Source organism: Danio rerio, chromosome 25 (assembly GCF_052040795.2).
Source record: "Danio rerio strain M-AB ecotype USA chromosome 25, GRCz13ab, whole genome shotgun sequence".
Lineage (NCBI taxonomy): Eukaryota > Metazoa > Chordata > Actinopteri > Cypriniformes > Danionidae > Danio > Danio rerio.
In genome coordinates, this window is record NC_141045.1 from 6,225,328 (window position 1) to 6,297,416 (window position 72,089).

At 34.6% G+C, this 72,089-nt stretch overlaps 3 protein-coding genes and 1 non-coding gene across 6 annotated transcripts; 2 read left to right on the top strand and 2 right to left on the bottom strand.

Annotated features, from left to right (window-relative positions):
* Positions 1-12,604: 12,604 nt before the first annotated feature.
* nansb (N-acetylneuraminic acid synthase b) lies at positions 12,605-23,766 on the top strand. The gene is given in 6 exon segments (NM_001007420.2): positions 12,605-12,812; positions 16,119-16,334; positions 18,239-18,338; positions 18,624-18,778; positions 20,399-20,665; positions 22,650-23,766. Coding segments are annotated over 6 exon segments (1,059 nt in total). The 5' UTR covers positions 12,605-12,680; the 3' UTR covers positions 22,839-23,766.
* A 3,906-nt stretch (positions 23,767-27,672) lies between these two features.
* zmp:0000001331 lies at positions 27,673-51,758 on the top strand. 2 transcript variants are annotated; one of them, XR_015526002.1, is made up of 12 exons: positions 27,673-27,951; positions 34,915-34,965; positions 35,486-35,623; positions 35,753-35,859; positions 37,030-37,067; positions 39,412-39,592; positions 40,440-40,526; positions 42,484-42,665; positions 42,741-42,884; positions 47,620-47,845; positions 50,104-50,360; positions 51,383-51,758. XR_015526002.1 is itself a non-coding variant. In XM_087311539.1 (11 exons), exons 1-11 carry the CDS (start codon positions 27,842-27,844, stop codon positions 50,283-50,285), a joined length of 1,446 nt encoding a protein of 481 aa, XP_087167665.1. In that variant the 5' UTR covers positions 27,673-27,841; the 3' UTR covers positions 50,286-51,758. The 2 variants fall into 2 exon arrangements, 1 of the variants encoding a protein (XP_087167665.1); XM_087311539.1 differs by having other exon boundaries at positions 50,104-51,758.
* An 11,815-nt stretch (positions 51,759-63,573) lies between these two features.
* On the bottom strand, positions 63,574-66,728 carry LOC147837645 (zinc finger MYM-type protein 1-like). Of its 2 annotated transcripts, XM_087311442.1 has the most exons (2): positions 64,461-66,728; positions 63,574-64,131 (listed from the first exon to the last, which is right to left on the bottom strand). In XM_087311442.1, the coding sequence occupies exons 1-2, from the start codon at positions 66,633-66,635 to the stop codon at positions 63,967-63,969; spliced, it is 2,340 nt and encodes a 779-aa protein (XP_087167568.1). In that variant the 5' UTR covers positions 66,636-66,728; the 3' UTR covers positions 63,574-63,966. The 2 variants fall into 2 exon arrangements, with proteins under 2 accessions (XP_087167568.1, XP_087167567.1); XM_087311441.1 differs by lacking the exon at positions 63,574-64,131 and having other exon boundaries at positions 64,160-66,728.
* Positions 66,729-71,910: 5,182 nt separating this feature from the next.
* On the bottom strand, positions 71,911-72,051 carry LOC137489404 (U4 spliceosomal RNA). Its single transcript, XR_015526913.1, has one exon. It is a non-coding gene; the product is annotated as a U4 spliceosomal RNA (small nuclear RNA).
* Between the last annotated feature and the right edge of the window lie 38 nt (positions 72,052-72,089).

The window sequence follows — 72,089 nt, forward strand, 5'->3', positions numbered from 1 at the left end:
TTTAGTCTCATCAGACTAGAGAATTTAGTTTCTTAGGGTCTGAGAGTCCTTCAGATGGTTTTTGGCAAATTCCAGGCGGGAAGTCGCTTTCGTCTGGCCACTCTACCATACAGGTCTGATTGGTGGATTGCTGCACAGATGGTTGTCCTTCTGTAAGGTTCTCCTCTCTCCACAGAATAACGCTGGAGCTTAGAGAGTGTGACCATTGGGTTATTGATCACCTCCCTGACTATGGCCCTTCTCTTTCGGTCACTCAACATAGATGGCTGGCCAGCTTTAGGAAGAATCCTGGTGTTTCTAAACATCTTCCACTTGCGGATGATGGAGGTCACTGTGCTCGTTGAAACTTTCAGAGCAGCAGAAATTTTTCTGTATTCTTCCCCAGCCTAGTGCTGAGACAATCCTGTCTCAGAGGTTTACAGACAATTCCTTTGTCTTCATGCTTGGTTTGTGCTTTGACATGCACTGTCGACCCTGGGACCTTATATAGACAGGTGTATGCCTTTTCAAATCATGTGCAATTAACTGAATTGACAGGTGAACTCCAATTAATCTGCTGAAACATCTCAAGAATGATCAGTGGAAGCAGAATGTACCTGAGCTCAATTTAAAGCTTCACGGCAAAGGCTGTAAATTCTGATGTACATGTGATTTTTCAGGTTTTTTATTTTTAATAAATTTGCAACAATTTCAACAATCTTTTTAATCTGTTTTCACATTGTCATTGGGTATTGTGTGTAGAATGTTGAGCAAATAAATGAATTTAATCCGTTTTGGAATAAGGCTGTAACATAAACAGATGTGGAAAAAGTGAAGCGCTATCAATATTTTCCAGATGCACTGTAGGTGCCGAGAGCTGCTTCTCTGAGCTTACTCTACATGCCTGTGTTTGGGTTACAGTAGTTTATAGTGCCTAAACTATGCACACATACTGTACATACATAGCTAAAGCTTCCTTTTTAAAATAACACACACACTAGCATCAACACCTAACAACTTTAACATTAGTATCACACTGCAAGTATGAGCGGAGCATGAGATACACATCAGCATGAAGTAACTACAGCATCACTGCAGATCCTGAGAGTTTTCACACCAGTGGTCTCAGTTATAAACATGGCGTAAGCACAAAATCGGGTGCATATGTGACTTCCCGTGCAAAAAGTTGTGATCTATAAAACACAAACTTGACAGAAGAATGTGTGCATCTGTATGTAAACTGGTTAGCACTGCCACCTCAAAGCAAGAAGGTCACTGGTTCGAGTGCCGGCTAGGTCAGTTGGCGTTTCTGTGTGGAGTTTGCATGTTCTCCGGGTGCTCCGCTTTCCCCCCACAGTCCAAACACATGCGCCATAAAGGAATTGAATAAACTAAATTGGCCATTGTGTGTGCGTGTGTGTGCGTGTGTGTGCGTGTGTGTGCGTGTGTGTGTGTGTGTGTGTGTGTTATAGGCAAACATTTTCATAGACAAACAACTTGTTCAACCATATTTATTTTGGTCATGAAAAATTGTGCTGTCTGTCACTTAATTTGAGTGCTTCTGCTTAACACTTATGCGCTGCAAGACTTTAAGCTGATCACACTAGTGATACCATTAGTTTAATCATGGATATTTTGTGAATACATGTATTGTACAAACGCAAATATGCTGAAATGTTTGGGAAAAGTGCATTTTTAATGATCTGTTGTGATTATAGGCACTTAAGAGTTTTGTGAATTTGTTGGAATCAGCTTTAAAAACTTTTAAGTTAGCTGAACTATTTTTTTTTATGTCACTTGTTGAATTAACTTTTCCAAATAAGTAAAACTCAAAATAATCCATGCAAAAAATAGGTTTGATTAGTTGAGCCAACATAAGAAACAGAACAAATTAAGTTTTGTAAGTTGCATACTGATCACTCTAGTATTACCACTATTCAAATCATTGTACTAACACAATTGAAAATATGCTGGAATGCTTGGCCGTTTTCCAAACATTTTAGCATATTTTCAGTTGTGTTAGTGCAATACACATAATCACAAAATATCCTTGATCAACCCTTTTAATTAAGTCAGTTCAGTCTTAAAAATAATACATTTACAAAATAAAATTCATTAAATGCACAATATAAATCCCATTGAAAAAAACACAATTCATAAATGCAGAAGTTCAATTTATAAATTCAATGCATGATTAAAAAAACACAAATCCAATTCATCAATTCAAAACACGATTCAAAAATCACACTAATCTACTTCCTAAACTCAAAACACAATTCAAAAGCACACAAATCCAATTTGTAAATTCAAAACACGATTTAAAAACACACAAATCCAATTCATCAATTCAAAACACGATTCATAATGTACAAAAATCCAGGTAGTAAATTCAAAACACGATTCAAAAACACACACACATCAAATTCACCAATTCAAAACACGATTCAAAAACACACACATATCAAATTCACCAATTCAATACACGATTCAAAAACACAGACATATCAAATTCACCAATTCAATACACGATTAAAAAACACACACATATCAAATTCACCAATTCAATACACGATTAAAAAACACACACATATCAAATTCACCAATTCAATACACGATTAAAAAACACACACATATCAAATTCACCAATTCAAAACACGATTCAAAAACACACACATATCAAATTCACCAATTCAATACACGATTCAAAAACACACACATATCAAATTCACCAATTCAAAACACGATTCAAAAACACACACATATCAAATTCACCAATTCAATACACAATTAAAAAACACACACATATCAAATTCACCAATTCAATACACGATTCAAAAACACACACATATCAAATTCACCAATTCAATACACGATTAAAAAACACACACATATCAAATTCACCAATTCAATACACGATTCAAAAACACACACATATCAAATTCACCAATTCAATACACGATTAAAAAACACACACATATCAAATTCACCAATTCAATACACGATTAAAAAACACACACATATCAAATTCACCAATTCAATACACGATTAAAAAACACACACATATCAAATTCACCAATTCAATACACGATTAAAAAACACACACATATCAAATTCACCAATTCAATACACGATTCAAAAACACACACATATCAAATTCACCAATTCAATACACGATTAAAAAACACACACATATCAAATTCACCAATTCAATACACGATTAAAAAACACACACATATCAAATTCACCAATTCAATACACGATTCAAAAACACACACATATCAAATTCACCAATTCAATACACGATTAAAAAACACACACATATCAAATTCACCAATTCAATACACGATTAAAAAACACACACATATCAAATTCACCAATTCAATACACGATTAAAAAACACACACATATCAAATTCACCAATTCAATACACGATTAAAAAACACACACATATCAAATTCACCAATTCAATACACGATTCAAAAACACACACATATCAAATTCACCAATTCAATACACGATTAAAAAACACACACATATCAAATTCACCAATTCAATACACGATTAAAAAACACACAAATCCAATTCGTCAGTTCAAAACACAATTGAAAAACACACAAATCTAATTCGTTAGTTTAATACATGATTCAAAAACACAAATTTAATTAATCAATTCAAAACCCGATTCAAAAACACACAAATCTAATGTGTCAGTTCAAAACACGATTCATAATATACACATACCATTTAGTAAATTCAAAACACAATTTAAAAATACACAAATCTAATTTGTTAATTGAAAACTCATTTCAAAAACACACAACACCAATTCGTAAATTCAAAACACAATTCATAATAAACACAAATTCAATTTTTTTGGCGAAATTATTTTCGAGTCTGATCTGGTTTTATATTTAATCATCTGTTGTGTTAAAAGTAGTTTTGAAAATGCAACAATTGCTTGTGTAAGCTGAGAAAATATTATATACTTTTCCTTCAATGCTAATGAAGGACTACTGAGACATTCCAAGCATGGGATGGGTCCTCCTGGTGAGGCAGAATTCCTCACAGCTCCGATACACATCTCTGCCATTTGCCTGCAGTAACCATGTGCTTTTCACCATACACAATTCATCTGCTTGTGTTCTTCCCTCATATAACTTTGTCATGTTTGGTGTCATTTGACAGTTTATGACTTCAGTGTTGTAGTGATGAAATTAACAGAGACATTGATTAATTGTATTTCAATCTACGATATATTTACTATTGTTGGGTCATGGCCTGAGGAGAGTATGTTAATGTACTTCTCCTTCACTTCATCTCTTCAACTTTGCTCTCACGTTCAGCTGGTTTTGGGGGTTGGTTTTCACTCATGTTTGACAATGCTTTGCTCAGGGTATAATAGGGAAAGGTAACTGTTGATCTGGGAGAACGGCTTTTACTCTGCATCTCCCGCACACCAGTGCGTAGCCTCATATGCTAACAAAGGCAGTTTCACTGTCTTTGTTGCTCAGCAGTGCATGTTACAACTAATTTCTTTATACAGTATGTTAGTTTGTGTCATTTTAATGTCTGTATATTTAAACATGTAACTTAATAAACAACTTTGCCTGTTTTAAGACGTAGATTCTTTCTCTTTATTAATGATGATAACAACTTTAATGGAGTCAGATTAATTACAATGGAGTCAGATAAATAATGGATTTAAACACGCCATCCTTCAACTGCTTTCTGTTTCCGATTATTGGTTCAGAATAGCAGCGTAAGTTTCAAGCCTTACACTTGTAAAATTGGTGCTAAACCAGTCTGTAAAAAGAAACAGAAACATCACAATAAAATAATATTTTCAGTAATACAGTTTTTCTAGTTTGCTTTGACCAGGTTAAAGAAACTAGGTTCCTCTTCATTTTCATTATCACTATCCCAGCAGAGCAGAGGACAGGTCTTGCAAATGTGTAAAGCCTTTCTCATTGGGTTGACACATTTTCCCTACCATTTTTCAAAACAGTTAACACAGATGTCATTCGAGCAGTCCAAACTCCATTGTTTTAGTTATGATAACCAAACAGAAACCATCTATTCCTAACTATTAAAAACTACCAACATCAGTATGAAATCACTGAAGCACCGGTTTGACACTCCTTCACACAAATCTTCAATTAGCAATCATTCTGCAAACCTTATAAAACGATGGAAGATCTGTGTTGTTCTGTGCCAGCATTCATAGAGGGGGTCAATATGGCTATGTCCTATACTCCCAATAGATTTGACTGTATATTAGTTTACATGTGTTTTCTCTAATATTTACAGTATTTTATTACTTTTTTTTATACAGTATTTCAGTTTTCAGCCACAGTTTGAAAAATGTCATGAATTCAATATATTTTAATCAAAGCATATCTTATTTTGGATCCAATTCTTTGCAAAAAGGCAAATTTGACAGCCCAAATAGAAAGACAACAAATGCCATTGGCAATAAGCTATAATGGCAAGCAATGGTGGTGCACTGACTTCTGTATTTTGTATTTTGTTGTCCATTGTGTAATGATTAATTGAAAGAGCTCATATACTTGTTTGCAGGTTGTTTTGTTTAAAGGTAAAACTAGCTTTTGCTTCATATTTTAAATGTTTTGACACGATTTGAGCCTTTTGCCAGCAAAATGTGTCATTTTGATCATGAGTGCCGCTGTTTAGGCCTGTGTGTTGACTGTTTTGAAAATGTGGAGTTTCAGTTGACGACTGCATCAAAGCAATCGAGAAAAACTGTAATATAAACTGAAATAAAATCTCCAGTAATATTTTCTAAAATATTCTACCCAAATACCCTAATGTTTGTTTTGTCCTCCTTGATTTGCCCTATTGGGACAGTGGTTGTTTTAGGATGTGAAAACACTTGCAGTTTGTGTATTCATGTTTTCGTGGCACCTTTTCCAGCCCTTCAGTTTAATAAAATGATATCACCAAGAACATTGATAAGAAAAGTAAAGCATGCCATGATCGATCTGAACAGATGGTGAAGGTTAATGTTTACTGCATTATTGTGTGATACTGGGAGGAACAGGATTGGCAAATATTGTTTTTTATTATTGTTAAAGGTCGCTTTGTGTGGTACTGTATATCAATCAATCAAAATCAGCTTTCATCTAGTGGAAGTGCAAATATGCTTATTCATCATTACACTAAAAATTACACACTGCACAAAATATTTTTTAGTTACTCATTTAATATATATATATGATTAAATGTAAATAAAATTGTACATAGCAAACAAAAATACAGTTTAAGGCTTTATATATTTTAAAAAGGATATATTGAAAGACTTTTAGGGTAATTACAGTAAAGGTCAACTGGTCAATTTAGGTTAAGTAAGTCAATTAAGCCATTGAAAAAGCCAAATAGAAAACAAATTGAACAGCTTTCACATTTTTAACAAATATTTGTTATTGCAACCAAAATAGAAGACTTTCTCCAGAATGTTTTCTACATACTGTAAAAAAAAAAAACATGCTTTGTTAAACAACACAACAGATACATCACAATAAATCTATACTTTCAATAATAATATATAGCAGAAATAATATTTCAAATAATGTTGTTCTTAAATAATGTAACCGGATACACGAATGCTTCTGTCCTTCTTAAATTGCAGTATTGGGACAGTGGTTAAGACACGAAAACAAACATCTTTTGTTGACTCAACTTACAAAAGTTCATTTCTTGCATGGACTTTTTTTTGAGTTTTACTTAATTATTTAGAAAAGCTCAGCTAACTTCACTTTATTTAGATGAACTTATTGGATTTAGTTTTTAAAACTTCACTTTAGTTAGCTGAACTTGTTGGATTTAGTTTTTAAAACTTCACTTTAGTTAGCTGAACTTTATTGGATTAAGTTTTTAAAACTTCACTTTAGTTAGCTGAACTTTATTGGATTAAGTTTTTAAAACTTCACTTTAGTTAGCTGAACTTGTTGGATTTAGTTTTTAAAACTTCACTTTAGTTAGCTGAACTTGTTGGATTTAGTTTTTAAAACTTCACTTTAGTTAGCTGAACTTGATAGATTCAGTTTTAAAAACTTAATTTAGCTAAACTTATTGTATTTAGTTTTGAAAGGATCACATAAGTTAGTCGAACTTGTTGTATTCAGTTTTTTTAAATTTGCTTTAGTTAGCCGAACGTATTGGATTCAGTTTTTAAAACTTCACTTTTAGCTGCACTTACTAGATTCAGTTGTAAAAACCTCAATTTAGTTAGCTGAACTTTTCTAAATAAGTAAGAAAACTCAAAATAATCCACACAAAAACATTAAGTAAGTTTGACAGAAGCATAAAGTTTTAAATTAAGCCAACAAAATATATCATTTTTACAACATGCGTTATATGAGACGAGTGTGTGTATTCATGTCTTTGTAGCACCTTTTCCAGGTCTTTGGTTTAATAAAACGATAACACCAAGAACATTGATAAGAACAATAAAGCATGCCAAAACTATGCATCTGGTTGATCTGAATTGATGGTAAAGGTTAATGTTTAGTATTGTATTATTGTGTGTCACCAGGAGGAACAGGGTTGGCAAACATTGTTTTTTTATTTCATTAAAAAAGGACGCTTTGTCTTGTTTATCAATATTTAAAAAAAACTTGCAAATGTTAATATCCAGCATGCACAGAAAATTAAACACTAACTTATATTTCACTTCGACTTTGTCTGAAAAGGTGGGGTGGGAGGTGGCAGCATTTTTTATTTTTTATTTTTTTTTGTCATGATAAAAATATAGCACCATAATTTTTTGGCAGATTTGTATACAACATTTTATTCCTAAAAATCTAATAAATTATTAAGGATAAAAATCAAATTATAGACCTAAAAATATTTAAAGAAAACTGCCTTAAAAAATAATGAAAAATGCAAAATAATAAACATCTGTTTCATGTTTTTATCTTTCCACTGGTCTGAATAGCAAAAAAGCATAGTGGCTAGACACATTTATAAAATGAATAATATTAAAATCAGTTCCAATGTTTAAGTAGTGCTTGAAGGATAGGCGTGAGAACTGACTTTGTAAATTATTTGCGTGTAAACACTGCTGCTCAAAGTAAATATTAATAAAGTAAGACAATACATTTTTGTTTACAAAAGCAGTATAAGCTAATAACCAAATATTATTTGATACACACAGGAATGAGTTTAGCCCCTAAAAACTGGATGAAGCCACGTGAAATGTTGACAGTAAAAAGCTAATTAAATTGTCAAATTTGTTTGAGGTTCCTTTAACAAGATTGGCATATCCTGGACAATCCAGTGCAGGTTATTATTGATGGTTTGTGGCAAATAAAGCTTAATTATGGCTAATATGAATGTAACTGAATCTAATATTATTATAGCTGAATCTAATATTAATATGCTAATCCTTATAATAATATTGCGGATCCTAATATCACTATTGCTGATCCTAATATTATTTTAGCTGATCCTAATATTATTATAGTTGATCTTAATAGTATTATAGCTGATCTTTATATTATTTTAGCTGATCCTAATATTAGTATAGCTGATCCTAATATTAGTATAGCTGATCCTAATATTAATATAGCTGATCCTAATATTAATATAGCTGATCTTAATATTATTTTAGCTGATCCTAATATTATTATAGCTGATCCTAATATTAATATAGCTGATCTTAATATTATTTTAGCTGATCCTAATATTATTATAGCTGATCCTAATATTAATATAGCTGATCCTAATATTATGATAGCTGATATTAATATTAATATAGACAATCCTAATATTATGATAGCTGATCCTTATAATAATATAGCTGATCCTAATATTAATATAGCTGATTCTTATAATAACATAACTGATCCTAATATTATTATAGCTGATCCTAATATTATGATAGCTGATCCTAATATTATTATAGCTGATCCTAATATTAATATAGCTGATCCTTATAATAACATAGCTGATCCTAATATTAATATAGCTGATCTTAATATTAATATAGCCGATCCTAATATTAATATAGCTGATCCTAACATTATTATAGCTGATCCTAATATTCTTATAGCCGATCCTAATATTAATATAGCCGATCCTAATATTATGATAGCTGATCCTAATATTATTATAGCTGATCCTAATATTAATATAACCGATCCTAATATTATGATAGCCGATCCTAAGATTATTATAGCTGATCCTAATATTATTATAGCCGATCCTAATATTATTATAGCCGATCCTAATATTAATATAGCCAATCCTAATATTATGATAGCTGATCCTAATATTATTATAGCTAATCCTAATATTATTATAGCTGATCCTTATAATAATATAGCTGATCCTAATATTAATATAGCTGATTCTTATAATAACATAACTGATCCTAATATTATTATAGCTGATCCTAATATTATGATAGCTGATCCTAATATTATTATAGCTGATCCTAATATTAATATAGCTGATCCTTATAATAACATAGCTGATCCTAATATTAATATAGCTGATCTTAATATTAATATAGCCGATCCTAATATTATGATAGCTGATCCTAACATTATTATAGCTGATCCTAATATTCTTATAGCCGATCCTAATATTAATATAGCCGATCCTAATATTATGATAGCTGATCCTAATATTATTATAGCTGATCCTAATATTATTATAGCCGATCCTAATATTATTATAGCCGATCCTAATATTAATATAGCCAATCCTAATATTATGATAGCTGATCCTAATATTATTATAGCTGATCCTAATATTATGATAGCTGATCCTAATATTATGATAGCTGATCCTAATATTATTATAGCTGATCCTAATATTATGATAGCTGATCCTAATATTATTATAGCAGATCCTAATATTAATATAGCCGATCCTAATATTATGATAGCTGATCCTAATATTATTATAGCTGATCCTAATATTAATATAGCTGATCATAATATTATTATAGCTGATCCTAATCTTATTATAGCAGATCCTTATAATAATATAGCTGATCCTTATAATAATATAGCTGATCCTTATAATAATATAGCTGATCCTAATATTATTAAAGCTGATCCTAATTTTAATATAGCCGATCCTAATGTTAATATAGCCCATCCTAATATTATGATAGCTGATCCTAATATTATTATAGCTGATCCTAATATTATTATAGCTGATCCTTATATTAATATAGCTGATCCTAATATTAATATAGCTGATCCTTATAATAATATAGCTGATCCTAATATTAATATTGCTGATCCTAATATTATTATAGCTGATTCTTATAATAATTTAGTTGATCCTAATATTTTTATAGCTGATCCTAATGTTATTATAGCTGACCCTGATATTAATATAGCGGATCCTAATATTAATAAAGCTGATCCTAATATTATTATAGCTGATCCTAATATTATTATAGCTGATCTTAATATTACTATAGCTAATCCATTAATTACTATAGCTGATCCTTATTTCAATATAATTGATCATAATATTAATATAGCTGACGTATTAAAGTAACTCTAATATTAACATATGGTCAGTTATTGGATTCATGGATGGTTAATTATACTGTAAAATAACAAAAATATTTTGAATAAGAATGTTTAAATATTTATATTAAATGACAAAAAATAATTATAACATATCTAGCATATAAAAATGTAATTTAATTTATTAAGCACGTTTTTCTACATATCTGGATTTCAGAATGCGTAAACAACAAAAATATCCTCATTTATGAATTTAAGCATATTTATACTGTAAAACGACCAACAATATATGCAATATTTCCAGGAAAACAGGCGTACAGTATATTACTTTTGCTTAAGTATTTTGGTTTAAGAAAGCAAATACTTTAAAATAGCAAAGAAATGTGAACTTTTTCAGAAAACAAGTATATATTAACCACCTTTTCTTGCGTTTCTTGATTTTCGAATGTTTAAATAACAAAAAAATCTTTATTTAAGATTTTTTACATATTTATACTGTAAAATGACAAACTATTTTAGCAATATTTCCTAAAAACAAGCATATATTAAGTACTTTTGCTTAAGTATCTTGATTTCAAAACGTTTAAATAACAACATCTTGATTTATGAATGTTTACACATTTATACTGTAAAATGACAAAATATTTCCAAAACAAGCATATATTAAGTACATTTGCTTGCATTTCTTGATTTTAGAATGTTTAAATAAAAAAACATCTTGATTTATGAAGGTTAACATATTTATATTGTAAAATGACAAAAGTTATTAGCAATATTTCTTAAAAACAAGCATATATTAAGTACTTTTGCTTGAGTATCTTGATTTAAGAAAGCATATACTTTAAAATAGCAAAAAAAAAGTAGACATTCCCAGAAAACAAGAATGTTAAGCACTTTTTCTTGCGTATCTTGATTTCAGAAAGTTTAAATTACAAAAACATTTGGATTTATGGATGTTTACATATTATTTATATTGTAAAACGACAAAAAATATTAGCAATATTTCTAGGAAAAACAAGCATTAAGTACTTTTGCCTTAATATCCCAATTTCAGAATGTTTAAATAACCAAAAATCTTGATTCAGTGTGTTTACATATTTATACTTTAAAATTATAAAAATATTTCCAAAAAACAAGCATATTAGGTACTTTTGCTTGCGTATCTTGATTTTAGAATGTTTAAATAACAAAAACATCTTGATTTTAACAATGTTTACATATTTATATTGTAAAACGACAAAAAAAATTTGCAATATTTCCTAAAAACAAGCATAAATTAAGTACTTTCTTGATTTCGGAACGTTTAAATAACAAATATATCTTGATTTAAGAATGTTTACATATTTATATTGTAAAACGACAAAAAATATTTGCAATATTTCCTAAAAACAAGCATATATTAAGTACTTTTGCATCTTGATTTAAGAACGCATCCATATTTAAGCAATTTTGAGCAAAACATATTTATACTTTTCCAGAAATCAAGCATTTATTTAGCAGTTTTTTCTTGTGTAAAACAACTAAATTATCTGTAACATTTTCAGATAACATGAATATATTAAGTTCTTTTGCTTGCATATCTGAACACCCCCAAAAATGTGTGCAATTTTTTGTTTGTGAAACAAAACAACACAACAGAGCGTATGATTTACACCTTTGTATTTCACAACTCTCTCTTCTCCTTCTCAGTAAAGGAAATAAAGGTTTTATTTTTTTTAATGAACGTTCATAAATTTGCATCACATTTGATCTGATCCACCTCTATTGTACACTTATAAATCTTTTATGACATGTATCAATAAAACGAACTTTGCACTTTGTCAAACATTAATTTATTTTCCTCATTCGTAACAATCCTCTCAACGCCAGCAAACGTGGCACATTTATGTTTTCTCGCAACCTTAAATGCCAAAAGATATTTACACAGAAAACAGTCCAACTTAATGACAGGTCTCCTCGGGTTATTATTCTGGTTAAACAACATGCTGTCAAAACCAGTCCTGAAATCAATGTTTCAAGATGCGCGGTTGACTGTGTGGCATTGTGGGTTGTGGTTTTTGGGTGGAGCACTCGAATTGTCTCTCTTTAAATTATAGTCTGCCCTTCTCTGCAGCCCCTTTTGCTGATTCCAGCGCAGGTGAAACACGTCTCCAGCATCTTTATCACTGATCAGTTAAGCAATCGCTTTATAAAATGCCTGTCGAGTTTGAACTTTGCCCTGGGAGAAAAATTGGGGGCTCCAACCCTTGTTTTATCATCGCCGAGATCGGACAGAACCATCAGGGAGATGTAGAAATCGCCAAAAAAATGATCCGAATGGCCAAGGTAAAGATATGCGGTATTTCATGCTCACGTGTATTTTAGAATAGGGAAATCCCAAAACCATTCTTTAATTTGCATAATAGTAGTTGTTGTTGTTTTTTGTGTTTTATATTTATTAAGTTTGCAGATTTATAATGTTTAAGTCATTTATTTATATCATTTTGTTTCATCATTAGAATTTTAAGTCATAACCTTTGTCATATCACATAAAATTGACTTTAAATATAGAATTTTAGGTTATTTATGCAGTATTTTTATGTGTTTAGATATTAATTTCTAAAGTCTAAATTGCTATTTTACTATAATAATAATTACTATTATATTATTTCTAATTACATGTGATATTAAGACTAACATCAAATTGAATTTACTTCATTAAAAGCTGAATTTACTAATTGTCTATCTCCATATTACTAATTTCTAAACAATATTAAATCTAAATATGATTCCAGAAATTATTTTTTTTCGGGATTTATAATCCTTTAGTAATTTATTTATGCTGAAGTAACTAATATGTGTGATTTTTTTTTTTTTTTTCTAAACAGAATAAATTGGCAGAGAGGTCACTTAATATTTAGAATTTTAAGCATATTTTGTCAATAAAATTTAAAAATACTTGTTTTTTTCTTAGTATTTTATGTTATACAAAGCTGTTAATTATATGAAATCATCATCATTTTCTTTTCTGTTTTTATGTTATATAATTTTTTTCAGGTTTAAAATATATATACACATATATATTTCAACTTGAATGCGTGTTTTTTTTTTCACTACTTGACATCGGATTAGCTTTAAATTGATACATTTTGATAAAAAGTAATAACCAACAGACATCATATCGCATAAAATTGATTTTAAATATGGAATTTTAGATATTATTTATGCAGTAATTTTATGTTTTTAGATGTAAATTTCTAAAGAGTGAATTGCTGTTTTACTATAATAATACTTTATTTCTGATTACTCATAATATTAAGACTAACATCAAATAGAAGCTGAAATATAATTGTACATTTCCATTTCACTATAATTTCTAAAGAATATCAAATCCAGATATGTTTCCAGAATAAATTTCAGGGTTTATAATGTTATTACTCCAATTAAATTTATTTATGCTTCTATAACTAGTATGTGTGATTTTTTTTTCTAAACAGAAGAAAATGTCGGAGATGTCACTTTATATGTAGAATTTAAGCCAATTTTTGTCAATAAAATAAAAACAAAATGTTTTTTTTCTTAGTATTTTTTACTTGTTTTACAGTATACGAAGCAATTAATTAGGAAATTATCATTTTCTTTTCCGTCTTTTGTTAGCACAATCTTTTCGGGTTTTATAATATACACATTAAGTTGAAGTCAGAATTATTAGCTCCCCTGAATTGTTAGCCCCCCTATTTATTTTTCCCCCAATTTCTGTTTAAAGGAGAGCAGATTTTTTCAATACATTTGTAAACATAATAGTTTTAATAACTCATTACTAATAACTGATTTATTTTATCTTTGCCATGATGACAGCAAATAATTTTAGACTAGATATTTTCCAAGACACTTCTATACAGCTTAAAGTGACATTTAAAGGCTTAACTAGGTTAATTAGGTTAACTAGGAAGGTTAGAGGAATTAGGCAAGTTATTGTATAAGGATGGTTTGTTCTGTAAAATATGAGGAAAAATATAGCTTAAAGGGAATAATAATTTTCACCTTAAAATGGTTTTAAAAAATGAAGAAAAAAATAAAAAGGTGGGCTAATAATTCTGACTTTAACTGTATATTTAAACTATATATATATATATATTTTTTTATTTACTACTTCACATCGGATTGGGTTTAATTTGATCAATTATGCTTTCTGCAAAAGTAATTTTTTTTCATCACCAGAATTTTAAATCATAACCTACGTCACATTACATAAAATTGACTTAATAAACAATTTTAGATATTTATACATTATTTTCATGTTTTCAGATATCAATTTCTAAAGGCTAAAATGCTATTTTACAATAATAATAATTACTATTACATTATTTCTAATTACTCAAAATATTAATAATAACATCAAAAAGAATTTACTTCTTTCAAAGCTGAAATAAATAATTGTCTATCTCCATATCGCCAATTCCTAAAGACTATTAAAGTCAAAGATTTTCCAGAATAAATTTTTTCAGTGTTTATGTTTTCAGTCATTTATTTAACTAGGTGTTTTTTTCTAGTAATAGGAAATAATCATTTTCTTTTCTGCTTTTTTTTTTAATCAAAATTCTTTCAGGTTGTATAATACAAACATATATTCCAACTTTACTTTCTGCATAAGTACGATTTCTTAAAAAAAAATTTTGTTTTATCACCAGAATTTTAAGTCAAATAAAATTGAACTTTAAATATAGTTTTTAATTTTTTTATCCAGTATACTTTTATGTTTTCAGATACAAATTTCTGAAAACCGTTAAATCTTGTAATATTTAATATTATTATTTTTTTTTATATTACATTAATATTTATAATGTTTACTTGTAATATTTAGGTTAAAAAACAAAGGTCGGTGGACCAAAAAAAAAGTAACTTAATTTAAAGCTATTAATTAAATAACTTTGAAACTTTCTAACTAAATAATCTAAAGAATATAAAATCTAAACTCAAGATAAATTAACTTGTTTATTTTTTTCAATGTTATTTTCCTGATTTAAAGTACAAATTTCTAAAGACAAAATATACATTACAATTAAATACACTAGAAAAGCCAAAATTACAAAGAAAAAAAACAAAAACAATAATAATAATTTACAAACAAGTTTGTCCTTTAATTTCTCATTTGTTTCTTTCTCGTTAGCAGATTAAATGAACACTTATTTAACCAAAAAGTAAAATAACACATAATATTTGTTAAAGAAAATGTGTAAAAATTACATTTTAATCAATAATTGAAAAACAAATCTCACCTCTGCTTCAAATAAATTCACCGTCATTTATGTAATATTAGTATTTTTTTTAGTCAATAAAAAGTCTAGAACACTATATCAATTTTTTATATGATTTTTTTGCATTATTTACATTTATTACAGTATTTATTCATGTTTGTTGAAAATACAGTCGAAGTTTATGTTAACTCGCGGTGCATTAACTATTGTTAACAAGCATGAACATTTTAATTAAACGGCATTAGTAAATGCTGAACAATAATTAATAAATGCTGTAATGCATTATTGTTCATAATTAGTTCATGTTAGTAAATATAGGCTATTAACTAATGAAACCAAGTGTGACCGTTATATTAATTAGACTTTTACCTTTATTTTCCCCCTTTCACCGCAGGACTGTGGAGCCGATTGTGCAAAGTTTCAGAAGAGCGAGATCGAGCACAGATTCACCAGAAACGCTCTGGATCGGCTTTACACATCCCCTCACGCTTGGGGCCCGACATACGGAGCTCATAAGCACCATCTGGAGTTCAGTCACGAGCAGTACAGAGAACTACAGCAATACGCCACAGACATCGGCATCTTTTTTACCGCATCCGGCATGGACGAGGTCAATAAACATCCATTTTATAAGGCTACGCTGTAAAATAAAATGCTGGGTTCCACACAATTATTAAGTGAAGATTAAGTTTACCTATAACAAATTTAAGTGGATGAAACATAAAAGAATTTAGTTGCCCCCTTAAAAAATCTCAAGAATTGTGTAGTTCAGCTCATTTTAAATAGGCCTAAGTAGGTTGAACAAGCAGTTAAAATATTTTTTTAGTGAATACAGTGTAAAAATTATGGGCTCCACACAATTACTTCATGTTCTCCCAACAAAAATTGATTCGTTCAACTTAATTGTTTTTACAAATTTAAGTTGATCGAACATAATACAATCAAGATGTCCCAAAAAAACTCAATTGTGTTGTTTCAGCTAATTTTAAATGATAATTTTTAAGTGAAATATTTTTGAGTAATTTTTTTTTGTTTTTTTATTTCGCCAGTGTTAAAAGTTTTTCAAAGTGCATAATAAAATGTATTAAATGTGATTTTACCATTTAGTTGACAGAAGTATTGACATTTGTTTTAACATCTCATAATGTTTTAATTTCCTTTTTTTTTTTTTTGGAAAGTTACATTTTTTATATTTCAATATTAAAATATATATATATATTTCAGATGTCAGCATTTTTAGTTCAATAAACTTTCGTTATATTTTATTTAACTCCACAATATTTCATATACTGTAGCCAAATGTTTGCGATATGGTCCTTATTTGTGGTTGTATTTAAATTGTCTTATTTTCCTCACTAGAGCTGCAGTTTGTTTGATTTTAATAATAAACACATTATTAATATGTTTATTAACATAATAACAATATTAAAACAGTAAACTTTACTTTAAAAATATCAGTTTTCAATGTTCATGTTTTAGGATATAAGAATGTTTTAGGATAAATGTCATTTATTCTTGTGATTTAAAGCTGAATTTAAATCAATCTTTTGTGTCACACGATTCTCCTGAAATCAACATTATACGCTGATTTACTGTTCTATTATGATTAATTATTGGTGTTTATAAGTAATATTTTATAATTAATGTATTTAATATATGTTCATATTTAATTTATAATTAACTTATAAAATGAAATATAAGTGATTATTACAATTATCACTGTTTAAAAAGAATAGTTTTACTAATTTAGTAGGATTCTTTAATAAATTTACAAAATAACAGCATTGATTTAAACCCTCTTAATTTAATGTGCTTTTTTAATGCCGTTTTTTACTGTTACTAAATCAGTTTTCACAAAAATATGAAGCATCTCAACAGTTTTCAACACTAATAATAGTAATAATAATAAATAATATTAATATTATTAATAATAATGTTTATAATTAATATATTTTAACATCTTTGTTTAATTTATAATTAATTTATGAAATGACATACAAGTGATTATTATAATTATCACTGTTTAAAAAATAACTTGAACAACATTGATTTAAACTCTCTTAATTTAATGTGTCCTTTTTAATGGCACTTTTGACTGGTACTAAATCACAGTTTGCACAAAAATGTGAACCATCTTAACAGTTTTCAACAATAATAATAATAATAATAATAATAATAATAAATATTTCTTTATTTAATTATTTCTGACGGATCGTTTGACAATAAAAACTGCAGTAAAACTTCTTCAAATCATAAAAATAAATTAAATTATAAACTACATTAATAAAGAAACCAGCTATTTTAAACTATAATATTGCACATTTTACCGTATTTATGGTCAAATAAATGCAGCCTTGGTGAGCTGAATATGTCAAATGTGTTTTATATATCATATTTATCGTGTATAGTGAGTATAAATCTTTTTAAAACCATTAAAATAAAGCTTTTGACTGAACTTTTAATATGTTAACATGAATAATGATCCACATAATGCTATTTTCCTACCTCTCTCAGATGGCGGTGGAGTTTCTTCACGAAATAAACGTGCCGTTTTTCAAAGTGGCCTCAGCCGACACCAACAACATCCCCTACCTCGAGAAAACAGCCAAAAAGGGTAAATCTCAGTTTACTAGAAAAAATGTGGTACATTCAGAGAGACGACTGTCGTGTGTTGATGCTGAACTGATAATTGAGTTGTTTTTTAATGTACAGTGAGTTCAAAGTCATTTATTCTGGAAAACCCTGTTCTGATTGGCTGGAGGGCAGAGGAGGAGTAACCTGGAAATCCTGGAGTGGATTTTCTGGTTGAGTGTGTGTGTGTGTGTGTGTGTGGGGGGGGGGGGGGGGGGGGGTTCTTCTATGTTTTAAGGTTTATTTCCGTTGTATTTTTGTACTGTAGGTCGTCCTATGGTGATTTCCAGTGGAATGCAGAGTATGGAAACCATGCGCTGCGTTTATCAAACTGTCAAGAAACACAACGCTAATTTCACGTTTCTGCAGTGCACCAGCGCTTATCCGCTGCCGCTAGAGCACGTCAACCTCAGTCTGATCACCGTGAGAAACAAATTCATCAACTATGGAACTGTTGTGGATGAAAGTTTTTTTTCAGCAATGTTAAAAGTAAAAAAATAAAAATAAAATAAAAAAGCATAATGACAGCAAATTAAATGTCTTTTTAGCATGTAGTTGATTGAAATACAGTGCTCTGTATAATTGAGTACACCACAGTTTTGAAATTGAATATTTTTTTTTTATCAATTTCTCAGTGAATATAGGCAATGTATTTTGCTGCATTTAAACAAATTTATTAAACAGATATATTTATTAAAATAATATTTTAGTCACCAAACATATTTAGAAATTGAAAGAAAATACAATTAAATTCAAGCAAAATATTGCAAAAAAAAAATTAAACTTACAAACCTTGCAACCTATTTTCAACTAAATTTTACATTTTTCTCTTTATTTTTAAACTTTGTATTTAATATTTTTCTGTAACGTAAATTTGGATGTATTAGTTTTTGAACCATTATAGTAAGCTGTTTTGATATATAAGCTCCAGATTTGGCTTCAGTACTGACTAATCTAATGAATATGCACAAATAAAATATTGTATAGCTTCCCATTAAAATATGAATTTAAAAGTTAGATTTGTGAGAGGTGTACTGATATATGCTGAGCACTGTTTTTGAAAATTTTGAATGCATTTAAAAAAATTTAACTAATGTTTTAAATAAATAATTAAATATGAATATACTTTTTTGATTGGATAGAATTTAAATAAGATGTAATCATTTTAAAATATATGTTTGGTAAATATATATATTTTTTCTAATAAATCTTTAATAAGCTGTAAATAAATTAAAAATAATAATTAGTTACTGGTATTATTTAAAGACTCAAATAGTTGGATTAAAGTTAAGTTGTCAACATTATCAGGTTTAAATAACTTAAGACTAAAGAAAACTTTTCACACAAGTTGGATATTAATTAATAATAATAATAATAATAATAATAATAATAACAATAATAATAATATAATAATATTATTATTATTATTATTATTATTAATATTATTAATAATAATAATATTATTATATAACAACAACACAATAATAATAATAATAATAATAATAATAATAATAATAATAATGATGATGGTAATTAGTATTATTATTATTTTTATAAAAACTAAACTAAATTATTTTAAATAAATATAAAAACAGAAAATATTAGAAACTATAATAATATAACAAAATAAACTTTAATTAAAAAAATTAAATAAAAAAAATTAAAAATTGTTGTATTTAGTCAGGTTTTGCTGCATTTTAATTTGATAAATTAATATGCAAGGTGCTAAAAAGTTTGGTTGCAAATATATATAAAAAAAAATATAAAACTTGAAATATAGTAAACTGCAAATCAAAAGCAAAAAATACAACTAAAAACTACAAACATTTAAATAGAAAATATTTGAAAAAAACTCTTAATTCAAAATGTGTTTAATTATTATTAATATTTTTTTAACCAAAACTATGCCAATTCATGAGTAAATCAATGAATATGACATGAGATATTAACTATATTTAGAGGATAGTTTCATGTAAACGTGATAAAATAAAATAAAAAGCAGTGAGTTCTTTGCACATTTTATTAACCTCTTTTCCACCACAGGAGTTCCAGAAGGAGTTTCCGGACATTCCCATCGGATACTCCGGACATGAGACAGGCATCCATGTGTCTGTAGCTGCTGTGGCTCTCGGAGCAAAAGTCCTGGAGCGTCATGTGACTCTGGATAAAAGCTGGAAAGGCAGTGACCATGCGGCCTCGCTGGAGCCTGATGAACTGGCAGAGCTGGTGAAAGCCATCCGGGCGGTGGAGATGGCCATGGGGTCACCAGTCAAACAGATGCTGCCCTGTGAGGCTTCATGCCACAGCAAGGTCACATTTCATTATTTATTATATTACTATTGCCATTATTATTTTGCATTTTATTAATTTACCAAATGTTGATATTTGACTGCACAAGAGCTGAGCTGGAGATAAATTGATGCATTGCAATAAATAGATAATTTCTTAGATTTTCTTAATGCATGAATCAATTCTGAGCTTAGTTTTGAACAGCAGATGGCGCTCTAAAGATGATTATCACAGCAGATTGTGCTCAAGGCTAGTTTTTAGTAGTAGAGGGCGCTGTAAGGCTAGTATTTAACAGCAGATAGCACTCTATGATAGTTTTAACAGCAGATGGAGCTCTAGACTAGTTTTAACAACAGATGGCGCTCGGCTATTTTTAACAGCAGATGGAGCTCTAGACTAGTTTTAACAACAGATGGCGCTCGGCTATTTTTAACAGCAGATGGAGCTCTAGACTAGTTTTAACAACAGATGGCGCTCGGCTATTTTTAACAGCAGATTGAGCTCTAAGCTAGTTTTAACAGCAGATGGCGCTCTAGACTAGTTTTGACAACTGGTGGTGTAAACACGGTGACACTAATGAATATTAATGAAGTTGCACAATAGAGCGTGCTGATTGGTTTGAACCAAGCCTTACTCATGCATTAATGCAACACACTGTAAGACGTAATAAGACTCACTCTGGCACAGACGCCCAGTCTGCACGCTGGAATACACGCTATTATGTCATGACCGTGACGCAGCTTCAAAAATTCGTTTCAAACAGGAAGTACGAATTTGCTTGAAATAACGCAAAAACAACCAATTTACACTTTTTAGTGAAATATAGGTGTCCTAATAGTGTTTTTAGCAGTGTGGGACACATATACGACTGTCAACAGCTCAAATAATGTGTTTTGGTGTTTCGTGATCCTTTAACACAGATGGTGCTCTAGACTGGTTTTACCAACAAATGGCGCTATAGACTAGTTTTTAAAACAGATGGTGCTCCACACTAGTTTTAACAATAAATGGCGCTCTAGACTAGTTTTTAACACAGACGGCGCTCTAGACTAGTTTTAACAGCAGATGACACTCTTGGCTAGTTTTAACAGCTGATGAAGTTCTAGACTAGTTTTAACAGCTGATGAAGTTCTAGACTAGTTTTAACAGCAGATCGTGCTCTAGACTAGTTTATAACAGCAAATGACGCTCTAGGCTAGTTTTTAACAGCAGATGGCGCTCTAGGCTAGTTTTAACAGCCGATGGTGCTCTAGACTAGTTTTAACAGCAGATGGTGCTCTAGGCTAATTTTAACAGCAGATGGTGCTCTAGACTAGTTTTAACAGCAGATGGTGCTCTAGACTAGTTTTAACAGCAGATGGTGCTCTAGACTAGTTTTAACAGCAGATGGCGCTCTAGGCTAATTTTAACAGCAGATGGTGCTCTAGACTAGTTTTAACAGCAGATGGCGCTCTAGGCTAATTTTAACAGCAGATGGTGCTCTAGGCTAATTTTAACAGCAGATGGTGCTCTAGGCTAGTTTTAACAGCAGATGAAGCTCTAGGCTAGTTTTAACAGCAGATGGCGCTCTAGGCTAATTTTAACAGCAGATGGTGCTCTAGACTAGTTTTAATAGTAGATGGCGCTCTAGGCTAATTTTAACAGCAGATGGCGCTCTAGGCTAATTTTAACAGCAGATGGTGCTCTAGACTAGTTTTAACAGCAGATGGCGCTCTAGGCTAATTTTAACAGCAGATGGCGCTCTAGACTAGTTTTAACAGCAGATGGTGCTCTAAACTAGTTTTAACAGCATATGGCGCTCTAGGCTAATTTTAACAGCAGATGGAGCTCTAGGCTAGTTTTAACAGCAGATGGAACTAGGTTAGTTTTTACAGCAGATGGCGCTCTAGACTAGTTATCTCTAGACTAATATCCATGATCGATTATATTTGCTTAAATAAGAAATCTATATCACTGTTTTAATATAACATTTATTATATATGTTTAATTTCTATGTTTTTTGCAGTTGGGTAAATCAGTGGTGGCCCAGAAACCACTAAAAATGGGTGAGACTTTAACCCTTGACATGCTGACGGTGAAAGTGGCCGAACCACAAGGTGTGAGACCAGAGAACATCTTCAAACTGGTTGGCAAGAAAATATCTGTGAACTTGGAGAAAGATGCCACAATTACTGATGCCATGATTAAAGGTTGATGATTAGCCATTTAAAACATAAAGGGACAGTTTAGCCAAAAATGAGCATTCTCTAGTTCTAGACCGGTATTGTGTTTCATGAGTCTGTTGAACACAACAGAAGATATTTTGAAGACTGGTAGCCATTGACCTTTACACCAGGAAGGTATTTACTATGAAAATTAATGGCTACCATTTTTGAACATTCTTCAAAATATCTCCTTTTGTGTTCATCAGGAGAAAAGAAACTCAAACAGGTTTGGACCATGTGGAAGTTGAGTAAATTAAGATCAGATTTTTAGGTGAACTGTCCCTTTAAGGAGCAATGAAGGGGATTTATCTTACAATTCTTTTAGTATTTAAATACACATATTTATAAATATTAGAGGTAGATTATAAACGTAAAAGCACTACACCACAAGTATATCAACACAATCTCTCAACATTTTGTAACTGTTTACATTTATTGCTGGTTTATAAATTGTACAATTGCTGGTTTGTATGAATTGTACAATCCTCTCATTTGTACTTTTTTTTTTTTTACGTTTCGCTCATTTCCAGTTATGGGAATTTGCTTTTATTGACCTTACATTAAATTCATACCTTAATAGGCCTAAGCATTTCAACAATGTGCTCTAGTTTTGCAGGCTATTCAAAACGTTTGTCTTTTATTTTAGTTAGGCCTACTTATTGTGTTGAGATTAAACGCAAAGATGACATCATGTATTGATTTTAAATATGTTTAAAGTCACAAGTTTGCTTGTTGTATCCCTTACTGACTAATACCATTGTAACTGTAGTGAACAAACACTTTTAATAGAGAATATGCTGTAACACAGAATATGTGTATAATATAGTATACACGTGGGTTCATTTTACAGCAGTGGCAGCAAGGTTCTGAGACAAGCATGTTATTTCTTGTTTACACAAAATAAATGTTATAAAATGTGAGTGAGTTGTTTTTCAAACCTGAGGATCCTCCGAACTTCCGTCACTGCCGCCCCATTTTCATTCAGACGCCATTTTGCGTCTCGTGATCGACTATTTCGTAAATAGCTAAGACGCTTGTTAAGTTTGACGTCACGCGAATCGGCTTCCGGGTCCAAGCGCTTTATTCAACTGTATGGGGAGACTCATGAAATAGTAATAATAAACGTTTACAAAGCAATTAAATTCTTTCGAAAATCACGATCGCAATATATATGTCCATGCCTAATATCCGATGGCCAGAAAGTCATTAGCTGCGTCCCAAATGGCACACTATACACTATGCACTCATGCACTATGTACTTATGCACTTACACACTTAACAGAATAGTACATGTAGTGTTGTCCCAAATGGCACACTAATGTTTTTTTACTAAACGGAAATTCAAACCATTTTCCTGATGATGTTTGACGGTTGCCAAATAAGTGAAATAAACGACCGAATTATCAAATAATACCTGCCGTGAGTATAACCGCATTCACCATCGGGGAGCGCTATAATCACTCTCGTAGGAGAATTTTGCTTTCTCCATCCAAAATAAATAAAGTTATTCAACATGTGCGTCCGATAGCTCCGCCCCTTCCGCCACGTAAGCAAACCTGCGGTCGTTGAGTGCATGAAGTGTCCATCATTACACACTTCATTATAGCGGCTGAATGAGTGCATCATACGCGTAATTAAAGTGCACTTATTATTTTAAGAGTTTTCAGTGTGAACACACTACTTACACTATTTATACTACAAAATGGCGTAGAATAGTGCATAAGTATGCGATTTGGGACGCAGCTATTCATTTTTTATAAATTGTTGAATATTTTGTATTTGTTAAGCAGCAAGCCCAGAGATTTTTGTGTACACTATGATTTTATATAAAATTAACTTTAATGTTTGATAGGAATAAAACGTGATCATAAACCAATGATTTCTCCACTCAAATAAATGGCGGCTTAAACCTGCGGTCGTTGAGTGCGTGAAGTGTCCATCATTTCACACTTCATTTTAGCGGCTGAATGAGTGCATCATCCGGGTAATTAAAGTGCACTTATTATCTTTAGAGTTTTCAGTGTGAACACACTACTTACACTATTTATACTACAAAATGGCGTAGAATAGTGCATAAGTATGCGATTTGGGACGCAGCTAATGTATTGATTTAATATAAGCTTCTTATTATAATTCAGTTTTGAAAAGATTGAAATGCAGTGCAGTGTCGACACCTGCTGGACAGATTGTATAAACGCTAATTTATTTAAATTCAAGTTAAATTTGTACTTCTATCAGCTATACCTCGGAATATCTGCCTGGATGGTGAGTTGGTTTTAATTTTTTACAAATTTTTGCAAATACTCTGATTAAATAATGTTAATTCATATTAATTAGATCTTTTTTCTTTTTCTTTTTCTTTTTACAATATTTTTTAATCTATCCCTTACTACTGTCATAATTTATAGGCCGAGTAGTGTTTTTAAACCATACAAATTAAAGTGTATTATATAGTGTATTATAAAATGTATTACAACACTGTTCATGAATGAACAGTATTAGTGAACTGATGGCTAAATTGTCCTGTCTTTTACAGTGAACTGTGGTGTATTGTGTAATAGCTATATTAGTTGAATGTCGAAAACCACCATTGACTTCCATGTTTGTTTTCCCTACTAGGCTATGGAAGTCAATGGTTAGAGGTTTTTAGCTTTCTTTAAAATATCTTTTGTGTTCAAACAAAGAAAGAAACGGCAAAAGGTTTGAAACCACTTGAGGTTGAGTAAATAATATTTTTGGTTTGGGATGGTTGGCGTGGTGGCTCAGTGGATAGCACTGTCGTTATACAGAAAGAAGGTCACTGGTTCGAGTCCCGGCTGGGTCAACTGGCATTTCTGTGTGGAGTTTGCATGTTCTCCCCATATTTGGTTTCCTCCGGGTGCTACACCCAAACACATGCGGTAGCCTATATATGTGAACTGAATAAACTACATTCTATAAGTGTGAATGCAAGAGATGTTTCCCAGTACTGGGTTATAGCTGGAAGGGCATCCGCTGTGTAAAACATAAGCTGGATAAGTTGGTGGTTCATTCCGCTGTGACACTCAACATCTAAAAAAAATGCCACAATGCAGTCTTGAGAGTTCTAGCGTTGAATGAATTTCCACGTCTGAACACAAGATGGCATCCAAACACAATTATATTTTGAGCTTGAAGAATACACGGTACCCAGATAGCACGCATATGTGTTGTATTTTGGTCAGAAAAAGCATACAAATATCTGATAAAAGTCTTTCAAGGGTATTTGATGAATAATCTAAATCATAAACTTATTTTACAGCATATCTTATCAAATCAGGGTGTGTCTCTAAAACAAATCTTTTATAATAGACATATTATAAACGTATATTTAAAGTATATTTGCTACTCAAAAAAACATAATTTCATCTAAAAATCCTTCACTCACCCTTGTTTCAAACCAGTGTGAGTTTCTCTCTTCCGTTGAACACAAAAGAAGATATCCTGAAGAATGTTGGAAACCAGTAACCACTGAGTCGAGCAAATTGATATTATTTCCAAAATTCTTTAATATACACCCACCGGCCACTTTATTAGGTACCGGGTTGGACCCCTTTTTGCCTTCAGAACTGCCTTATTCCTTTGTGGCATAGATTCAACAAGGTACTGGAATTATTCCTTAGAGATTTTGGTCCTTATTGACATGACAGCATCATGCAGTTGCTGCAGATTTGTCGGCTGCACATCCATGATGTGAATTATCCATTCCACCACGTCCCAAAGTATTAATTGGCCCAAAGTGTGCAAAGAAAATGTGCCACACACAGCAGCCTGACCCATTGATAGAAGGCAGGATGGATCCATGCTTTCATGTTGTTGTCACCATATTCTGCCCCTACCATTTGAATGTCGCAGCAGGTATCGAGACTCATCAGAGCAGGCAAGTTTTTCAAATCTTCCATCGACCAATTTTGGTGAGCCTGTGTGAATTGTAGCCTCAGTTTCCTGTTCTTAGTTAGGAGGGTCACCCCGGTGTAGTCTTCTGCTGCTGTAGCCCATTTGCCTCAAGGTTGGACGTTGGACAAGATGCTCTTCTCCATACCTTGGTTGTAACGAGTGGTAATTTGAGTTACTGTTGCCTTTCTATCAGCTCGAACCAGTCTGGCCATTCTCCTCTGACCTCTAATATCAACAAGGTTTTTGTGCCGACAGAACTGCCGCTCACTGGATATTTTCTCTTTTTCTGACCATTCTTTGTAAATCCTAGGGATGGTTGTGCATGAAAATTCCAGTAGATCAGGAGTTTCTGAAATATTCAGACCAGCCCATCTGGCACCAACAACCATGCCACGTTCAAAGTCACTTAAATTACCTTTCTTGTCCTTTCTGATGCTCGGTTTGTACTGCAGCAGATCATCTTGATCATGTCTACATGCCTACATGCATTGAGTTTCTGCCATGTGATTGGCTGATTAGAAATGTTCTTTAACGAGCAGTTGGACAGGTGTACCTAATAAAGTGTCCGGCAAGTGTATTTTCTTTTGTGTTTTCAACACTGAAAAAAAAAACAAGTCAAATTGCTTTAAAACAAAGTAAAAAAAATGGGAAAAAAAAATAATTTTTAGGGTGAACTATCCCTTTAATGTTTAACTTGAAGAGCGAGAGCTAAAAAAAGGCTTCTAGATGTAAACAAACATTTAATATGTCCTTTTAATGCTACTATCTATTTAAAAACTCACACAATAGTAAAAAGGCCACCGAATTATACTAATAATGTAATAGATGCTAACTGAATAAGTTCTGGTAGCATGAAATAGGATCCTTTCAGGTTTTAGATTAAGTGTGCAATCGGCTTGCCATACGGACACTCCCAATACTTTTGGTCAGGTAACACACCTGTGTCCCGGTATCTTTAAATGTCATTTGACGCTCATTGACGTTACTTTAATACGCTTTTAACGATTCGTTTCGACATTTATATGCACAAGTGTAGGACAATGTTTACAATCAAGATGTAATTTGGACAGATTTAACCATGTATGGATCCCGCAAAATTGTATTGATCTTAATTTTATTCACGGTCATCCTTCTCGCGGTATTTTATTCTGATTTTATTTGGAGTAAACCTTCAGCACACATAGTGAGGTAAGTCAACATTTTATAACACATGAGACCCTTAAAATGAGCTTGTTGCACGCTGTAACAGTGTAAAACTCTTCCCTAATAACGAATTCATTATAGTTTGACTTGGATGCGTCCTATTTTGATGCTACCGTATTGAGAATGTGTTTATTCGGGGATAAACACATTCTCAATTAATTAGGGTGTTTCTCAATTAATTCCTTTGTTAAGTTGTGAAGTATGATGACCATTAGTCATCTAGTTTTGGGCAAGTTGCTTATAATAGGCTGTAAGTATAGGTTGGCTAAGTAGTTATTACATAATTGAAATTGTATCGCTGCTGAAAAGTCCAGCTTAATCCAGCCTAGGCTGGTTGGCTGGTTTTAGCTGGTCAACCAGCCTGGTTTTAGAGTAGGTTTTGGCCATTTCCAGGCTGGTCTAACCTGGTCAGGCTAAAAAATGACCAGCCAAATCCAGCTAAAACCAGCTTGACCAGCCTGGTTTAAGCTGGATATAGCTGGTTTTAGCTGGACTCCCAGCTTGGCTAGGCTGGTCAAGCTGGTTTTAGCTGGTCATCTCACAGTCTGATCAGCTAAGACCAGGCTGGAAATAGCTGGAAACCAACCTGGAAGTGGCCAAAACCCCTCTAAAACCAGGCCTAGGCTGGTTTACACTGGATTTTTCAGCAGGGATGTGAATTACTTTTCTGAAAACTTTTTTTTAAAAAATAGGCTATCATTTTTAAAACAAACATATCTTTCGTTAACAAATTACCCCAAAAAAGAAGAAAAGTCCAACCAAGCGTGAAACATTTCAAATCAATGATGCAAAATTTCCAACCCAACCCACATTTCATCATTACCAATACATATAGTCATGTGCAATTCTTTGAATAATCGAAATAAACAAATAATGTGCAGTATGGGGAAGAAAATACAATTACCTTGCTTCTCTAAACTGGTTTATACAGAACGGTGACATTTATTTGCAAAATTATTTTGGTAGGTAGGCAGGTTGCTTTGTTTACACCCGAAGGTAGATTTGGTTTGCAGTCAAGAGTCCTCATCCATAACCACAGAAAGGAACACGCATAGTAACAACAACAAATGAACATTAAGACATAAAAAATAAACATAAAAACACTTATAAAGAATCAAAAAATAATCACTTTAAGTGTGTGTGTATTCTAAGATATACAAGTCACCGACACACCTCTGTTTCATATGTCGTATGGCTGCTGGTATTGAAACTATTTTTGTATCGTTTCGTTCTACAGCTTAATACTTGAAACCTGCGACCAGAAGGAAGCAGCTGAAACTCTGAGTGTAGACGATGAGCAGTGTCACTTAGGATTGACTTTGTGGTTCCCTTTAGCTGCCTGGTGTACACAGCCTCTAGATTGGCTAGTGACACCCCGGTCAGCTTACTGGACCACTAAACTATTTGATTTGATTTACAGCTATATTAAGTAACTGTAATTACATTATCAAAAATAAACAGTATGTCCTTTACTTCACTCAGTAGATAATTTACAGTCGCTTTATATCTCATTACACCCTTTAAACATTAATATTCACTACATTCTCTGAATTTGATGCATCCCAGACACCAATGTTTTAACATTTTACAAAAAAAATAAAATAAAAAATCTCTGTGTAACTATGTGAGGATAAATATAATGATTTTTTCAAAAGCACACTAGGAGAGTGTATACTTGGCATTTCGTCACCTTGGATTTTTAAGGTTCTCTCTGTGTTCTGAATGATCTTGAGATATTGAGCTTCAATGTTTTTGGATTCTCTAGCAAACAGTATGTGTGTAACATTCATTCATTCATTTTCTTGTCGGCTTAGTCCCTTTATTAATCCGGGGTCGCCACAGCGGAATGAACCGCCAACTTGTCCAGCACATTTTTTTACGCAACGGATGCCCTTCCAGCTGCAACGCATCTCTGGGAACCTGTGTGTAACATTTGTTTTTTAAATAAAAAGTCTTAAAATGTAAAGAATTTACAACAAAGCATCCCATAATGTAAATAAGTTGCCATTTAATAAGAATATGTCAATAACTCAATTTTGAAAAAAATGTCAGATAGAACCTTACAAGCCTTCTCATATAGTCTGAGGGCTTGAAGCTGGAAAATGACCCATGACTGAACAATGAAAGTGGATTGTAATGAGTCATGTTAATACATAAAAAAGAACGTAAGTAGATATGTCTTGTCACAAGGTGATTAAACAATTCAGAAGGTAAAGCACCAGTAAAACATTATTTTACTTGAGTTGTACCTATTTAGAGCTGAAAGGGCATCCGCAGTGTAAAACATGAGCCATAATAGTTGGTGGTTCATTCCGCTGCGGCGATCCCTGATAAATTGTCGCCACTGACTTGCATGGTTTGGGACTTGTGGAGCTAAATATCGATGGATTTGCTCCTTAGTGTTTGGACTTTAAAATAAATCACACTGAACTAAACTGAACTTCAACTCTGAAAACTAGACCGATATAGTTTCAGCTTACTAGAACTTCTATGTTAAGCTGCTTTGACACAATTTACATTGTAAAAGTGCTATAGGAATAAAGATGAATTGAATTGAATTGAATAAAATCAGGGACTAAGCTGATGGAAAAATGAATGAACAGTTGTGCCATCCACAATCATCCTGCTACTCAAAGTAGGCCAAGTTTCGATCTTCGGCGAGTCAAGAGGTGGTAAATATGTGAGATTTATTGGATTTATTGCGTCTTAGTTGTGTCTGCTATAGCATTTTTTTTTTTTTTAAATTGAGGTTAACTGGCAAAATCCTTAATGGACCTTATCACAAATGTTATGTTATTTTATGTACTTAAAGTTACTTTTGCTGCTTGTTCAAACTACTTATAAATAAAAGTTGAACCAACACAATTTGTGAAGTTTATTTATAAACTAATTTCGAGAGGATCACGTGCTTATGATTGCTAGCAGCTGGATCCGAATTATTCAATTTTCAATGCACAAATCAGACGACTCCTAAACTACAACAAATACCCTGGGTTACATTCCACTGCTATCTTCGTTTTGAAGAGTCCCCCCCTTCCACCCCTACTCCTCCTCCTTCCTAGTGACACGGTGGCCCAGTGGTTAGCACTGTTGTCTCACAGCAAGAACATCTCTGGTTCCAGGCTTTACCAAACCAGCAGACGTTTCTGTGCGGAGTTTGCACTCTCCCCGTGCTCACGTGGGTTTCCCTCGGGTTTCCCGGTTTCCTCCCACCATTCAAAAACATGCAACTTAAGTTAATTGACTAATCCAAATTAGCACCATAGGCATGCTTCTAGTATGTAGTTATCTCTCAAGAGCAATCACTTACTGTTCATTTATTGCTACAGCAGGGGAGTTCTCGAGATCTACCTGAGCTCAAACTCCCCTCCCACCTTGCAATGGGAGGGAGCCCCGGGCTCAAAGTTCTTATAAGCCCAGGGCTCTTTCCCGGGACAGCATTCCAAACAAGCTTATAATTAATCATCAGCTAAGTGTGAACTCTTGAATTAAGGTTTTTTGGGACAGCCTAATTGTTTTATGTTCAACCAACTTAAATTTGGAAAAAACAATTAAGTTAACGTAATTGAATTGTGTTGGGAAAACAAGAAGGAATTATGTGGAACCCAGCGATTATTATTATTTTTTATTTTTATTTATTTATTTTTTTGCAGTGTGGATAGTTCACCCAAAATTAAAAATCAAGTCATTTAAGTAGAGCAGCTACCAATGTGTAATGACACCATTTTGTTTCAAGCAGTTTGACCAATGAAATCTAATGACTATTCGCAATTTTTTGATTTAGTGGTTAATGTTGTACGATCTTATTGGTATAGTGTAAACAAAATGCTGGGTTCCACACAATCGTTTTGTGTTGGGGCAACATGAAGGAATTAAGTAAAACTTATTAATTTTACGATTTACAGTTTTTCTCAGTGGCTTTGGTGCATTTCTCACAACACTATTTACATTTGCACAACAGTTAATGCATTTCTCAAAACAATTAGTCATTTGTGCACATCACAGTAGCAGTTTCTCATTCCTTCCAACACATTGCAGATGCTTTTAGACATGCATCAACTGCTTTCATACAACTCTCTGCTGTTTATAACATTATCAATTGCTTATGACATGTCAGTCAAAATGAACTAAACTTGTGAATGCTGAATAGTCACTCCATATAAAACTAATAGTCCTTGTTTCATTACTTGAGTCATTACATACAAAAATGTTGAACTAGTGTCAAAATCTGTCTAGCAAATTTTATAAAAAAAAATTGTAAATCATTATTTTCCTAGGTTCCGTTCCAATATGTCCTGCATTATTGTTTACAGTTGTGCACAGCTCTACCCAAAGGAAGTTTATGCTTGTTGTAAATAAGGGTGTATTTATTCTTTTGCACAATGCTGTGAATAAACTAGAATTGTAAAGAGCATGTGCAGTAAAAATGTGAAACATACATATTCAGTGTCTTGTACTCAGATACCACACATAATGCAGTAATGTCTGTCTTTACTGTAGTTTTCAAATGGCTGTGCAAATAGTATAAAGTGCTGTCTTGAGCATTTTCAGGAAGTATCACCAAAATCTGACTTTTTTGCATTGAAAAAATGTACAGAGTAAAAGTGTCATAATGAAAACATGACAAAGCCATTTGACTATCTTGTTCATAAACAATGGTGTCAGGACTTTTCATTTTGATGACACTGACACTTTGATTGACATCAATACTTGCTTATGAGGAATGAACTATCCATTTTGAGCATGTCACATGCTTTTGCAGGTTATCAGCTAGGTTTTGCAGTTTGCACTAATTGTTTTGCAGTTTGCATTAACTGTTGTGCAAATGTAAATAGTGTTGTGAGAAATGCACCGAAGCGACTGAGAAAAACTGTAATTTATTTAGTTTAATTACAGTTTTTCTAGTTTGCTTTGACCTGGTTAAAGAAACTAGGTTCCTCTTCATTTTCATTATCACTATCCCAGCAGAGCAGAGGACAGGTCTTGCAAATGTGTAAACCCTTTCTCATTGGGTTGACACATTTTCCCCACCATTTTTCCAAACAGTTAACACAGATGTCATTCAAGCAGTCCAAACTCCATTGTTTTAGTTATGATAACCAAACAGAAACCATCTATTCCTAACTATTAAAAACTACCAACATCAGAATGAAATTACTGAAGCACCGGTTTGACACTCCTTCACACAAATCTTCAATTAGCCATCATTCTGCAAACCTTATAAAAACGATGGAAGATCTGTGTTGTTCTGTGCCAGCATTGATGGAGGAGGTCAATATGGCTATGTCCTATACTCCCAATAGATTTGACTGTATAGTTTACATGTGTTTTCTCTAATATTTACAGTATTTTATTACTTTTGTCTGTTTTTTTTATACAGTATTTCAGTTTTCAGCCACAGTTTGAAAAATGTCATGAATTCAATATATATTCAATCAAAGCACATCTTATTCTTGATCTAATTCTTTGCAAAAAGGTGAATTTGACAGCCCAAATAGAGACAACAAATGTCATTGGCTATAAGCTACAATGGCAAGCAATGGTGGTGCATTTTGAGTTCTGTATTTTGTATTTTGTTGTCCATTGTGTAATGATTAATTGAAAGAGCTCATATACTTGTTTGCAAATTGTGTAGTTTGAAGGTAAAACTAGCTTTTGTTGCATATGTTAAATGTTTTGACACGATATGTGCCTTTTGCAAGCAAAATGAGTCATTTTGATCATGAGTGCCGCTGTTTAGGCCTGTGTGTTAACTGTTTTGAAAATGTGGAGTTTCAGTTGACAACTGCATCCAAGCAATCGAGAAAAACTGTAATTTCACTAACATTATTGTGTTATAATAATAGTATTATTAAAATGTTCATGTGATTTACAGCTGAAGTCATAATTATTAGCCCCCTTGAATTTTTAGTCCCCCTGTTTATTTTTCCCCCAATTTCTGTTTAACGGAGAGATGATTTTGTCCACACATTTCTAAACATAATAGTTTTAATAACTCATGTCTAATAACTGATTTATTTTATCTTTGCCATGATGACAGTAAATAATATTTGACTAGATATTTTTCAAAACACTTCTATACAGCTTAAAGTGACATTTAAAGGCTTAACTAGGTTAATTAGGTTCACTAGGCAGGTTGGGTAAAAAGACAAGATATCGTATAACGATGGTTTGTTCTGTAGACAGTTGAAAAAATTAGCTTAAAGGGGATAATAATTTTGACCTTAAAACGGTTCGTAAAAAATTAAAAACTGTTTTTTACTAGCCAAAATAAAACAAATAAGACTTTCTCTGGAAGAAAAAATATTATCAGACATACTGTGAAAATTTCCTTGCTCTGTTAAACATCATTTGGGAAATATTTAAAAAAGAAAAAAAAAATCAAAAGGTTAATAATTCTGACTTCAACTGTATGTATAATACAGCTTGTAAAGTAAGATTTTCTTTTAGTAGATATATTATATGAGAGACTTGGTTTGTTTTCCAAATAAGTAGATCTAATAGGATTTGCATTGCAAACATTAAATAAACGTTTAAATGTATAATGTTTTATTTAAGTTATTAAGTTTTTAGTTACGATACTCCTAAAAGTATTCCGCATAAATCCACAGATGTTTTACAAAATTCTCAGAAGGAATAGCAACAAATGTCTGCAGATTCTATCTGGCCCTACTCTTGACCATGCTTTTGTTTAAAATGCATATGTTTAAAAGTCTTAAAAGCATTCATTGCGATAAGTTTTGATGCTATGTCAAAGAAAGCCACAGCTGCTGTGTTTAAATTTTAATTTTTGACGCTTAAACGGCACACCTAACATCCTTCCCACCTTAAAAGTAATATAATACCATGGTGTGGGAAGATATTTGACACTATATTCCCCACTGCTCCAGTTTCATTGGAACACAAACAACACGCCCATGTAAATTGTACTCAAATTTGTGTTTTCAGGACATTAAGTTACAGCAATTCTTCAAGGACGCCCAACTTCCCCAGACCAAAGTAAGTAGATTCATTTCACAGTAATGTTTAACTCACTTCCTTGTATTATTTACAGTTTGGCCTCACAGCAAGAAGCCAGTTCGAACCCCTGCTGGGTCAAGTGGCATTTCTGTGTGGAGTTTGCAATTTCTCTCTGTGTTAGCATGGGTTTCCCTCCAGATGCTCCACAGTCCAAGCACATGCGCTATAGGCGAATTGAATAAACTAAATTGGCCGTACTGTATGTGTGAATGAGTGTGTATGGGTGTTTCCCAGTACTGGGTTGTGGCTGGAAGGACATCCGCTGCATAAAACATATGCCGGAATAGTTGGTGTTTCATTCCACTGTGGTGAATCCTAATGAATAAAGGAACTAAGCTGAAGGAAAATGAATGAATATACTGGTGGCTCAGTGGTTAGCACTGTCGCCTCACGCAGCAAGGTCGCTGGTTATATACAGTCTATTAATTTATTAAACAATTTTAAAACTGCTACTTTTGCTCGATTATAATTCTTGAGTTTTTTTGTCATCCCTGCTCAGTATAGGGCCTTTCCGCAATGACAATCCAACAGCTTGTTCCTGTCAAAAGACAGATCCGGCAAACAAATATGTGTCAAAAGACGAACTGGAGGAGATGCAGAAACGCCGTGCGGAAGAGTTCAGACAACACCAGATCAGGTTTATTACCTTTCACACTGATTTCAGCCAAATCACGCACACACACACACACACACACACACACACACACACACACACACACCCTAATTTTAATAGAGCTTTTGACAGAAACATTGGTGTCTTTTTCAGGACGGGCAGAGAAAATGACGTGCTTATTCTGGCTCCTGCAAACACTCCACTCCAGTATCCAATTAAAGGCTTCAGAGTCACTCCTATGAATAAAACACGCATTCCTGGTGAGTCATTATTGACCGTCTGAAAAGCTTTCGAAATTTCCCTTATGCTTGTAAAAATATTTGTAAAAGCTTAAAAGTTGTGGAAAAGTATTAGTTTAAAATGGCTTTTATCTTAAGATGTCATTTATTTTCGTGACGCAATGCAGAATATCAGCATCATTAATCTAGTCTTCCGTATCATCATTTGTCAATCATTCTTATAGGCTTAAGGAACGTTTATTATAATTTTTTTAATGTTGTATTTGTGGAAACCATTATAGGGTAGGTATGAAAGACATTAAAAAATAACATTTATTCAACAATAAAAGATCTGATAAATGGTGTTTTTTTTTAAACTGTCACAAAATACAAACTTTTATTTTGCACAATTATTTTTGTACAAAATAGAGGTTTTAATTACCATTATATATGTGCATTTACTATAAACACGCCATGTCATAAAGCGCGAATCATCTCAAACTGGTTTCTTGAACATAAAAAAGAGTTCACTGTACTCAAATGGCCTCAACAGTCACCAGATCTCGATCCAATACAGCACTTTTGGGATGTGGTGGAATAGGAGATTCACATCATGGATGTGCAGCAGACAAATCTGCAGCAACTACATGATGCAATCATGTCAATATGGACTAAAATTTCAGAGGAAAATCTTCAGTACCTTGTTGAATCTATGCCATGAAAGATTAAGGCAGTTCTGAGGGTAAAGTGGGTCCAACTTGGTACTAGTAAGGTGTACCTAAAAAAGTGGCCAGTGAGTTTGTGTGTATGTGTATATATATATATATATATATATATATATATATATATATATATATATATATATATATATATATATATATATATATATATATATATGCATACATGTATGTATTAACTTTTAAAACATTTACAAATGTATTTATATCTATTTTTGAATTATATAGTTACTGCTATGTAACTATGTAATCATTAAACAGCACTAATAAATCTATTTGAATATATTTTATATAATGTATAAGATCAAAATGACAACTGTTCTTTTTATTTTTTGTTTCACAATATTACTGCTGACCAAAGACACTGTTAAAGTTTTTCGACAGTGTTTATTTTGATGTCACAGAAAAGCCTGACATTTAACACAATAATGCATTTTTTATTTATATTAATGAAAGCTATGTGTCATCATTATAGGTCTAGCGCTGCAAACAGAAGCAAGACCCATTTACAAGGTTTGTCCAGCTGAATATAGTTCTCTCTCTAAAGGTGGTGGGTTTGTTCAATCACCAAATTTATCACTGGCTTCTGAGTTTCCTTCTTTTATCTGCTGCTTTGTGAACTTTTGATTGTTGCAAACATGTACTTTTCACACTCAGTTGGTACATTTTCAAAACTTTTAGTACTTTTAGCACTTTTTTCAAGCAATTTAGCTTAGTTTCAATTGTTTTAGGGTATAGGCAGAAGTATGCAAAAGGACTTTTAATTTTGCAGGGACCTGGGTCAAGCGCTTCCGGTGAACTGTATGTAGTTACAAAATCAGCTCTTTTAAGGTGTTTTTTCTTTAAAAACCAACAGTCTCAACTGTCTGATTGAAATGCAATATAAAGTGGGTCTCAGACCAGACAAGATGCAACTCATTAAACAAAATTTTCCCCGCCATGTCTTTAAAATATGAAAGTTTATTTTACTCCAGTATTTTCAATGGAGTTTCTGCGCTTACCTGCTGATCCTGACATCCGCGCGCATGTAAACAGCTTTTCATATCATTTTACGCTTTAACAACAAAACGAATGCTGATTGTATTTTAATCACAACATTGATGGTATAAAATGTGATGGTATATAAAAGGTGTGTAAATGACTCGATTTGTCTTTTGATCAAATTTGCATGCTTTATAAAGCTGTAAAGTGCTATAACTGCTATAAATTGCTGTAAATGCTTTTGTCAGTTTGTCTGAACATAAGTGTAATATTTGCTGTGTTTACAGTAATATTCATTAATCATTAAGGGCGATTAGAAAGCTGTACTTTGTATCATTTGCTACTGTTTGTTACAAGCACTAGGTTAAAACACGTAGAGGTACGGTACAGTTCGGTTTGGTATGCTTTTATGGCCGTTTCCACTAACAAATGGTACCTAAAAGCGAATCGTACCGTACCACTTTTTGGGTACCGTTTTCAAAGGGTACCTAGCACAACAACAGGGTACCAAAAAGCGGAGCAAGACGTGCAGCTGAGCGCTATTGCTTTACGATACGGCACTGCATACACAAGCAGGAGAATGAAAACTTAGGAAACGCCATTTTTTAATACAAAGCCGAGACATTACACCGTAATATTCTATGCATATATTAACGAGCCATGGTTGACCCAAGCTCAAACAAACCTTGTCGTTGTCTTGATGTACAGCCACAAAGCCAAGAAGAACAAAATCTTCCGTGTCCTGTTGTTGTTTTATGAGGCCGTCTAAAAGTGTGAGCGGTTTTACTTTCACCAGGGAGCTCGCGATCGCTCATGTGCACGTCTATATTTTAAAAAACGAGCTTCTTAAGCTGATGATAATAACGTGCGCATGATTATTGAAGCGCTTCTGACATCCGATCCTTTCAGAAACGGACAAATGCGAGAGTGAAGCTCGAAAAAACAAAGGAGAAGCCAAAAAAACAAAAAAAAAACAAAGGAGCAAATGATTCCTTCAGCAACCTAAAAGATGAACAAACTGCCATGTTTATCATTGCCTTCTGGACTTCTCCACACCATAACTCTCCCCCAGATGTGGGAAAGACAGTGAAGGTGGACTCATCAGAGAACAATACAATTCAAGATTTTCGCTGCTGGTACCATTGATGCAGATGTTCGGCATTGACATGAGTGATCAAAGGTTTAGCTATAGCAGCCCAGCCATGTATATTGACCCTGTGGAGCTCCTGACAAACAGTTTTGGTGGAAACAGGAGAATTAAGGTGCACATTGAATTCTGCAGTGAGTTGGGCAGCTGTGGTTTTGTTTTTTTGGATACAATCCTGGTCAGCACCCGGACATTCCTTTCAGACAGCTTCCACTTGCATCCACAGTTCCTCCTGTTGGATGTGGTTCATCCATCTTGGTGGACATTATTCTGGACACAGTGGCTCTTAATACATCAGAAAGACTTGCTGTCTTGGTTGCAGATGCGCCAGCGAGACACGCACCAACAATTTGTCCTCTTTTGAATATGTCACCCAAAATGTTGTGTGCATTACAATATTTTAAGAAGAGATTATGAAGTGTGTATGAATGATATTTCAAGAAGAGAATCTGATATGATATGAGAATTTGATACTCATACTGGTGAAATGTGCAGTCAATGAAGATTGACTACCAGGCTGGTCAAATTTAGACATGACACCTCCAACGCTAAATTGGCCAGTGTTTAAGTTTCATTCTCCAATCCCTGTATATTGTTTTATTAAAATTATCAATCAAATTCAAAGAGAGTTTTTCTTAACCACCCATAATGCAAGGCGATTTTCCGCTTGTTTAGTAAATCCCAAATTAAGTGTATATAATGAGTGTATGTGATCTGAAATGTCTCCAGGTGTCTCTAAGGGTGCAAAAGGGGCTTCTCTCAGTGCTGGATGTCCAGTTCGGACAACAGGTGGACGGACAAAATGAGAAAGAACTAAGCATCTCCTCTAGCAGCCTAAAACAGCTGAACGAGCTCCTTAGCAGACTGACCTACACCAGCACCGTCTACCACATCAAAACACAAGACCTCGGTATGGAACATTTCACATATAGAGGCATTTTTACCAATAAACCTGTTTGATGGAACACAAAAATGGGACGTTTTAAAGAATGTGAAGTGTATATTTGACTAAATAATTTGTACTTTAAAACGACTAGAAAATCAAAGTAAAAAAGGCTTCACACGGACACACCAAACAGACAAAAACTGAATGAAATGAGAATGTACATCATAGGTGTCAAAGTCAATTCCTGGAGGGCCGCAGCTCTGCACAGTTTTGCTCCAACCCTGATCAATCAAAACTGATCCACCTAATCAAGGTGTTCAATACTCTTTTGAACACCTTGACTATTTTTATCTGCTGTGTTGGATTAAGGTTGGAACAAAACTGTGCAGAGCTGCGGCCCTCCAGGAATTGACTTTGACACCTATGATGTACGTTTTGCATCTGCATGAAGAGGATCCACCTTATCCCTCCATACCTACAGGGGGCAGTATAGTATAGTGGTTCCACATAGGAACTAGTGCTGCACACATACAGAACATAAACAAAAGTGTTTTTAGTATGTCTTGCTGACCACAGAGGGATTCACTCATGTAAATATGATAATCAAGTATTTAAGAAATGCAACAAAATGTCAGCCGGCTTGTTTGTGTTCGTCTGTTTAGTTTCGTCACTTGTTTAGTTGCTGAACAGCCAATCAGAACTCTCTCTTTCATGGTAGGCGATGCCAATTCTACTACTATGTGTTTTGTCCTATTTTTAAGTCATTCATACTGGACAAATTTTGCAAATGGGCGAATAATATCTGATTTATGATGATTATTTTATCTTTATTTTTGCAAAAAATGCACTTTATATATGTTTATGTCCACAGCGTATTTCTCTTTTGAAAACCATGAGGTCATATTCCCAATTGAGATCAGACGTTTGTCAGTTCCTGTTTTGTTTGACCCAGGGAAAGGTGAGCTTTAACTTATTTAATATACATTATCTTCTCAAAAGTGTTGTTTTATATACTTCAGTGGGATTTATTGTTATTAATTAATGTGCTTTTTATCCATTTTATCAGTGTTAGTTTTTTTTATATTTAAATTTTGCTTGATGTTTTAGGTTTAGTACTTTTAGTATGTCAATTTATTTAATCTGTCAGATTCCTAGCTGCATTTCTAGTTATTGTTTCCTTTTTATTTAATATGCACACTCGATTTAAGTCCATATTTGTCCAAATTATTTAGATATTTTTAAATACTTTGTTTAATTTCTGTGAATGAATAAATCAAGAAAGCCTTATATTTTGATTTATTCATTACAGTTGAAGTCTGAATTATTAGCCCCCCTGTTTATTTTTTTCCCCAATTTCTGTTTTACAGTGAGAAGATTTTCTTAGCATATTTCTAATCATAATAGTTTTATTAGCTCATTTCTGATAAATGATTTATTTTATCTTTGCCATGATGATAGTACATAACATTTTACCAGAAAATTTATCAAGACACTTCTATACAGCTTAAAGTGACATTTAAAGGCTTACCTAGGGTAATTAGGTTAACTAGGGAGGTTAGGGTAATTAGGCAAGTAATTGTTTAACGAGGGTTTGTTCTGTAGACTATCAAAAAATATATGGCTTAAAGTGGCTAATAATATTGACCTTAAAATGGTGTTTAAAAAATTTAAAACTACTTTTATTCTAGCCAAAATAAAACCTATAAGACTTTCTCCGGAAGAAAAAATATTATCAGACATGCTGTGAAAATGTCCTTGCTCTGTTAAACATCATTTGGGAAACATTTAAAAAAGAAAAAAAAATTCAAAGGGGGGCTAATAATTCTGACTTAAACTGTATGTAAAATCTAAATGTGTGCTTGTGTATTTCTGAAAGTATATGATTTGGTTTTTCATGTACTGTTTTAGTTGTATTTATGTTTCATATTGGGTAGCCACTAGCTAGAGTGCAAATCCATCGAATGAAACAGCCAAACACAGTTTAATACATTGACATTCGCTACAATGTAAATTGGATAGATCTTTTGAAGTGGTTATGTGGTTGTCCCACCCCTACACACACACACACACATACACATGTATCATCAGATATGTGCCCCACTCACACATCAGAGCAGGCTGACACAGTGTTGCCAACTATTTCCAATGAAAAGTAGCTAAAGTCTGCCTGAAAAGTAGCTAAATGTTGCCAGATTATTATTTATTACTCAGTTATTTACTCTACTGAGTGAAGCCTGCAGCCACTGCTCTTTTGAGTCACTTTTTAAAAATTGCTAAAAGTGGCCAAATGAATGTTAAAAATTTCTAAATTTGTTGCTAGGTGCTTTTTGAGAAAAAAAAAAAGTTGCTTGGGTAGTACAAAAAGTTGCTAAGTTGGCAACACTGTGCTGACAGAGATCTCAATTATATATATTAAATATATACAAAAATAAACAAACCCAATATTGGATTATTTTTTTAATGACACTTTTTTTACCCAACAATTGGGTTTGTCCATAATTTGTATATTAATCTATTTTATTTCATTTTTTTTTCAAATAATGAAAATTATTTATATTTTTTAAACACATTTAGATAACTGTAAATGAAAAAAGTCAAGAAAGCCTTTTATAATAGGTTGATAATTGGGACCAAAATGATGTGGGAAAGCCATTTAATGGCAGAATAAAAGCTCAGAATTGCTAAATAAAAGTAAAAAATGATTGTAAGCGCAATGCTCTGAGATTCTTCTGTTTTTTCACAGCAAAACACAAGTATTGGATCAAATAATTTTATAAGTTTTGAGAAAAGTCATTTTAGGCAGCAGATATTTAGTAAATGACCCTGTATAATTCTACAGGGACTGGATTTTACTCTTTGTATTATGAACATAATCGTCATTTTGATTCCATAATAATGTCTCCTTCTCTCCGTAGATGTGAACTCACAGGTGACCGTGCTAATTAAAGCATTTTTGAGATATAAAGAGCTGAATGTCCTCATACAGAGCATCCGCTCGCACTATCCCAAAATCAAGATCATTGTTGCTGATGACAGTCTGGAACCAGAGAAGGTGAAGGGTGAAAATATCGAGCATTATATAATGCCACCGGCGCAGGTACTGTTAACATGAGGCTTTTAAAATCTGATGTTGCCTTAGAACAGGTTTTCATCGGTTAAACCTGTTTTTCAGGGTTGGTTTGCAGGCAGAAATCTGGCACTGTCGCAGGTCACCACAAAATACTTCCTGTGGGTGGACGATGACTTTGTGTTTCTAGAAAACACAAACATCGAGAGCTTTGTGAAGATTATGGAAGCCAATCCTGAACTAGATGTGGTATTTATGTCAACTTGATCATTTTGATGAACTAATATAAATGTTGTTTTCTACAATATGGCTGAAGTTTTTTTGTATGTATTATTTTTGTATTATTTTTATTATTGTATTATTTCTCTAATATCATTGCATAATTTTAACTGATTATATCTGAATATACAAAAAAAGTTCTGCTTATTTTAAGTCTTTTGTATTTTGATTTATGTATATAAATATATCATCATACCCCTTCAAAAAAATCATCATAGCCCTTTGAAATAATCACTTTATTCGCTATACACCCTGAAATCAAATCAAATTTCATATAACATTTCCAACCCTTGAAAAGTTTAGTAGCCTTTCTTCTAACCTTTGCCTTTGTACAACTTTATCCCGAACGCCTTCAAACAGCAGTGTGTAATGTTAGTAAAAGCATATATTTTCATGGGGTATGATGATTTTCTATAGGCAGTGTATATGTGTGTTTGTTAATGAAAGTATATGATTTATGTACGTGGTTTTTCATTTACGGTTTTAGTTACGTGTTGATTCTTTTGATTTTTTTTTGGGTAGTCACAAGCTAGAACGCAAATCCATAGAATGAAACCAACACTTGTAGATTATATACAGTTGAAGTCAGAATTATTAGCCGTCCTTTTGATTTTTTTTTTACTTTTTAAATATTTCCAAAACGATGTTTAACAGAGCAAGGAAATTTTCACAGTATGTCTGATAATGTTTTTTCTGCTGGAGAAAGTCTTATTTGTTTTATTTCAGCTAGAAGAAAAGCAGCGTTTAATTTTTTAAACACCATTTTAGGGACAAAATTATTAGCCCCTTTAAGCAATTTTTTTTTTTTTGATAGTCTACAGAACAAACCATCGTTATATAATAACTTGCCTAATTACCCTAACCTGCCTAGTTAACCTAATTACCCTAGTTAAGCCTTTAAATGTCACTTTAAGCTGTTTAGAAGTGTCTTGAAAAATATCTAGTAAAATATTATTTACTGTCATCATGGCAAAGATAAAATAAATCAGTTAATAGAAATGAGTTATTAAAACTATTATGTTTAGAAATGTGTTGAAAAAAATCTCTCTGTTAAACAGAAATTGGGGAAAAAATTAAACATGGGCGAATAATTCAGGGGGGCTAATAATTGTGACTTCAACTGTAGGTTTTTTGCAGTTGTTATGTGTTTGTCCAACACAATCTCATGGCAATTCATAACTTTTTCATTTAGTGGCTAATTCGTATGATCTAATTCGTATATTTTAGTATGATTTGCTCATTCCCAAACGATGGTTGGGTTTAGGGGTGGGGTTAGGTGCCACGCCTCCTTTTTAAAATCATACAATTTCATACGACTGAACTCGTACAAATTCGTACGAATTAGCCACTAAACTGGCAAAACATAAAATATTTACGTTTTTTTTCTCGTGAGATCAGGCTGGATTGTCCCACCCCTACACACCCACATTATCGGTTATGTGCTCTACTTACACACACCAGAGCAGGTCGACAAAAAAATCAATTAATATATAACACTGCATTTTATTGTCAGTAATGGTAATAGTGTTGTAACGGGGGAAACAGTAATTTATTTGATTACTCATTACTGAAAAAAGTAATTCCGTTAGTAGCATCGTTCATTATTATTGCTGTTATTCACATAACTGGTCTTAAGTATCATGGGGCAAGCATGTGATGACTCATTGGTCGAGAAAAGTACTGTTAAATTTATTTAATCCTGAACCATTGCACCTCTAATCTACACCAGGGTTGCACGATACTGGAATTCGGTACCAATTGATACTGAAATATTAAAAGCGTCAATTTTCCGATAACATTTGAGCGCTGTTAAGTGTTCTTAAACTGCGCTGATTTGCCATTGTGTTTACATGCTCAACAGAAATGACTGTGATTGGCCATAAAGGTCATCAGTTCACCAAACTCACCGCTGTTTCCTGAGTGTAACCTCAGATACAGGGACACTGGAGCGTTTTAAAGTCACGATTCATCAGCGGATCGCTCGTATGTCAGCTTATAGACAAATCAGCTGATCGACGTGTTTTTAAAATGCTCCAGTGTCCGTGTATCTGTGGTTACACTCGGTAAACAGCGGTGACTTCGGTGAACTGATGATCTTTACAGCCAGACTTGGGCTGCGCCCGAAACTGCATACTTCCATACTATATAGTACGCTAAAATCAGTATGTGAGCCAAGTAGTATGTCCGAATTCATAGAATTCGAAAAACAGTATGCGAGAAGTACCCGGATGACTTACTACTTCCAGCAAGTTTCTGGAGTGTGCATCCCATGCATGCTGCGCTATCACATGATGCCCCGTGAGCGAATTAATGAATGGGAGTAAAGCGACGCAAATTACGCAGGTAGGTCACGTCAAAATTGCGGATGTAGTACGTCTGAATTCCATTCATACTTTTCACATTAGTACGGTATAGAACGTTCTTTTCTAACGGCTGAGTAGTACGTTTAAATTCAAATGCAGTACCTACTGAGTAGTAGGCGGTTTCGGATGCAGTCATTTCTGTTGAGCACATGAACACAATGGCAAATTAGCAGTGTTTAAGAACATTCACAGCAGCGCTCAAATGTTAGTGGGAAATGGTCGTTTTTAAAATCTTACTACCGATTGGTACCATATGTTAGTATAGTGACAACACTATATTGTACACAAATAACACGACACATGAGAAGTCATGAACCTTTCTCAGCACATGAACACATTCAAACACACACCAAGCCAGTTCATAATGCAAAATACAACTTTTGAAATGTACGTATGTGAATTGAACAACGGAAGTCGTATTAAATGGTTCAATATTATATCGAGCAGCCTATGGCTTTCAATATCAGGTGCATGAGAAAAACACAGATAATAAACTAATATATTTCCTATAATAATACTTGATTGGTTTTATGGTTGACAGCAGCACTAATTAAAAGGATTTTCCACACAAAAATACAATTTCATATTAATTTACTCACCTTAAGGTGATTTTGTTGAGCATGGAAGAATGTTTTTAGCTGAAACTGTTGTTCTTGTTGATTCATTAAATGCAACAACAACCAACACTTTAAAGGTCCAGTGGAATTAAAATGATGTTTTTTAGATTTTAGTAACTGTATGTTAGTCTTCTAGGATATTTATAACCTAGTGTTCTCCAAAACAATGACAAAATTTGTGTTTAGAAGATATGAAACAGATATAAAGATGTAGGGCTCTATTTTGATGGTCCATGCGCAGAGCGCAAAACGCAGGGCGCAAACGCTTTCAGGGCGTGTCAGAATGCATTTTTGCTAATTTACGGATGGGAAATGCGCTTTGCGCCAAGGCATCTACTGCGTGAGAATGAGAGATAATAGAACTACTTTCACATTCGCTCTTGGATAGGGAAACCTTTACGCACAGACATCAATTAGCCTATAAATAATTAATTTCATTTGTTAAGCGCAAAGATTTGTTTCAAAACTATTTCTAAATTCAGTTCTAATTTCCAGCAAACGAATAAATGAACAATAATGACCAAGTGTGGTCAAAATACTGAGTTATTTCCAAATACACCTGCTATGCCCCATATGGTCTAAAACCTGACAGGTGGGCAAATCTAAGCTTGTTTTTAATAAAACAAATATAAATATGGATATAATAAATAATACTGCTAATAATAATAACATTATACAAAAGCAAATTGTTATGAATGAACTGAAAAAGCCTCCCGAGATGAAGAAGACATAAAAGCAGTGGTTTTTCATATTTATGTAGGCTAGAAAATAATATGTTTTGTAATATTTTAATCCTTTATATTTATATTCTATATCTATTCTTATTATATCCTATATATATCCTAAATATTTAAATGTTTTCATATGTAAAGATATTTGCCTATTGCTCTCTTGTGCGTATTAAGCAGTGTGTAAGCGAGGCGCAACTCTGCGCTGGAGTTTAGACCGGGTTAGTTTTGGTCTAATGAAAAATCTATTATAGTTTCTCAAAATAGCGACGCACCAGCGGTCCGCCTCAGAACACCTTCCTTTTTAGACCAGAACGCCTATGGGCGCACATATGAGCGCTAATGCATTTGTTATTTAAACAGCATAGCGCAACGCCTCAAAACGACTCTTGCGCCAAGCTGAAACTACCAAAAGACTATTGCGCCGCGTCTAGCGCCACACTGCGCCGGGTGTATGATAGGGCCCGTAAAGCGAATAGTTTGTCACTTCCACCTAAATGCATCAACTTTTTATTTGATGTGCTTGACAGAGCTTGGCAGAGCTATGATTAAAACAACACGCTGTTGTCTGCTTTTTAAAAAATTATGTCAAACATTGAATCAAAAGTGCACATTTCAAAGCACTTTACGGGACCTTTAAGAGTCAAAATAAAAAAAATACACACACAGAGGTCTTAAATTGCAAGAAAAAAGTGCTAGTCAGTGCTAGAAAATTAGCATTATTACCTTACCTCTCATTTTTATAATCAATAAAGTATTAGCTACTACAGTCTTTTTAAGCCACATTTCGATGATGATTGGTGTGTGTGTAGGGGTGGGACAACCACATAATGACTTTTTCAAAGTAACATGCCCAACACTGCAAAAGACTTCTCTAATCAACATTATAGCAAATGACAACAATGTTGAACTGTAGATATATTGAATTGAAGCCTTGACTGGATTTTTCGCTTCTTTGCAGATTTTGAATCGTTCATTAGCATTTGTTGTCCCTCAGGTTGGTGGTCAAGTAGAATCGAACCAGTTTTCCTTCAGGCTGGAGTATGAGGAGGGCAGCAGCGATGAAGGCGGTTGTATCACACGTGTAATGCAGACCAGGGCACCTCTGCCAGGGTTTGACGGCTGCTTTTTCGTAGACGGAGTCGTCAACTATTTCATGGGTCGAACGGAGGCTGTGCGGAAGGTCGGATTTGACCCATTCCTCAAAAGAGTGGCTCACACCGGTAAGTGTTGACAGATCACGACTTAAGCATTTACAAGAGGTCAAACAATGGCTTTCTACTTATCACATTCTGGGGGAAGTACAGCAGGGGAAATAAATATTGAGCACGTCACCATTTTGAAGACATATTGCTAAAGGTGCTGTTGACTTGATATTTTCACTAGACGTTTATAACAACTAAAGAAATCCATATATATGCAAAGAAAACAAAAGTAATTAGTTTACAAATGAAGCTATGTGTAATAAAATGAAATGATACATGGAAAAAGTATTGAACACATGAAGAAAGGAAAGTGTATTTAGGCAGTGAACGCCCAGACAGCAGCTGAAATCTCTCAGTAGTTCTTCAGTTCTCTGCCCTTCCTCAGTGTAATGGCTCGTTTCCACTGACTGGTACAGTACGGTACGGTTCGGGTCGGTACAGGTCACCTTTATCAGGCTTGCGTTTCCACTACCAAGGGTACCCTTTTGGTGGGCGTGGTGTATGACAAAGTTTCAGTCGACGTCATTTTCGCTCGAGAAAATGTCTGCAATAAAGCTGCACAGGTCGCTCACATATCATATGAAAAGCACTTACAGAACAGGTCGCTCACAAAACAGATGCTTTACACACATAAATACTTGTGTATAAATGTTTATTACTAACTTTTCTATAAACAGGAGTTGATTACAACTGCAGATCAATGACGGTGTGAAATAGCCTACTGTAACGTCTGTAATTATATTAAATAAATAAATAAATGAACATATATGAACACATACAGACACTTACAGTCTCCGATATGTTACCAACTACAGAAGAACTACAAAAAGCAGACATTTTGTTGTTAATTAGGTTCAAAACAACACAAAGTATAGCCTACAGTCAGTGAAAACCTCTCATCTGTGTCTGTAATCTTCAGCAGCACATGTAGCCTCTGTTAGAGAGTCATTCGATCATTCCCAGTTCATATTAGTCCAAAAGGTGATGATAAAGATTAAAACAAGGCAGTTTGTTCACGTTTGCTGAAGAAATAACGTGCTCCTTGGCTTCGCCTTTTTTTCCAGCGCTCCACTCCCGCGTTTGTCCTTTTCTTTCTGAAAGTGTCACTCGCGTTTGTCAGCTTCTCACAGGATCGGTTTCCAAAGCTTGTCAATAATCAAGCGCATGTTATTATTATCAGCTCAAGAAGTTTGTTATTTCAGATAGAGATGCGCGGCGAGCGCAAGGAAGAAAGCGAAACCACTCGGGCTTCAGACTGGCTCGTTAAAAACTACGCGGCACAGGGTGATTCTGCTCTTCTCCATGGCTTTGTGGCTGTTTATCATGACGACGACAGGGTTTGTTTGCGGGATCGACCATGGCTGCATATGTATTTATAATTCCGCTGTAATCTCTCGCTGTGTATTTCAAACATGGCGGGTCCTTTGTTTACATTCTGGCTTGTTGAGTCTACGAATGACGTATCTCTGTAAACCAATAGCGTTCAGCTGCGCGTGTAGCTCCACCTTTTGGGACCCTTTCTGCAGTTTGGGACCCTTTCGAAAGGGTCCCGAAAAAGTGGTACGGTACGGTTTGGTTCTGTACGCCTTTTGACAGTGGAAACGGCCATAAAAGCGTACCAAACCGAACCGTACCGTACCGTACCACTCAGTGGAAACGGGCCATAAAAGAATATCAGCTGCTTCAGGCCAACATTTACATTATCAGGAGGATGAAGATGGAAATTTCAGCAAGACGTTGATCCAAAACACAGCCAAGGAAACTCTCAAATGCTTTCAGAGAAAGAAAATCAAGCTGTAGAATGGCCCAGCCAATCACCTGACTCTAATCCAATAGATGATAGAAATTAAAGATCAGATTTGATAGAGGAGGCCCACAGAACCATCAAGATTTTTCACACTCTGTTGAAAAACTCACACCTAAGCAATGCATGTGACTTAACTCTAAGACTTTTATATAAAGTATTAAATACATTTCAGAAGTCATTTCATTGTTATTACAGATTATTTTCATGTATGTATTGTTTGGGTTTATACCAAAATCTGGTTCAATTCCATGTCAACATCTCCTTTAGAAAAATGATTCCCAGGAAAAAAACATGACATGTTCAAAACTTATTTCCCCCACTGTATGTGCACAGAACAAGCAATCACAATTTATTGATCAGCTTTATAACTACGTAACTGACCGGTTACTGGAGCCAATTCATACTTTTATGGTGAATAATTAATAGACTTCCCAGCTGAAATAGCTATTTTTTTCCCAACCATGTACAGAATTCTTCATTGACGCACTTGGGGATTTATTGGTCGTCACCTGCAAAGATCTCAAGATCGGACACCAAAAACACAGTAACACGAACAAATACTCCTCCTACAGGCATCCCTCAAAAAGTGACTCGAATGCAAAAATGACCCACCATTTCTTCAAGAATCATCTAAAATGCATCAAATACTAAGGCGGCGTTCTTCAAAGTTAACGAAATACCTTGTTTTTCTGGTATGTTTTTAAAGACTATTCGAAACGTTAACAGGTAAGCTGACTGCTTTGACTTCAATATGTTGAATGTTGAAATTTTGGTTGTATCTACTGAGTAATCTGATTACTAAAGCTGTTGAAGATCATGGGTAATGGGTGAGTGAAATTGTAAAGGGTTTTGTTTATTTCTCTTTAATTCAAATGTTATTTATATGGGTTCTTTGTTAAGTGGAGCAAAAACATTTAATTATGTGCACATGTAATTATGTGGTTGTTAAAGTAGAGAATGAGGTGAGGTTGAAATGAGGGCTGTTGAAATAAGTTTACAAACCTTCTGGGTTTAAAAAAACATTTGCTCTCATGCGATTCTCAGCTGCTGCATGCATATAATGCACAAACTCGACTGGTTAAACCAGTTATTAAATGTATGACCTGTTGCCCACTTTGCTGCTTGTTTTTAACTGCTTTATATAAATAATTTATAAAAGTATAAACCACCAGCAGAAAAGTAAAAAAAAACAAAACTGTTAAACGGAAACATTAATCAAAACAAAGAAAGGATAAAAGAAGAAACTGCATTTCGGTTTACATGCTTTATTTATAAGGATCGCCAGTCTTTCACAAACAGTCCTTTGCAACCAAGGCTCATTTTGAAAACGTACCCCTATATACATTTCTCGAGAGCGCCAAATACAGCCGAGGATCTACTTTTTTTGGGGAGTTTTTGTTTTCACAAATCCACCAAAGGCCGCTGTGTATGCTTTTTAAGATCTCAAATTTCTCTCGCGAGTGCCATTTGCGCCTGCTTTTCTTGTGGAAATCCACCAGAAGTCGCTGTAGATTGTTTCACTGCCTGACGCACCCTCCTCCTTCCCTAAACCCAACCAATAATGTTTTCAAAAGCACCAATTGACCTGTCCACCCTATTCCCTAAACCCAACCAACAGTTTTCAAAAGATATCCAGAAAAAGCCCTCGCCTGATTTTTACCATGTTTTCAGCTTTTACCGCATTCTCACCCTGTGATTTATTTGTTTATTTTATTGTTTGGACTCTGTTTTTCTCTGCTTTCTGGAAGCGTTCTTCACCAGACTTGAATCCCGTCATCGTGGTTAACTCCTTTCTGTGTCTCAAGTTCTGGACAAATGTAACGACGGGAAAGCTGTCCACATGGAGGTAAGCGGTCGGAAGGAAGGAACGCCGTCATACCGCCCTGTAGCATACGTTTTAAAGACGAAATGCAGCCATGCACACCTCTGGCTACATAATTTATAATCTCCAGAAATGTCTATAACGCCATGTTTTCAGAATGAGCCTTTGTTGGTTCTTTGTTTTGCTCTTCACTGGTTTTGCATTGTTGCCACATTTATTTATTATTTTTTTGTTATGCCAATAAAGAGTTCGTGCTTTGTTGTCAGTTTTTTGAGAAAATAAAGATTTGTTTTTTTTTTGTAGTCAATGGCAAATGATTTAGCACCGGCAATGTGAATATATGTCACTTGTACAGTCAAACCGATCTGCTTCTCCTTTATTTTAACAATTTAATTTGACCGTTTATACTTTTCTTGTTCACAATCACAGATATTTTAAGTGAGAGTTTTCGAACTTGTCAGAGTTTTTTTTTTTACGACTGAGAGATTACTGCAAATTCACTACACATCTTTTTAGTTGATGATTGATTATAAGCTCATAAGATCCTTGAGCCTGGGGCTCCCTCCTGTTTGCAGGGTGATGGGGAGTTTGAGCTCAGGTAGATATTAGAACTCCCCTGCTGTAGTAGCTAATGAACAGATAGCGATTGCTCTTAAGAGATAACTGTTTACTAGGTGCATGTCTATTGTGCTGATTTGGATCAGTTGATTAACTTAAGTTGCATGTTTTTGAACGGTGAGAGGAACCCGGGGAAACCCACGTGAGCACGGGGAGAATGTGCACAGAAACGTCGGCTGGCTTGGTAAAGAATAGAATGAGTGATGTTCTTGCTGTGAGGCAACAGAGCTAATCACAGGGCCATCGTGCCACCCATCTAAGGAGGAGGAGGGGGCAATCTTCAAAACAAAGAGGGCTTTTTAATGGAACTTGGGGTATTTATATTGTCTTAGGAATCGTCTGATTGGCGAATCATAAATTGAATAGTGCGGGACCAGCTGCAAGCAATCATAAGCATGTGATCCTCTTGAATGTTTATAAATAAACTTCACTTCTCATTGGAAAAAAAAGCTATTTTGGTCCATTTTGTGACATATAGGAGAAAGGTATGCAGTGTTGCCAACTTAGCGACTTTATCGATAGATTTAGCGATTTTTCAGACCCCCCTAGCGACAAATTTTCAAAAAAGAGACTATCGACAAATCTTGTGACTTTTTTGTGTGTTACTGGAGATTTTTATAGACTGTCATTCGTCCGTACTGTACCGTCCCTACTCTTGTCAACAAGCTGCGGGTGATGCCTCCGGCCCCTCCCCATCTCAGAGCACTGACAGGCGGCCCAGTCCTCGTACAGCAGCCTCTCCCACCTACAGCCTGACAGCAGATCACCTCTCTGCGTACCGACGGCAAATGATTTAGCACCGGCAATGTGAAGATATTTCACTTCAAACCGACAGTCAAACCGATCTGCTTCTCCTTTATTTTAACAATTTAATTTAAACGTTTATTTTTTTTCTTGTTCACAATCACAGATATTTTAAGTGAGAGTTTTCGAACTTGTCAGAGTTTTTTTTACGTCTGAGAGATTACTGCAAATTCACTACACATGTATAAAGATATGATGTATTCAAACAGCAATAAATTTAGTTAAACTGACATGCTAACATAAAGTGTTGCGCAAATATAAATCCCCTTTATTGACCAGAGGCTGTTAAACACAAAAAAAGGGTCAAATGTGATGACATCAGTAATATGCCAATTAACGTATGATGTCATCTAGTGACTTTTCAGGCAGAGCTTAATGCTTTTTCATTGAAAATAGTTGGCAACAGCGAAGGTATGCCACTTATCATCGCTCCTCATCATGTTCTGGTCATAGCGCTGTCAAAACTGAATTTTCAGGTTTCAACTTTTAGATTCCAAGGGCTCAGTGGTTAGCACTGTTGCCTCACAGCAAGAAGGTTACTAGTTTCTAGTTCCGGTTGGGTCAGTTGGCATTTCTGTGTGGAGTTTGCATGTTCTCCCCGTGTTGATATGGGTTTCCTCCGGTTTCCCCAACAGTCCAAGCACATGCCCTATAGGTGAATTAGATTAACTAAAATTGGCCGTAGTATATGCGTATGTGTGAATGAGAGAGTATATGGGTGTTTCCCAGTATTGGGTTGCAGCTGGAAGGGCATCCGCTTCGTGAAACATATTATGGAAGAGTTAGTTTAGAGTAGTTCATTCCGCTGTGGTGAGCCCTGATGAATAGGGACTAACCTGAAAGAAAATGAATGAATGATTACTGTTTTTTTTTCTTAATGACATGCACAGATGAATTGTTCACCGCAAAACTAACAACGTGAGCTAGCAAAATCAATATGGTTAGTTTTGATTTCATGTGTACTTTCAGTTTTCACGATGTTGTTATTGGTTTACTGGATTTATTGTTGGAATTTATCAGAGGCAGTTCTGTTGGCAACCAAGCAAGTCTTTCTTAAATAATTGGCATCAAAACAATTTGCATAAAACATCTAGCCTCATTTCCCTCAAACTAAATATTTTAACCCTTTAAGGTGTGCAGGGTTGAAAGAAAAGGTTTTTGGCATACATCTTGCATTGAATAATATACTGACACAACAACTGATGAATAGAAATAAGCTATTAAAATATTAATGATAGCCTGTGCCTTAAAGGTCGACCAGGTGGTTATGATGCCTGTTAAAGGGATTCATGATAGACAAAATGCACGAACAGACAAAAGAAAATGAAGTTTCAGTGGTATGCTTTCCCACCTGAAACCCAAAAGCACGTGCCTTATCTATTGTAGAACAGGTTTGAGTGGTTTTGACTGGACACGAGTAGCTTCAGGCAAAAACGTAGGCATTGATCTCAAACAAACAAACTTGAAAAGTGCCATTATTACAGCCCTGAATTCATAGAATAGTGGATAAAAATAAGTGAAGTTTATTTATAAACAAATTTTTGAGAGGAATCAAAAAGGAAATTCCATGAGAGGATCACCTTCTTATGATTGTTCACAGCTGTTTCAACTTTTGCTAATGACTAATTATCCTATCAGACGATCCTTAACTCGCTATAAATAACCAGACTTTTCTCATCTCGATATCTTCGTCTTAAAGAAACCCCCCCACCAAACCCTACTTTCCCTCCTCGACACGGTGGCCAGTGATTAGCGCTGTTGCCTCACAGCAAGAATGCCCCTGGTGTAATTCCCTTCCAAATCAGACGACATTTCTGTGCGGAGTTTTGCTTATTATCCCTGTGCTCGCGTGGGTTTTCCCCGGGTCCTCCGGTTTCCTCCCGCAGTTAAAAAAACAAGCACCCTAAACAATTAATCCAAAATATTTTAGCCAAACTCTAAGTTCACCTTCTCAGCATCCATACTTAGCTACAATAAGCAGGAGGGGGGGGTCATCGAGATCTACCTGAGCTCAAACTCCCCTCTCGCCCTGCAACGGGAAGGAGCCCAGTGCTCGAGGATCTTATAAGAGCTTATATAGGGCTCTCTCCTGGGACAGCACGCCAAGCTTTATTATCAATTATCAGCTAAGTGTGAACTCTTGAAACTGTATTTAAGAAGATAGACGTAGGAGGTAACCTTATTAGCCAAAAGTGTTACTGAATAAAACATAACAATCAAAAATATTAATGTAGTGCGTAACAGTAAGATTACCCAGATACCATAATATTAATAATAATGATTAATAATTAATAATAATAATAACGCACAATAATATTATTGTCAAGTCACTATTTTAAGGTAATTAAATTAATGATTTGGCTTTTTTCCCTTCACATTGAGGCAAACCATGCATTTAATGTTGAATGTAGTGAATGCTCCTTTGTGTAGCATCATACAGTTGAAGTCAGAATTATTAGCCCCCTTCCATGTTTTTTTCTTCTTTTTAAAGTATTTACCAAATTATGTTTAACAGAGCAAGGAATTTTCCACAGTATGTCTGATAATATTTTTCCTTCTGGTGAAAGTCTTATTTGTTTTATTTTGGCTAGAATAAAAGCAGTTTTGAATTTTTTATTAACCATTTTAGGGACAAAATTACTAGCCCCTTTAAGCTATATTTTTTCTCGATAATCTACAGAACAAACCACTGTTACACAATAACTTCCCTAATTCCCCTAACCTGCCTAGTTAACGTAATTAATAAGCCTTTAAATGTCACTTTAAGCTGTATAGACAAATATCTAGTAAAATACTATTTACTGTCACAATGGTAAAGATAAAATAAATAAATTATTAGAAATGAGTTATTAAAATTATTATGTTTAGAAATGTATTGAAACAATCTTCTCTCCCTTAAACAGAAATTGGGGAAAAAAATAAAAAAGCGGTCTAATAATTTAGGGGGGCTAATAATTCTGACTTCAACTGTATGTAACCAGTAACTGCTTGTTTCTGTTGTTGTTATCATTGTTAATATTAGTGTGGTGTGGAAAATCATCACTTATTTCAATTCGTGTTTATGTTAAAATAGCTAAAAAGGTCATGAGCAAAATGTTTGTTCAGCGATACCTAAACTGAAAAGCTGTTAAATTCACAAGGAGATCAGGTTTCATCCACAATGGTGCTGTTGAAGCTCTTTTGTTCCTCTCAGGTGTCACCAGACACAGCCCCATGCAAATTTCCATGCAAAAGTCATGTGTTTTTCACTAGTTGTTTCTTTTGAAATCTTATAGTTGTAATGCTTTCATCATTTTTTTAGTGTTCAGTCACCCAGTTCAGTCAGTCCAGTTTTCAGTAGCGCTGACATGGAAGTAGAAGGTATATCCCTATTTGTTTTTCCTCATATGGGTATAACAAAGGGCCTTTGTTAAAGTGTTATAAGCCACTAACCAAACCAAGCATCCACAAGCTGTTTATAGAGCATAAGTAAACTGACTTGAGCATGTGATTTGTGGCGGTTCGTAGGAGTGGATGGAGCTAAAGATCTTCTTTAGGACACTTATCTGCACAGCATCATGGGTAATGAATTCATGTGAACAATCTGGCTAATTTTGTGTGCGTGACAGGTTGGTCCAGCCTTCATTTCATTAAAAACCTCAGAAAGAAATTATGTTTTCGAAGAGGGAGTGGAAGTTATTTGATTAAAGATTAGATCACTTGGAATTTAAAATCTCTCTCTGTGTAAATATTTATATATATATATAAGGGGTGGATCGTGGATAAAAGCAGAAGACGCGGGACCCGAACAGATTTCTTGCGGCGCGGGAATACATTTCCGAATAAAGAGCAGGAATAAAGCTCTGTTGTAAATTAATCGCGAGCGAGGGGTCTAACAATATCCCTCCCGACTCCTCAGTGAGCGAACACGCATATGTATGTGTGTGAATGAGAGAGCGTGATGCTTTGTTTTTAGCTTATTTGTTGGTGTCTATGTGTGTGTGTGTGTGTGTGAATGAGAGAGAGAGAGCTTTGTGCTGTCTACATGCGTGACTGAGAGAGAGCTTCGTGCTGTCTATGTGTGTGTGTTTATACAGACAGCTTGTTCTTGTTGGGTGGTTTTTGGTTTTGTCCCCTCTTCCCCCCACCCCCGTCCTAAGCGGGAATGGGCGGGTCGGGTGGAAAATGGGGTGGGTCGGGAAGCGGGACAACAAATGCTGAAAATAGGCGGGAGCCGTCGGGTTCGGACTAAAACCTGGCGGGAGCAGGATTCAAAATTTATCCCACGCAGATCTCTAGATGAAAGTGAAGAGCAGGAGGATGGGGCGGGGTGAGGGGTGGTGGTTGCAGGAGAGCGGATGAAAGAAAAGACGGGGGGGTGTCCGGGCCCTTGATAATGTCTCTTGGGGCCCCCTTTATGTATGTGCCCTTAGAATCGACCTAACTTTCCCCCTTTTAGCAGCGCCCCTGCCCATTAGTACCAGCTGACCAGCGTGTCAAGCGTGAGTATTGCTGCTGACCATGTCCATCCCTTTATGACCACAGTGTACCCATCGTCTGATGGCTACTTCCAGCAGAATAATGCACCAAGGCCCGAATCATCTCAGACTGAACACGACAGTGAGTTCACTGTGCTCAAATGGCCTCCACAGTCACCAGAACTCAATCCAATAGAGCACCTTTGGGATGTGGTGGAATGGGAAATTTACATCATGGATGTGCAGCCGACAACTCTGCAGCAACTGTGTGATGTTATCATGTCAATATGGAGCAAAATCTCTGAGGAATATTTCCAGTAGCTTGTTGAATCTATGCCTCGAAGGATTAAGGCAGTTCTGAAGGCAAAAGAGGGTCCAACCCAGTACTAGTAAGGTGTACCTAATAAAATGGTGAGTGTATATCTGCACTGGAATAAATTCTGCAGTATTCAATAACCATTATAGTTGCTTTAAAGTAGCACATGTTTTATGCTCATTTTATAGAAAACCCAGCATTAATAATAGAAAAGGTAACACAAGAATGTTCAATATTTTAAGCACTTACCTACATTCATCACACATCTTCATTCATCATGGTCTTACATGGTCATAATTAAAAACACAAACGATTTTTTGTAGTTAAAGCATGATAACCCTAAACTAATCGTGGTTTAACTATGATATTATTTGTAGTAAAACTTCTACAAATCAAAATCAATATGGTGAAACTATGGTTAATTTTTATATGAGTGAGCCTATTAGTGACTGGACTTCCTGGTAATGAGCATTAATGTTCTTAGATGGTCGTCTACATGTTATGTTGAGTTAATCATCATCTCAATAAAGTTCCTCCTGGTTGTTTTGCACTGGGATTTCTTCTCTCCGGGGAAATGACGAGCTGGACAGAGGTTACACACCACTGCTAGGCAACCTATTGCCATTGCTATTTTTAGAGAACATAATTAGCCCAGTTCACACACAAAGGCCTTGATGATTTGATTCTCCTTTATTTAACTTCTCCGACTAGCTGGACATAACTTCTTTGCATATATTTAAATGTTCAGATTTGGTTTGGTTTGCCTACTAAAACCATCCAAAGAGTCACAAAAGGGTTTTATGGATTGAAAATGCAGCAAAAAATGCTGTGTCGGTTTGATCCATATTGATAAAATATGGACCAACTGAAAAATTTAACCTATACATTGGGTTTGTCAATATTATACCCAACTTTGAGTTAAATAAACTGACTATTTCAGAGTATATGTGTGTAATGCAGGGGTGGCCAACCCTGTTCCTGGAGATTTCAGTTGCAACCCATATCAAACACACCTGCCTGTAATTACCACGTGGTGTTCAGGTCCTAATTAATTGGTTCAGGTGTGTTTGATATTGGTAGCAACCAGGGGCGGACTGCCCTTAGGAAGCACCGGGGCATTTCCCAGTGGCCTGACGGTCTATCTGGCCTGCCACCGCTAGTCTGGCCTGCCGCGCCCCCATTAACTCCCAACCCCCTCTCTTCACTTTCTATATCGCATCGGATGTGGCCTGGCAGCCTGCCGCGCACAACAACCCCAATGTCCCGTCCGTCCGAATGTAGCCCCAAACCATGACTTTTCCTTCACCAAACGTGACTGATTTCTGTGAGAATCTTGGGTCCATGCAGGTTCCAGTAGGCCTTCTGCAGTGTTTGTGATGATTGGGACGCAGCTCAACAGATGCATCATCAGAAAGATCGACCTTCTGCCACTTTGTTTCTCTCACAACTGAGATCGACCACAAGTCTTTTGTCAGGTATAGTGTATTGTTCAGTTTCTTGCTCAGTGGCCAATCATGTCTTCGTGTATCGACTAGAGCCATTATATAACAATCGATCACATTTTCAGCAAAATAATCTTTTTGTTAAATTCATAAGCAAAAAGTGTCCCACATCCTTAAATAGATAGCAAAACTGGAAGTGTTCTCGCTATTACTGACCCTCAAGTGGTTGTAAACCTTTACAGGCCCGTAGCCAGCCTGGTGAAAGGGGTGGTTCTTTTTTCTCAAAAAGTGGACTTTTTTTGCAATTATTCGCCTAATTTTCTATTTATTATAAGATTTAAATACTGCTTTTAAGTGACAATTTAAGCACTATTTTTAGCTGGATTAGCTTGTCGGATGATCATCATAACCACACTTTTGATGTACCAAAAAGATTTTCTAAAAATCTAGAATAAACAAATAAGGAAAAAAAACTGTATTTTTTAAATGCAAATGTATTACATCATATATCATTAGTAAAAATATAGGAATCGGTTAACAATTTAAATAAAAATAATCTAGTTTATTGTTACATGCCAGCACTTATTTGGTTATTTTGTTTATTTTTGTGTCTCATCATGTGTTTCTGTTTGTCACCCAGTCCACTTCTGTGCTTGCTCCGCCTACTCCCATCTCTGATTGGCTGTTTTACTTAATCTTGCTGTCCATCCTTACTTTGTCATGATTTGTTTTTGAGTTTTTGCAATTACCAATTCCTCCGTTAAATGTGCAACCCCAATCCCCTAGACAAAAATAAAGGGGTTGTAACATTTTTGGGGGCTCGTCCGGGATATTAACATTCCCGATATAGATTTTTGGGGCTTTTGGTTTTTGCTGAAATTCAAACCCATTGTGAAACAAAGTAAGTTTGTTAGTTTACTATAGTACAAGTTGCAAAAGAGTGAGATTTGTGAGACTTGTCTTTTGCTTTTAGTTGTTTAGTGATAATTTTGATATGGCGTTGTTCAATTTGGAAACGTTCCTTAGTAACCCCTTCATAGAACAAAAGATGATCTTTTTGAAATTGCTGAATATTTAAATTTCAGTTAGCCACCAGTTTTTGAAGAAAACTGTAAAGAAAATAGTTTATGAACATTTGGTTGAAATGGATTTGTTTGTCATTTCACAGGCAAAAAACAAACAAACTGACCAGTACATTTAACTTTCCCCAGCCAGAATTTGGCCCTTTAAATTATAAAAATAATAATAATTAATAATAAATAATATATTATAATAAATAATAATAATGTAGGGATTCATAATTTTTCTAGCCTCTCTTGTTAAAGAAAAAGTACATTTAACAGCAACCAAATTAGTGTTTAAATTAGTTTTAACATGGACCACTGGGTTCACGTCTTTTCATTGGTCATTTTTTGTATCTAGAATAAGGTCCAGAATTTAAATTAAAAGTTACATTAAAAACAATATACGTCAGTAGTGAAAGAGGTAACCACTTTTGTCAGATTGTACGTTTTCTTGCACAGCTGGAAAGCTTGACATCAAACCGAAGCAACAGCTAACAGAAGATTCCGGTAAATTTCACAATTTATGAAAGCATAGCAGCCAAAATATAAGAAATTAGCTCATGTATGGGACAGATTTTGGACCTTTGTCAGTGAAGGGTGGGTCTTTCGAACCACCCGAACCTCCTCTTCCTATGGGCCTTCTTTAGAAGTTTGACTCCTCTGTTAAATCAATATACTTTAAAGAAAGCTGAAAAACCACCACTGACTTCCGTATTTGTTTTTTCTAAGTCAATGTTAATTCAGAATATATTATTTTCAGTTCTGAAGAAGACAGAAAAGCAGGTTTGGACCAAGTAAAGGAACACTAAATGATGACAGATGATAATTTTTGGGTGAACTGTCGCTTTAAGGGCGCATTTTCCCGCTCGTTTACATTTATTTTTTTTAAAAACTCTGCACTATTTGAAAACTAAATAAGTGTTCACACCTAATAGTCTGAAAATAACTCGTTCTTAGAAAACAATCTCTTTAAAGTAATCAATCTACCTTGTGTTTACATAACTACGCATTCACTCACACGGAAAAGCACGCCCTTAGCCTACTGTTTAAGCTACGTCTGAATGGCAGGAATGTTGAGCTGTCAACAAAAGTGAACACCTTTACATTCAGTTGTTTTAGTCTGAATGTCTTAAAGTTAAATGTAAAGTTCTTGTAGACTTAAGATGATTAGTTTGTGTCGTAGTACAATACACTATTTGAAATTCGTGTCATGTTGGGTATGGCTTCAGGCAGTGTGGATCTGTCAAAGTAATATTTTTGTGTGCCGTTTACAACATTTTTAACCTATAACCTACAAAACTGGTATTGTGTTGTATTTAGTACTGCTGCATGGTGGTGATGACTAGCCACAGAGGTGGTCACAAAGGTAAGAAAACAAAGTAAAATATAACACAAATCAAGAGCTAAAATTAATTTATCAAAACTAGCGACAGAAATATATATTAAAGTGCTTAAATTAGCATTTGTGCAGATAGCAATAGGCTACATTTTGTAGTAAGCTTTTAGACAATAAGATTGTGAAGGGAGATTTTTGTGTAATTTATAACTAAAATTTAACCAATTTTACAGATGTTCAATAAAATACATTTGAATTCAGTCCCTGTTTTATATTTTAGAGTCAGTAGTCAGGGGCGTAGCAACCAGGGGGACGGGGGGATATGTTCCCCGCACTTATAGAGACAGACCATGTAGAAACCAAAGAGCTAATTAATAATTATATGAACGTAAACTTTTGGATTTACGTTCATATAATTGAACGTTATATTTGTTCAATATATAACAATCATATATTGAACAACACACACACACACTTTTATAATATCCGCTACGCCTCTGTCTGATGGATATCATTGGAGTAAGGAAGCTACAGGCCCGGAGACCCAACTACACGCTCAGACCTGCGCGCACAGACCTGCACTTCCAGACCAGACAGTGCCCCCTGCTGTTGGGTTGGGTGAAGCGGCAGGTACAGAGACCCAACTGCACACTCAGACCAGCACTTTCTAGCAAGTAGCAACATCAGAAACGCCAGTAAGGTTATTGATTATTAAAGCGATTCCTGAAAATTACCAAGTTTTATGACATAAATCAATGTGGTGTAAAATATTACACTAACAAAGAATTATTTCAGTGTTTGATTTGATCAAAATTAGTGTCAAAAGAGCATTATTATTATTATGATATTTACAGCTTGCTCTTATTTTTATCTATTATTGTACCATTCTGGAACAATTTTCTAGCAATGTTTTTGGCAATATAAAAAAAACTTTAAAGTAAAAAAGTTAAAATAAAATGCAGCCTATCGAAATTATTATTTGTAACATATTTTAGTGCTGTATAGGTCTACTGTACATATTACTATATTATCTATCTGAAAGTGCTACCAAAGACAATAACGGTAACACAATAACAGTTTATCAATTATTTACAAGTTCTGTAATGATTACAAACACGTTTTTTTGGAAATCAAAATATCAATTAAATTTGCATAGAATTTACAATATGAGCTCTATTAGGTGAAATCAAAACTAATTTGCTTGTGGTGTGTATTTTTTCTCAGATTGATATTACAATTTAAAAAGTGGGTCTCTGCCAACACTAATACAGGGTACCAAAGACTGCAGATATTTCCAGTTTTTTTGCTCTAGAAATGAAAAATCTCCCCAATAAGAATGTAAAGCATTTATTTTATTTGATGTCATTTTCTACGTAAAAAAATAATTATTACTCCAATTATTATTTTTCACCATTTTTCCATGCATTGTTACAACTTGACTTGTAGGACCTTATGAAAAAGTACACAAAAATAAAGTTTGTCGTGAGAAAATTACTTAGAGTACTATAATTGTATGTGAAGAAATTTATTGTATATGAAGATAATATTCATTCCCTCAACTCAATACGAAACAGTGATAAATCCTTAATGATAAAAAAACAACAACAAATGTCTGAAAATATTGAAGCAACTGAACAATATCTATTTACAAATACAATTAATAAAAATACAACAGAATTATTGCATTAAATCAAAAATCTAGTACGTTTAATATTTCATATAATAATCTATTCAATCACAGCCTAATATTTTAAAGTAGAAAAATAGTTTAGATTACAATTTAGAAGCAGCTGAAATCAGGTTAGTCGATCTTTTAAACAGCAGGTGGCACTGTGAAGGTCTGGAAGTGCAGGTCTAGCCGTCTGAGCGAGCAGGTCTGAGCGTGCGGTTAGGTCTCCGGGCCTGCAGCTTCATACTATTGGAGTATTCAAAGCTTTCTCATACTGTTTGGCCATCTAGCGAAGAGTCAGGGCAGGCCCGGCGCCAGGATGGCATAACTGGGGGGGCATTTTAAACCCTTAGGGGGGCACTAGACTAATCTGGTCCCTCTTGTTATTTATTTATTAATTATTTTATATTTCTGTCAAAAATATTGACTAAATGCAGAAGTCTAAACTGTTTAGCTGCTAACTTTTATTGTTTTTATCCAATAAACCCAATCTCCGGCGAATTATGATTTCAGGCAGTGCAAAATAAAAAGCGACATCAAGGCGGGTTTTCTTAATGGGTATTATTTGAGCCAGTTAAGGTGTAAACTGATATTCGTTACTTAAATGTAACTCTCTAAACACGAAATGGAAAGAAGTCAAAAAAGCAAGATGTTGCGTCGTTGTGGAAAATCAAGCTTTATTCGTCAAACAACAATTTAAAAGGCGTTACCGACAACTCCAGCGCGGCAGACGAGATGACAGTCTCCAATTTCATTTGACTAATGAACAGTCCAGTCAGGACAACGTCGAACAGTTCAAATAGGCTATGGAACAGGTGTGGAAGTGACAGTCACAGTAGGGAGATCAAAGAGCAACCCAGGACCATGGACAGTGCCGAAGACGAGGAGACAAACCCGACAGCACCAGTCACGGGCAAAAAATAAAGATCGTATGCTGAACAAAAGGCGCATAAAAAAACAACAACAATACTAATAAAAACAGTTGTTTATTTATTTCTATACCTTAACTTCATAAACTTTTGGTAAATGTGACACTGCTGCCGTGTATCAGTTAAAAATGTTCGGCATACGATTGGCTACAACGCATAAGAAGGTGACGGTGACCACAGCAGTAAATAACACCCATCATCTCATTAATATAGTTGTAGCCTCCTAGATTCCGTGCTGAACCTTCTGAGTAGCTTTTCATGCCATTCTCCTCCCTTCTGGAACTTTGTAGCCAGGTCCTTCTCAAATGAGATTTGAACGAGATTAGCTTTTCGCTGGTGTAACATGCTGCGTCTGTGTTCACTGAAAACTCGTTTCAGTGTGGAAAAGGAATTTTCGCACACTGCGGTTGATGCCCCAAATGTCAGTGATAGCTTCAGTGCCAAAAGTACAGTTGGCATTGTCGACAGAACATCGCGGTATTTTTCCAAAGTGTGTGGGATCCACTTTTTGTCGCTGGCGTTATTTGATTTTTCTTTCAGGAAAAAATTACGCGCAACTGTGAACTCTGATTCAGAGGCTTCGGTTTTTGTTAATTGCAACAGTGGCTTGATTTTGTTGACATCCAGAAAAAAAGGGCTGTCCGCGTCCATGGCACACAAAGCCTCTATCAGTTGGCTGTTTCTTTCGTTGAAACGTGAACGCAGCTCTCCCAGTACAACATCCAATGTACAAAAGAACATTCGTTTGCATTCGTTTTTGTTTGCTGCTCGGCGACCCACTGTGCTTTCAACCACAAACTCATCCATGGTTTTGTTCATGAGTCTTCTTCTTTTGGATGCTGGTGTGTCGAGAGTGCTCGCCCGGGATTCACATTCACTCCCAGTCCACAGGTTTTCAAATTCCGCTTCACATCGTAGATGTTCTATACACTCAAGAGTGCTGCTGACAAGCTGGACACTGTTATATAGATCAGCTGCCTCAGATTGCAGCATTTTGTTAGGAGGATCAAGGAGCCCCAGGATTTTATGGCTCATATGAGCTATGAACATAAAGCATGGCTCAGTCACGGCTTTCAGTAAACCTGTAGCCTCAAGTCTGACATCTGTGCTGCACGAGTAAGTGGATTCTATTTCGCGGAGCGTTTCAGTTATGCGGTCACCAGACTTCACAATGACTGACACTGTAGCGAGGTGCCCAGTCCATCTCTGATCGAGCAGTCTTTTCACCTTTTCCCCAGAGTATTGCGCAGCGACCGTGGGTTTGCGAAAAAATGAGTAGAGTGAATTGCACACATTGAAGAAATCTTCCACCTCCATCTCAGACGACATTGCTTTTACCACCACTAAATGCAGCTGATGGTTGAAACAATGCACATATGGAACTTCGCGATGCAATTTATCTTGCAGGATTTTTTGCATTCCACCATGTTTTCCAGACATAACATTTGCTCCATCATAACACTGACTTAAAATCTTTTCAAGGGCGAGGCCAGAATTTGTTAGCTCAGTGATAACTTGTTCTGTTAATGACAAGGCGTCATATTTTTTGCTCGTGATCATATTCAGCAGTCTCTCCCGCAGACGGCAACTGTCATCAACGTATCTCAGAACAATGGAGATGTTTTCACATCCAGTGGGGTCTTTCGTTCCATCCACTTTTAGAGTGTACCACGAATCACCAACTTCTTTTACAATGTGCTCTTTGACAATCTCGCTCATTAGATTTATTATTTCATTCTGGATATCGTGGGACGTATACATGGCATTGCGTGGAATTGTAGCGAAGGCTTTTGCGAAATCTTTGTCCTTGCTCAGTGTGTAGTCTAATAAGGCCAAAAAGAGACCGCCGCTTTTTTCTCCCATAGAGTCCACGGCATCTAAGCTTCCTCGTAAAGGAAGCTCGTGCGTAGCCATGAACAAAACAATGTCCACTATTCCAGACACATACACGCGGTGTCTGTTTAGTTGATCTGCGTTGACTATAGTGGAGATCTCTTTGCCTATTGCGCTGCGAGTTTTTTTAGTTTTCCACAAAGTCATGCATTTTAAATGTTCCTTGGAGGCTTCATGCTTCCCAAATCCTTTTGTGCTGTCATTAGCGTGTTTCCAGTTTGAATACCCGATATGAGTAAAAGCTCGGTCAGAATTTGCGTTTGATCCCAGGTTGAATTTTCTGCATGCAAAACAGAATGCTGCGTCTGATTTGCACGAGTATTCAAGCCAATCTCTGCTCTTATACCAGGAACTACAGAAAGCCCGATTTCTTCCGTTAATATGACGAGATGGATATTTTGCAAGATGAACCTGATTAGGCTCACTCTCTCCAAGGTCATCGGGGGCGTTTGGCTGCGGTAAAACAGGTCCAAGTGATTCTGATGTCCTGCTGCTGCTACCGGGGTTAGGCACAGGCTCACCTATTTCAGCTATTGTTGGTTCGAAGGCCTTTTCTGTGAGAAGCTGCTGGGCAGTTTCATTGTCTCTCCGGTCATCTTTGGGTTTAATTTTCTCAGAACAATGGCCAGAAAGCCATTTACGAATATCCATCACCAACGATTACTCATACACTTATACGCTCAACTTTACTATTATCGATAACAATAATGATAATATAAACCAGCCGCGTCAACGCCAACTTTGTTTCTCACCAGTGTCAACAAAAGCGCGCGAAAATATATATTAAATTGTTTATTTTAAAAATTATTTTGTCCAGCGCGAACAAAAAGTAAAACAATAAATTATTAAATGTATTTCATTGATGTTTAATTGTTTATTTAAATTATTTTATTAATGACAGACTTTTAAAATTTGTCATGTGACTGGCAGGCCGACTTAAAGTGCATTTTTTTATTTTACTTTGATTAATATTTTTTAAATAGCTTTAGTTATATTTTTCCTTTAATTTAATTGTTTTATTTTTATTTATTAATATTTTTAGCATAGTTTAGTGTAGGTATATTGTTGTCACTTAAAATGTACCGATGCCTACGTACATTTATTGTTGTTTTCGATGGTTTGTTTTTTTATTTAACTTTATTTATTTATTTTTTAATTTACAGTTATAATTATATTTTAATTAGGCCTATAAATCTTTCCTTAGGCCTGTGTGCTTTGTCACTTTGGGTTAGCTATTTTTAAACGTGCCTTTTGAAACTTGCAATTTATGTCAATTTTACATTATTTTTAAATTTCAGTTTAGTTTTTATTAAAGGTCTAGTAAAATGCTTTGAAATTAGCATTATTAGTCGATGTTTAAATAAAGTTTTTTTTCCGTTTATAATTGAATCCTTAAATAAAACATTTTTTTCAGTTTTTCTAAGACAACATTTATATTCTAGATCTCGTTTTCACCGTTATTTCAATTAAAATATATTTAAAAAGATTGTATGAAACATTTTAGGCATACAGTTAAGCGTTGCATAGTTTATAGTCGAAGTCACGTGATCCCACAGCGCTGTTGCTAGAAGGGATACAGCAGCAACCAAAAATGAACGAGTATTATTTATTGTATTTATTAAATTATCCATTAAATTGTTTTTTTTTTGTGGTCTACACCACCCTGTCCTAAACCTACACCTCACAGTAATGTAAAAATATTAGGCCAAATTATTACTGTACAGTTTAAAAATATGCTATGGTGTGAGTCTACGCAGCTGAATCTCATATAGACTTTTCCCCGCAGTGCAATTATTGTTTATATATATATATACATATAAAATATATATATATATATATATATATATATATATATATATATATATATATATATATATATATATATATATATATATATTTAAACACATATCCAGCATGTCTTACGCAGCGGATGCCCTTCCAGCTTCAACCCATTACTGGGAAACACCCATACACTCTCATTCACAAACATACACACTCACACACTCTCTCTCTCTCACACACACACACACACACACACACACACACACACACACACACACACACACACACACACACACACACTACGGCCAATTTAGCCTACCCAATTCCCTTGTACTGTGGACTGTGGGGTAAACCGGTGCACCCGGAGGAACCCACGCGAACACGGAAAGAACATGCAAACTCCACACAGAAATACCAGCCGAGGTTCATATATATATACAATGTACAATATATATTATTTTTAATGTGATCGTAATGGGTTTTTGTCATTTTAGGCTTGCTATTTTAAATGGGCATGTGGCATTTTATATATATTTGTAATTATTTAGGCTATGTCTGTGTAAGCCTAATTTATATGCGCTTGTCAGTTTAGATTTAATTAAGTTAGTAAATAATAGTTTATTATTTTATTGTTTCAACCTAATTATTTTTTAGTTGAACAAGACAATACATTTATCTACTTATTTTATTTTGATGTAATATAGCCTATAATGTTTTAAAGTTTTAGGTAAAGGCATTTGCACCAGGACAGAAAAAAAATCAGACCATGACGACATCACCAAGACCGGCCTACACTAACAAACTAACCCACACTCCTTATTCCATAAAATAAATCTAGTGAAATCAGCATAACAGAGTCATAACCACGCTTTATGCAGTTTAGTACTCAATTTAAACAGTCTCATAGTGATCGTCTGCAATATGATGCGATGTAAATGGTAAAGAATAATAAACAAAACCACGAGGCTGGTGTAACACCGGCGCGAGAAAAAAAAAACTGCAAACAAGTTTCGACTAAAGCCTGATTTGCTACACTCAAGAGAGTTGTATTCAAGGAATTAGTTTAATAAAACATTAAATAATTACTTACCCCTCATGTCGTTCTAACCCACTTCATCCTCCATAGACAGACGACACAGAAATAATCCAGAAAAGGAACCAAAGCATTGTTAAAACATATTCCAAGTGTATTCAGTGGTTGTGAAATGTAATCACACGAAGTCCAAGACCACTTTTGTGCGCCAAAAAACAAACAAAAAAAACTATACAGTCCTTCCTACATACGACTAGTTCACATATCTCCTGTCAGTTTAGAGTGCGCCGCCTTTGTATGGAGTGCACGTGCACGTTTATTTCGCGCGCAGTGCACTTGATCTAACGCAAGGATTATCGACTATTGCTGTCTATAGTGGATATGTGAGCTATCAGATTGCATAAAATATTTTAATTTGTGTTTTAAAGATGAACGAAGGGGATTGGAAGTTGGAACGACATGAGTGAGTAAATGATGACAGAATAATTCTAATTTTTCGTGAACAAATCCTTTATGTAAACTGGGGGGGCACAAATTCTTTCTGAGGGGGCCATGCCCCCCCTTGCCCCCCCGTAGCGCCGGGCCTGAGTCAGGGTATAGCATGATTAGCTATTTGTTTTTAACGAGAGGCAGAAATTGTATTTATGAATATATTTAACTGGTAAAACTCATCTGTGCGTCGTAAACTAAAACTGAATGCTAAAACTAATTAAAACCGTACCTGAATTGAACCTTTTGTCTTTTTTATTATGCAAGAAATAACATGTACAAAGGTGCAATATGAACAAAGAGACACAAATGCTTACATAAATATAACTGCAGCAAATTAAACAAGTTTAAATGATTTACACCAAGAAAGAGCTTCACATGCGATATAATCATTAGAGTCTTTTAAGAAGTTCACATCACACTCCTTTCTGAAAATAAAAAGAGTGCTTCTTTGAAAATTTACATTTATGGATGTAAAATTTAGCCAGAAAAACAATAAGTAATAATAAATTTACAACAAGAAAGGATCTAAGTGAGAGAGTAAACAAAGAATAAAATGTTTTGGATATACAAAAGTTTGGACGAATGAATGAAATTTTAAAAGTCAACCCAAAACACTTCACAGTAAGTGCACTGCCAAAATGACTAATTCAGTGTTTTGCCACATCAAAATGAGAAAGGAATGCAGAAAACCGGTAACCATTGACTTCCATAGTATTTGTTTTTCCTACTATTAATGTTCATTTCAGTTTTCAGCATTCTTCAAAATATCTTCTTTTGAGTTCAATAAAATAATGAAACTCCTAAAGGCTTAAAACAAACGATGCAGAAGTATTTTGACATTTTTGAGTGAACTATGCCATTTATTTGTGCTGAAAAAGATAGTTTGAAAAAGACAGTTTGATGAATGCAGAAAACCGGTAACCATTGACTTCCATCGCCCATCACGATCGACATCTTTGTAAAATAGTACATTCATTCATTCATTTTCTTGCCGGCTTAGACCCTCTATTAATACGGGGTTGACAAAGCGGAATGAACCACCAACTAATCCAGCACGTTTTTTGTACGCAGCGGATGCCCTTCCAGCCGCAACCCATCTCTGGGAAACATCCACGCGCACACACTCGTACACTAAGGACAATTTAGCCTACCCAATTCACCTGTACCACATGTCTTTGGACTGTTGGGGAAACCGGAGCACACCCACGCAGGGGCGGACTGGGATCAAAAATCAGCCCTGGCACTGTAGCCACATTACTACAACGACACAGCCCCATACACAGACACGCACATTCACTACTTATATTGGTGTACAGATGGTGAAATAATATAAGCAGCTCCATATTTAATAGATATTTAAACATTGAATGTATGTGACTGAAACAAAAACAACTCATTTATAACAAATTTATACATGCAATCATTTCATTCATTCATTTTCTTGTCGGCTTAGTCCCTTTATTAATCTGGGATTGCCACAGCGGAATGAACCGCCAACTTATCCAGCATATGTTTTACACAGCAGATGCCCTCCAAGCTGCAACCCATTGGGAAACCCCTACACACACACACACACACACACACACACACACACACACACACACACAAACCTACATGCACTACGGACAATTAAGCCTACCCAATTCACCTATAGCACATGTGTTTGGACTTGTCAGGGAAACCAGGAGGAAACCCACAAGAACATGCAAACTCCACACAGAAACACAAACTAACTCAGCCGAGGCTCGAAATAGCGGCCTTCTTGCGCCCCTGCGCTGCGCCCTTTCAACACTATTTCAGTTAATTTTATGCATTTGGCAGCGTCTAATTTTAAAAACTTTTTTTTTTTGCTTTCTCTGAGCTTTTCAGCACTGTCTTTCCTTTTTTTACGGTCCATCTCTGACATTTAGCTTGTGTCGCACTTACTGTTTATTTGACATTCTTGCCAGATTTTGATTATGTCTGCGTAACCTCTAATTGGGTCAGCCCATCTCGAACACAGCCGACCATTGTTGATTGGGCCAATGCTTAACATTTATTATTATTATTACTAGTATCACCATCATCATCATCATCATCATAATACTCATATCTTGAAAGAGATAAAAGCTGCCTGCATGTAAAAACAATACATATAACAAAAAAATAAAGAAATAAATAAAATAAAATAAAAAATAGCTGACCGGCCCACATTTAAAAAATGGCCCGGCCCTTCTGGCATTTGCCAGAATTGCCAGATGGCCAGTCCGCCCCTGCACCCACGCAAACGCAGGGAGAACATGCAAACTCCACACAGAAACGCCAACTGAGCCGAGGCTCGAATCAGCGATCTTCTTGCTGTGAGGCGACAGCACTACCTACTGCACCATAGTATACAGTACATATAAAATACATTGATGATGACGTCCGAGAAATGGTTACTAACATTAACTTCCGTCGTAAGCAGGTTTATTTTGCCTGGATCTTATGAGAATCTGCAGCTGAATGTCAGAGACTTTTATTCGAAAGAACACACACTCTCACTATTACCTCATTGCATATGGGCGACATGACCCTTAGCATTATCAATGCAATAGGCATAGATAATTAACTATCATCTTCCTTTAACAACTATATCAGTCTTCGAGAAGACTGTCAAAAATTGCCAGTGCCGACTATATTTCAAGTCGTCACGGCGGGGTATTGGGTAAAGTTTTCAATTAGCAATAATCGCGCCTCGGATTAACCTCATAGGCTACGATACTGCCACTGCGCAAAGCTAAATGTATTAACCATTAGGGGTAGAAAGGGTACAAACA

Coding starts and splice junctions, on each gene's coding strand:
- LOC147837645 (XM_087311442.1), bottom strand. CDS start 66,635: ATGGATATTCGTAAATGGCTTTCTGGCCATTGTTCTGAGAAAATTAAA. Junction 64,132..64,460: donor CCTTTTCCACACTGAAACGA/GTTTTCAGTGAA, acceptor TGTTTTTATTAG/TATTGTTGTTGTTTTTTTAT.
- zmp:0000001331 (XM_087311539.1), top strand. CDS start 27,842: ATGTATGGATCCCGCAAAATTGTATTGATCTTAATTTTATTCACGGTC. Junction 35,624..35,752: donor TTCAGACAACACCAGATCAG/GTTTATTACCTT, acceptor TGTCTTTTTCAG/GACGGGCAGAGAAAATGACG. Junction 42,885..47,619: donor CCAATCCTGAACTAGATGTG/GTATTTATGTCA, acceptor GTTGTCCCTCAG/GTTGGTGGTCAAGTAGAATC.